Source organism: Nannobrachium achirus (assembly GCF_963921795.1).
Source record: "Nannobrachium achirus genome assembly, chromosome: 14".
Classification (NCBI taxonomy): domain Eukaryota; kingdom Metazoa; phylum Chordata; class Actinopteri; order Myctophiformes; family Myctophidae; genus Nannobrachium; species Nannobrachium achirus.
The window spans coordinates 15,489,437-15,561,525 of NC_137821.1; the positions used below are offsets into that span (position 1 = coordinate 15,489,437).

The 72,089-nt window shown below is 41.1% G+C and overlaps 4 protein-coding genes across 5 annotated transcripts; 2 read left to right on the forward strand and 2 right to left on the reverse strand.

Moving 5' to 3' along the window:
* Positions 1-19,842: 19,842 nt before the first annotated feature.
* LOC308298528 (RNA-binding protein 4.1-like) lies at positions 19,843-26,843 on the forward strand. Of its 2 annotated transcripts, XR_013962725.1 has the most exons (6): positions 19,843-19,896; positions 21,553-21,983; positions 22,259-22,923; positions 24,417-24,522; positions 24,654-24,778; positions 25,993-26,843. XR_013962725.1 is itself a non-coding variant. In XM_080742152.1 (4 exons), exons 2-3 carry the CDS (start codon positions 21,575-21,577, stop codon positions 22,903-22,905), a joined length of 1,056 nt encoding a protein of 351 aa, XP_080598278.1. In that variant the 5' UTR covers positions 19,843-19,896; positions 21,553-21,574; the 3' UTR covers positions 22,906-22,923; positions 23,286-24,015. The 2 variants fall into 2 exon arrangements, 1 of the variants encoding a protein (XP_080598278.1); XM_080742152.1 differs by lacking the exons at positions 24,417-24,522; positions 24,654-24,778; positions 25,993-26,843 and adding an exon at positions 23,286-24,015.
* A 1,303-nt stretch (positions 26,844-28,146) lies between these two features.
* Positions 28,147-28,755, reverse strand: LOC308298595 (TRAF-interacting protein with FHA domain-containing protein A-like; the record flags this gene model as incomplete). Its single annotated transcript, XM_080742239.1, has 1 exon — positions 28,147-28,755. One exon carries the CDS (start codon positions 28,753-28,755, stop codon positions 28,147-28,149), a length of 609 nt encoding a protein of 202 aa, XP_080598365.1.
* A 2,311-nt stretch (positions 28,756-31,066) lies between these two features.
* On the reverse strand, positions 31,067-31,693 carry LOC308298596 (TRAF-interacting protein with FHA domain-containing protein A-like; the record flags this gene model as incomplete). Its single annotated transcript, XM_080742240.1, has 1 exon — positions 31,067-31,693. The coding sequence occupies one exon, from the start codon at positions 31,691-31,693 to the stop codon at positions 31,067-31,069; it is 627 nt and encodes a 208-aa protein (XP_080598366.1).
* Positions 31,694-36,065: 4,372 nt separating this feature from the next.
* Positions 36,066-39,614, forward strand: LOC308298529 (RNA-binding protein 4.1-like). Its single transcript, XM_080742153.1, has 4 exons — positions 36,066-36,125; positions 37,095-37,514; positions 37,628-38,261; positions 38,830-39,614. The coding sequence occupies exons 2-3, from the start codon at positions 37,106-37,108 to the stop codon at positions 38,233-38,235; spliced, it is 1,017 nt and encodes a 338-aa protein (XP_080598279.1). The 5' UTR covers positions 36,066-36,125; positions 37,095-37,105; the 3' UTR covers positions 38,236-38,261; positions 38,830-39,614.
* Positions 39,615-72,089: the final 32,475 nt, after the last annotated feature.

Genomic DNA, 72,089 nt, shown 5'->3' on the forward strand with positions numbered 1-72,089 from the left:
ACCAATATAATAGGAGTCAGGAGAAATCAAATGGCGAAAGTAGGCACGTTCTGAGACATGTCGACCCGTTGATTGTTGTTAATATTTGGGGTTTTTGATGTTGGAAATTACATAAATGCCTCACTGGTATGTTTTTTGTGTATTCCACTATTCCTCATCCTACCCCTGCTCTCCATTGCAGAAAGCAACATAAGGATTGAAGCTTGCACGTTAGAGTAGCGTCCCTCCGTCAACACAATGTTACATGCGTAGGCTATTTAGTTACACCATAGCATTTGCACGTTCGCGAATGTGTCACTGTGTGCGTTCGGCGTGCGTGCTCTATTAATGCATTATTATGATACACGATCCAGTGGTTATGAAGTGAGGCAATGTTTTTTGTGAACATGGATCGGAGAGACAGAGAAACAGACAGGTTTTCACTGCAGCGCACGCACGCACACACACACACACACACACACACACACACACACACACACACACACACACAGGACGGAGGACGGTGTATCTTTCTCTGTCTGTATCCGATCCGAGGCATTTTAACGGTCCGGTCGCGCCCCCCGCCGCCGCCGAAAACCGAAAGAGAAAAAGTGTTTCTAAAAGCTGTATGTGTTTGCAGCGTGTGTGCAGCTTTTGCATTAACAATACTATCCGTGTCCGTGTTGTGTCCAAAAATGCCATACGATTGTCTGCCTGCTGCTGCTGCTGCTACTGTGTGAGATATGGGACGTTCGCGAACGAATCAAGTCTTGTGAACGGCTCTTTGAAATGAACGATGGGATCCGGTTCGTAGTAGGGAGCCGTTCCTTTTGTAAATGAAGAGTGGTGGGAAAAGTACTCAAATTCTTTACTTAAGTCAAAAAAATATCAATACTGCAATCCATGTGGAAATACTCTGCCACAAGTGGAAACCTGGAATGTTAAGTAAAAGTACAAAAGTATTGGTATCAAAATGTACTGTAAGAATGTCCTGTTTCACAGGTTTTACAATGAATAAAAGGTAAAAAAAGAAAATAAAAAAAAAAAAAATTTGTGAGCTTGTAGATGGGCTATTTTCAAATAGCAGGTATGTAGGCTACATATGTATGTCAGAAATACATTTATATAGGGTTGAAGTTATTTGTAATCATAATCAAAATCTACATAGTAACTCAAATGAGTCAGTCTTTTGAACGGCTCTTTGAAAGGAACGGATCCCAGAGATCCGGCTCACTTCAGAGAGCCATAAATCCCATCTCTACTTGTGTGCACTGCAGTCGCACATGCGCAGTAGGGTGGGAGGGGGGTCCTAGCGAGAGGTGGCTAAAATATATGCCTGTATAAAAAATAACGTTTTATATTAATTGTTTGACATTTAAGTACAATCATGGCGGCAAACATAGCTTAGGCCCTTTCCAGAGTATTGAGCAGTGTACATGCCGAGCGGGGAACCGTGACGTTCACTGGTTTGCTGGGAATAGGCCTTCATGGCGTACATGACCTAGCTCTCCAATTATAATATTAAGATTCTGAATATTTAAAACGGTTTCAATGCTAATTCATCGCAATGTTGATACCGGTTAAGCATTCTCATTTGACTTATTCCTACTTTGTGGAAAATTAAAGAACTTGCATTTTTTTTCCCTGTAGAATTATACCACCCTGTAGAAATGGACCTCATTGCCTTCAGAAAACTTTGAGACACAGGCAGCTGCAACTGCTCCATGACTGCTGCCTAACATGTTCTACGTTACTATATATTTACAGGCTAAAAGAGTGACCTGAGAGCTGTTTCACCGTACAATGACCAATTTCTAATCAATGGAGCAACTTTTTTATTTCTCACCCACCTTTGTAGAGTTACAACATGGCAAGGTAACTACACAACCCAATTCTCTACCAGTGCCCTTTAAGTAAAATATCTGGTGTTCAAATGTACTGTGTACAAAAAATGTACGTACATTTAAAAAAAAATACATTTGTACATAGTACAAAAGTTATTTTGCACTATGTACAAAAAAATCACACCTGTGTGAACTGAGCGGTGGTTTACCCACCAACCCCCCCCCCCCCCCCTTCCCCCCTGTGTGTGTGTGTGTGTGTGTGTGTGTGTGTGTGTGTGTGCGCGTGTGTGTGTGTGTGTGTGTGTGTGTGTGCCTGGTCTGGCCTGGCCTGAAAACAGCACCCCTCCCTTAACATGTGTGGTCAGAAAAGGTACTACACCACAGGCTTGAGGCTACATACGGACGCACCCACCCACATACACACATACGGACGCACCCACCCACATACACACCCACTCTACACACACGGCCACGTATAGGAGCGGCGTGACCACCGCTCAAAATACAAGAATCTAAAGTACAAGTACCAAGCTTTTCATAGTACAAAGAAACAAGACAGCCAGCAATGTTTTGTTTCGCTTTATTCGATTTCTCTACTTTCAGAATAGTTTTCAAGTAGATTTTTTTCATCATGTAGCTGGGTAGCTTGACACAAGCTACATCAACATAAAAGTACAACATTAGTTTTGAGTGTGGTTTGTCTATCACATACCATCTCCCTCTATTTATTACCCTATTATTACCCTTTGACACAGTTGTGTGTTTCATCAAATCAACTCAATCTAGCATCCTGGGCTGAATGGCATGATGCTCTCTAACTCTCTACGAATGGTTCATGAAACACATCATTAAAGCTTGCGCTCTTATGAAGCAAGTAGACGAATTATGTCATCTTATAATGAGCTTTAAGCCTTTAGGGAGGAGTGGGAGGACCAAGTATATCGCATCGAAAATCTGTGTAGTGGGCCTTTAGCATTCCATCTCCATCAATTTGTTCTGACTTTAACAGATTGCTAATTAAATACATCATTAGTGTCCGCGCCCTTATCAGCCAGGTACTCAAATAAACAAAACAAAACAAAACAAAACGCACACACACGCACGCACGCACACAGTCTCACAGTTAGTAGGAGTGATGCAGTGTGTTGTGGGTCCTCCCCTTCCATCCATCCACAGGTTATCGGTGGTAGAGAAGTTAGAATCACACACCTGTTATGAACCATACAGTACCAGTGTTTATACTCACTGTGTTCGTGTCAATCTGATTTGCTGCTGACCTTCACGTCTTTACTCTAAGCAAATAGGAAAAAAAGGAAGAAAAATAAAGCCAATTACAGCAAACAGGTATGTCACTGACACATTTCCTCAGGCCTACAGTATGCTGCTCAATTGTTAGTTAACATGTGATTTATGTTTATAAATGTCTTTCTGTTTAAAAGCAAATTAACTAGTAAAACATTGTGTTGTGTTGAGTTCTATATTTCTGCTACCATTTATGTTCTGTAGCCTGTTGTCATAAGTTGGAGCCAGCATTGTGAAAATGCTAACTGATTTAAATGTAAAGATTCATACTGGATTCAAGTCCTATAGATGGACTATGTTGAATTAGCAATGTGACCGTGAAACAACTTTTACATCTTTTCAAGGCTGGTTACAATCTACTCGGCTCCATATTTAGCTAGAAAAGTCCTCCCAGGAGGAACTACATGGCCTCACAAACTATCTATTGCCCAGCTAATAACAAACGGAACTTTAACATTAGTGTGCATTGCAAATAACATATTAAATGAAAATGTGAACAATTTCTTTCCCATTTTGGGAGGTGTTTTCCTCATCTCCCATGGGCCTAATCTTTTACGCTGATAATGTGCCTGCTAGACTGAGGCTGTGATCAGCCATTTGATGCCCAGCAACCTTTCATTGTGTGAGAAATTTCATATATTGACTTGTTGTTGTTCCTGGAAACCGAGAGATCTCAAATATCTTATCTTGTTATTAATGATATGTGTAATTTGTATGTAAGATATTTGCCTGGTTGCATAACCTTTCTGTTTGCTGCCCAGTATGAGTAATGTTACATCCGTGACTGACTCACTCTTATCAGTAATTCTCCTTAATGCACAACACAATTCACTTCTGGATCAGTCAATCAATCACATATCAAAGTAATAAGAGTCAGTAAACACACTTCTTTAAAATACACCCAAACTGTAAATGACTATAAAAAGAGTAAATAAAAAACGAAATCATACAAAGGTATATAGCCTAAGAAGTTTGATTGATTGATTGATTGAATGAATACTTAACAGTTTGCAAATAGTACAGTGATACGATAATGCAAAATGGATAACACAAAATGCACTAAGGGCTTGTTTCCATTGTGGTCCTGTGTATTCAATTAATCGAGAAAGTGAAAACCAATATCGCTAAGAGAATGCTTTAATAAAAAGGAAAGTTTTCAGTCCTTTTTTAAAAGCATCCACTGAAGGAAAGCTTGTTGTGGTTCTCGAGGAGATGGACGTCATGGACAAGTATTTTAGTTGTTCCTGAAGTGGTAGAAAGAGTTCTTGCACAGATGTGGGGTCCATTCATACATACAGGTGGGTGACTACTCCCGTTTCAGATGTATCAGCCCATTAAATGGCCATTATCAACCTCTTATCAGGCCCATGCAATGGACATTTTCTATGGTACATAGCCTACTCACACGGCAGCCATTATGGTGTGAGTATGTAGAAAATGTCCAGCCTGATAAGGGTTGATAACGGCCATTTAATGAGCGGCTGCTGGTGACTGATGATGAGAGGGGAAAGTCCTGGGCAGAAAAGTTGATGCTAGTTATGGCGATGATTGGACCTGGTGTGGGGTGGCAACTAGTCTCGCGATGATGTATCCAGATGATAGATAATCCATCCGATGTCAGAACTTTCTTCCTATGATTCACCCAAAAGAAGTTTGGTCGGTTGATGGGAGCATGTCCCTCCTGTGTTTTCCGGTCAAGAGAGGTAGCATTGAAGTATAGGGCAGAGGCAGAGAGCCTGATAGTGGAGTGGAGATGGTTGAGGTCATGATGGACTGCAAATACTGCAGTCAGATCAAGGAGGATGAGAAGAGAAAGGGAGACGCCATGAGCCATCATCAATGGGTCATTTGTGAGCCTAACCTGAGCTGCTTCTCTTGTCTCTATCCCTCTCTGTCTGTCTCTCTCTCTCTGTCTCTCTCTCTCTCTCTCTCTCTCTCTCTCTCTCGGTCTCTCCATAGACATGACATCCTCTGCAGTAACAATTCAGCCAGGCGTGTATCGGCCCCCTGCCGGCTTAAAGAACCAGGTTTGGAGTACCAGTGTCTTTGGCTGCTTTGAGGACATGCGCATCTGTGAGTGTTCTGGCATGAAAAGGAAGAGCAACGTAGAGCATTTCTGTGTGCATCAAGAAGTTCCAGATTCGATTAAGTAAAAGTAGCAATAACAAAATATAAAAATACTCTGTTACAAGTAAACGGCCTGTTTAATATGTGACTTGAATAAAGGTAGAAATATTGGCATCAAAACATACTTGCAGTAAACCTTTTTTGAGCGGTGCAAACCGCTCCTATATTTCACTTTCGGTTTATCTAGTTAAAACATATTAGCACAGGACGATTCTTTCATTCTTCATCGATTGGCTAGTTGAGTAACTAAACATTAGAATCGACCAATCAGAAACCGTTCTACTCATGACGACATGTGTTAGCCAAACAGAACAGACCAATCAAATGCTGTGTTGTTCATGTTAATTTAGATCTGTCTTGGCCATTACACTTGCACTTGAGACCGGTTTAAAGTTCATGAAAGGTCCAGGCGTAATGGCCAGGTTGTTTCATATCCTGGACCTCTCCTAAACCTTAAACTAACAGATTGAACACCACACAGGATTCAAAACAGCAACCACGCTACATTACCCTTGCAGGCTATGATTACTGTTTTGAATTCTGTGTGTTGTTCAATCTGCCAGTTTAAAGTTTAGGAAAGATTTGTGGCAGGTTCAAGTTCAGGAAAGGTCCTTCCATCTTTCTGTCTGTCTGATCCCCTCTCCATTCTGCCCTCTGTCTGTTTTGTTTGAGCTTCTGGTCTGGGCAACCCAGCACTTCTTGGCGTTGGCCGTCAGTCAAAGTTAGAGGGAAAAAGTCTGACCAACCGCATATCCTGGAACTTTCTGGCGCAAATCTACCCCCACCCAGGATTCAAGACAGCGACCACGCTACATTAAACCCTGTAGTCTATGGTTGCTGTTTCGAATCCTGGTTGGTGTTCGTTTTGAGCTGGTGTAAAGGTCAGGACACACGAAAACCTTGTCTGAGCAGACCTCCAGACTGACATCATACACAACACAAAGAATATTGCCATGCATGCCTATCAACACTGATTCGCGCAGGTGCCCTTGCAGGAATTAGTTTGCACCGCTCACTTCGCACGGGTGCGATTTTTTTAATAGCAGATCGTGCATGCTTGTGCGGGCGTGTGAGATTATGTGGGTGATAATCATGTTGCTTTAGTGCCCACATGTATGATATTTCCACTGTGTCTCTCTGCCAGGCTGCCTTGGTTACTGGTGTACTTGCTGCTTGGCTTGTAAGACTACCTCAGATTTCGGGGAGTGTCTGTGCATGCCTCTGCTGGACTTCCTTACGGGTGGGGCGATACCTGCTGCTTCTATGACAATGAGGAGTACTTTGAGAGAGAGGTACCACATACAGGTAAATATCACACAGTTAAAGGTCATAGCAGGGCTCCTCAGCCTGTGGGGCAATACACAATGTTACTACACAATATTGTAATGATAATATAACATTCTTTACAAAAAAACATACTCTGAAAATAAAATGCCCAACCATCTGACCACTCAACACGGCAGCCGATGTTAGTTGGCCCGTGTTCAGGGTAGGGAAGCGGGGCGGGGACTCAGGGAGGGTGATATTTGTCACAGCACAAACTCCTACGGGCTGCGGAGGCAACTGTGAGCAGAGAGTGTTGGGGCGGCAGGAATAGTATGGAGGTGCTACTTCCTTACTGGCAGGTGAGTGAGTCAGTATATAGGGTTGAACAGAAGAACTGTGACAAAACACAGTTGTGTGTGGGGAGGAATTCACCCTTTGTTAGCCTTCTGGTTTTTCCCTGACTGACCAACCAGCAGGCTCTATCTGCCTTGTCCCGCCCTGGTTCTGCCTTTTTTATGTTGAATTTGCTAAAACATAATTTTTGGAGAAATAACAACATTTAAAAACTTGCTGAGTCACTATACTGCCACTGAGCAGGTCCATTTTACTGAAACCAAGTTTGAAATGAGAATTGAATTCACAGACTAACAATACGAAGCAACTGAATTACAATGGTAGTGTCCCACCGAGTGTCCCACCAAGACACAACAATCAATGGGTGTGAAGAGGGGTGGGACAACTGGCGGGACTTGACAAAGGGTGAATTAATTTGCATAATGATGACTCCATTGAGGAGAAAAGGGGGATAAAAAATAATGATCTCCTCGAAATAAAAAGAATCACACCTAGTGTGAAGTGAGTGCTAGTGTTATTTATGAGAGTATAATTTCATTAAGCGCCATGCAAAGTTTGGCCAACATGACCCTTGGCGTACAACAAACTTTGAGCGCTTTGTGCCAAGATGTAGGCCAGATGTAGGCCACGCTTCAGAGCCCGGAAATGTTTTGGGGCCTGGACAAAGCCAGATGTCGGAGCTTGGCTCCCAACCAGTGAGAGTGAGCAGTGCAATAGGCTGCTGTTGAGGCCGTACTCATACAGACAGACATATGGACAGACACACATACACACAAATGTTGGAGCGGTAGGCAAACAAACGAAGAACGAAATAACTATTGTTGCACACACAACATCTCATGGCAATGTGAAAATCAAAATACTAAATGTTTTTTTTTGTTCTGTGGCTCTCCTCCCCTCTGTCTCCTCAGGGTGATATGTGTGAAGACTGCCTTATTGTCACTTGCTGCTACGCTTGTGCCTGGTGCCAGATGGCCCGTGAACTGAAGTTCCGCAAACAGCTCCAGACAAACGTGACCACGTGGAGAACGGTTCAGCCAAGGATAATGTAGTGCCTCTCTCTCTGGACTTCACTGTCTGGAGACGTTACCTGTATCTGATTTTTATACCTGTAAAATCTATACATGAAAAATTAACACAAACCTTCAGATTTTAGCACTTAACGCTAGTTGTTGCATTCTGTTGCATGCATAGCTAAAGGTATAACTCGACTCAATCTTATCTTATGTTTGAACACACCCAAAATCAAGGACTTTCACTGATAAGCCTTTAGAGGTTTATTGATCATGTGGCACATGCTCTATTCAATGTAATCCTGTCTCTGTCAATGTGTGTAATGGCTTTGTCCATTTTGCCTATTTGGTGATCTCTGGAAATATACAGGGTCAGTAACCCTCCACAACAGATGCCCTAAATGAGTATTATTTTCAGTTAAACTGCTTCATCATGTGAATGCAATGCAACTAAGTAGGTTAAGCCCATGTTAATAACTTGTGTTCACAGTATATTTGCCATACTGTAGTTACAAAGTAATTTAGCCTATCCCTTATCTCAACTACTGTATATGTATCATAGCGGGTCTGGAATCCCCAACCCCATCTAGTACAAAGATCTAACAATGCATGATTCACGTTTAGAACTATTAGCATTTACATAACTATTAGTATATATATACACAAGTAGACCATGTATGGGTGCCAGCAGAGCGCGCCATGATGTGCACTCACCACTGGCGATGCCAGTGACATCACCAGGAATGCTGGTCCCTCGTTGCCTGTTAGTGATGACGTTGCCAGAGATGTTGGTCCCTGATTGGGCTACGGGCTTAAACAAAGAAGGACACCAGAAGGACACCGACATACATACCCAGCCGACGCAGAACTTGCGCACTCTGCTGGCTCAAGTCATACCAAATATATAATATTAATACTAATAGTCCACAACATTGCAACAGTGCAAGTAGGCCTACTGATATTCAATTAGTCTTATCTAATTCACTTGGAATGTAATCCATTGCCAGACCCAATATTTTTTTTCCTTTCACTTAGGGCCTAGTAGGCATACATGTCTTTTTCTGGGGTGCAATAAGATAGGAGTTCTGCCCCCCATTTTTTAGTTGGGGGAGGGGTTTTAGATTTCCAATGACAAAGTATACACTTTTTTATTGGCAGATATTGCTAATAGAAAACTATTTTTGTCCCCAAAGGCATCAAAATGACTTAGCATTGTGTGACATCACCTAAGGCAGCTACTGTATACGCGGGCATCAGGAATCAAGTATTTTTCACGAATTTTGGATAATTGGTCAAATATAAATTTCCAATAGTCACTTATTTTAGCAATTCCAAACCCTGTGTATTAGGTCTCCCTTTCCATTCTGGCAAAGACCTTTGGGTGATGTCTCAACTCTCAAGGCTAAATTGATATGCTATTCTCATTCTGTCTGTCTGTGTCTCCCCCTGCTGGGTATTTACTGTTATGACTATCACCCAACTAGAAACACAGAACCAGGCCTGGAATTTCGTCATTTTAGGGGCAAGGCCACTTGGCCTTTGGTGTTTTTTTTAGGGCACAAAGTAGTCGGGGGCGTTAGGGAGATGACATGGTAATTTCGTGCTAATTAGTCTAAAAGCGCCAAATTTTGCACAGATGTAGCTCAGGGCATGCTCTAATGATTTAGCTAGGGTGCCCAAGTCTGCGACATTCAGGGTCACCACAGCGGCCAAATCAAGTTGGGCTCCCATCGACTTTCAATACAGGAGGAAAATACCCAGAAAAACACTTTTTTCTGGGTATTTAAGTAGGATGTGAGGGGTCTAACTAGGGGTTTGTCATGATGCTGAATCCATTGCAAGCATTTGTTTTGCACAAAAAACATTCCTTGGGCTATAAATGGCCCCCGAAAACGATGGTTTAGTGATGAAAAGTGATGAGTCATCACTTTTCAGAGTTTTGTGGGTCTTTTCTGGAGCTGTGGAGAGTTTTGTGGGTCTTTTCTGGAGCTGTGGCGACCCCGAAGGTCGCCGACTCGGGCGCCCTAGCTAAATCATTAGAGCATGCCCTGGGCTACATCTGTGCAAAATGTTGCGCTTTTAGACTGATTAGCACGAGAAAAAAAACCCTAAGGCCTCCGACTAACATGAATGCTCACCCATACATGCATCGTTTTCTGAGGCCATTTATAGCCCAAGGAATGTTTTTTGTGCAAAACAAATGCTTGCAATGGATTCAGCATCATGACAAACCCCTAGTTGACCCCTCAGATCCTACTTAAATACCCAGAAAAAAAAAGTTTTTCTGGGTATTTTCCTCCTGTATAGAAAGACAATGGGAGCCCAACTTGATATGGCCGCTGTGGCGACACCGAAGGTCGCTGACTCGGGCGCCCTAGCTAAATCATTAGAGCATGCCCTGAGCTACATCTGTGCAAAATTTGGCACTTTTTGACTGATTAGTGCCAAATAACCCTAATGCCCCCGACTAAAGGCCAAATGCCAGGTCAGGAAGGCCATCAAATAAAACACGATTTTAGTCCATTGAAAGAATTTGTTGAATTTAAGGGTTAAGGATGATAACCTAAATTGCAGTGAAATAGATTAAATGATGGTATTTACAATCGGATCCATGCTCAGCCCTGCACCAATCAAAGACACTGGAATGGTTTAAAGATGGGGACTCTGGAGTTAAGATTTCAGAATCTCAACAAAAAACACTGGTGTCTACAGTACATGACAAGAAAGAGATACCAGTGTCTACTGTCTACATATTGACAAGAAAGAGAGGAAAAAGTGGTACAGTCAGCTGGGGCATCATGCCATTGGTTTGAGGGGCACAAGGCCAAACTGAGGGGCAACGGAGGCCATGGCCTTCATGGCCTCCATGAAATTCCTGCTGCACAGAACATATTATTTAGTGACACTGAAGGGAGGAGTTCATACATTGAAGCCATAACAATGGTTGACATCTGAGTTTTTGATCTGCTTGTCCACTCGCATCACTTGGGAATAAACTGTGCATGTGTTTGTGTCATCACAAGAATTAACAACAGTACAAAGAGTACAAATGTCTCCTTTATTCTTTTTCATTGCTTGCTTTCCTCTCCTGACCTGAAAATATAACTGCCCTATCGTTTTACATGCACCAAGTCCAAGATCTTTTGTGCAACTAAATTCCCAAAAGTCGCACGTGATACAGTTGGGTGCTCCAGAAACAAACACACACACACACACACACACACACACACACACACGCACACGCACACGCACACGCACACACACACGCACACACACACAGGACCACATGCAACAGTACACCATGGACAGTGTCGGACAGTAACTAAGTACATTCACTCAAATACTGTACTTAAGTACATTTTTCTGAAGTTCTTTTACTTTTAGTATTTCCAATTTTCAATAGTTTTTACTTCTACTCTACACTACATGTCACAGGCAAAAGTACTTTTTCTCCACTATAATTATTTCACAGCTTTAGTCACTAGTTAATTTGCAGCTTTAAATTATTATGACAAAACTTGAACTGTAACACTGTGTTATATTTCAGCTACTGTAGGTATGCGAAAATAGCCAGTCTGCAATTTTCAAAACATTTACTACAAGTAAGTATGGTTGGTGCCAATACTTTTTGTATTTTTACTTAAAGGAGTAGTTCACCACTTTTCAACCTGTCTTCATATAATAGGTCCTCACTAATGTTCGTGATAAAATATCACAATTTGTTTTCTACTCAGTCCAAGTCTCCTAGGAGACTTCAGAATCTCGTCTTGTGACATCATCATTTTCCCAAAAAAAATATTTAATCAATATTTTTGAAAAAAATATTTAGATTTTTATTATCGTGAGAACAATGGCTTCCACTTTAAAATTGCAACTTTTCAGGAATATAAAGCCTGCAGTTTCTATAAACTGGATTGGCAATCGATGATGTCACAAGATGGTGGGTTTCTGACCTGCCCACAGCCCTCCTCTGAGAAAAAAATAAAAATAAGAAAGCTATTTTTGAGTGAGGACCAATTATATGAACATAGGTTGAAAAGTGGTGGAGTGCCCCTTTAAGTTACATATTTAACAGGTATTTTGATATTGTGTTATTGCTACTTCGAATCTGGCACTGTGTGTGCGTGCGTGCGTGCGTGCGTGTGTGCGTGCGTGCATGTGTGTTATGAGTTACTAAGTGCAGTCTCACAGTTAAGTAGGAGTGATGCAGTGTGTTGTACTGTAGGTCCTCCCCTTCCATCCATCCACAGGTTACTCTCCAGCTGATCTGTGGTAGAAGTTAGATTCACGCCTGTTATGAACCATACAGTACCACTGTTTATACTCGCTGTGTTCATTCATGCCAGTCTGACTTGCTGCTGAACTTCTCAAACAACACAGGTATGTAATTGACACATTGTCTGTCTCATTTTGGCAGGCTTAAGCTATAGTCAACTTTTTCTTGAAAAAAGGATGCTAAAATAAAAATAATGTTTTGAAAATATTTTACCAAAAAATAAGCTTCATACATGTGTTTCTATTCAAACATGACCACAAAAAGCATAAAATAATGATAAAATAATCATATTGGCCATTGTCAGACACTTTGTTTACATTCTAGTCTATTCTTTGTTAGTGTTAGACTAGGATGTAAACAAAGTGTCGGCCCGACAATGGCCAAAATTATTATTTTATCATTATTTTACACTTTTTGTGGTTATTTTTTAATTGAAAACATATATGAAGCTTATTTTTTATAAAATATTTTCGAAACATTTTTATTTTAGCATCTGTTTTTCAAGAAAAAGTTGACTATAGCTCCTTTAACGTTGAAAAATTGTTAATTGCTTAACATGTGATTCATGTATAGTTGTCACTCTGGTTAACAAAGCATTTATTTTCACAGTAGTTTTGTGATTTGTTTCTACATTTCTGGCAACATTTGATGTTCTCTAGTTGTAATAAGTTGGAGCCAGCATTATCAACATGCCAACAGACACAAATGTCTTAGAATAGCCAGATATTTGTCTGTTTTGGTGGTGTTATGTTATTGGTATCATGTTATACATGAGAGTGTGTTGGTTATACACCATACTGTCTGTCTTGACACAAAATATAAGAAAAATAAAAAAGAATAGCCTGATTTAATATCATTTTAAACTATCCTGATTTAGTAATGTGACTTTTCTTTTCATTGATTGAATACCTTATTAACGAATTGCAAACGAATAGCCCTGTATCAAATTGCGCAAGCAAAGGATAACACAGCCCTGAGGGCTGTTTCCATTGTGGTCCTCTGTATTCTTTATACTTGAATAGATAACAGTGTAACAACTTGTATCCGTTATAGACAGATTACAATACACAGATCCATATTCTGAGAAAAAACACAAAATATACAAAAAGGTCATTAAATAACAGCACACTGTCAATAATATTGTTCATTAGACCAACTGAAAGCATCGTTCACAGGCTCAGCTTTCAGCCTACTGGGAGCTAATCCCTTTTTGAAGTGGGAGTGTTTTCCTTGAACACTGCTTGCCCATGGGCCTGATTGTTTACGCCTGACAACGGTAGACTGCTAGACTTTCTATGTGATCTGCCATTTGATGCGTGGCAACCTTTCCTTGTACTGTATATCTGAGAAATTATATATCACGTCCTGTCCCACTTCAGACATTTCTGGAACAAGATACGGTTGGAGATCTCAAATATCTTAAGATGTTACACTGGCCTAGTTCTGCATAACGTTTCTACTGTTGAGTAATGTTACATCCAGCCAAATAATTCTTATATCATTTCTGTTGAATGCTTAAAACTAAACACATGCTGTTTCAAGTCATTTATCAAGTCATGATGGATGTAATTTATGTAGTCATGTATCCTCTGTTTTTTGTTACCTGTTTTGTTTTATGTTGGGGACTACGGATGATAATTTGCATCTCTTGCTAAATGCTGTGTATTGTTAATAAATACATATAATACAAAAAATCCAATAAATGAAATTATTATTGTTCTTATGGTTTCTCGTTGTCTCATTCTCTCTCTGTCCATAGACATGGCAGTCCATCCCATGACAGGCCCAGTAGTTACAGTTCAGCCAGGCATGTATCAATCCCCTGTGGGCTTAAAGACCCAGACATGGAGCAGTAGCCTCTTCAGCTGCTGTGAGGACCTGAATATCTGTAAGTGTCTTGACCTGAAAACAAGCATCTGCACGTGCAAAACTCTATGTGTGTGCGTCACCTGTGTGTGCGTGCGTGCATTTGTGGGTGTGTGGTTGTGTTTGTGTGAGAGACAGATTGTGTGGGTGATAATCTCTTTATGCAGCCTTGCCCACGTGTATCACATTTCCATTGTCTGCATCCCTGACAGGCTGCCTCGGTTTCTGGGCCCCATGCTGTTTGGCTTGTCAGATTAGCTCAGATTTTGGAGAATGTCTGTGCATGCCTTTGGTGGACTTACTAACGGGATGCACTGTCCCTGCTGCTACTCTGGCCCTGAGGAGTGCTATAAGAGAGAGGTACCACATACAGGTAGATACCATCACACAGTGAAGAGTTAAGACACTTTAGAGACCTGCTATGTCCAGAGGAACTTGGACAACCAGTCCAAAAAGCATGAGCCTCTAGATCGGCTATTTGAACTATTTTCACTTTCAGAGTTGGCAAAGAAATATTCTGTCATCCAACTAGTATAACATAGGGCTTACTGTAAGTGGTTAAGAATAATAAGTTTTCTTTTAGGATTTAACTTGACTAGGGCTTCATGTGTTCATCAACATAAAATGGATTGAAGGAGAAAGGTTTAACTTCAGTATCCCATTTTGGTCCATATCACAAATTGTTCACCAAAGGATGAGCAAAGGACCACAGGGCAAAACATTTAAATAATTGACTGCATCAGTGGTCTCAAACATGTCAAATTATATACTGTTACAGTCCTGTAAAGGATCCATTTGGTTCCTTATCAATTTTCCCAAGGACCCCCTTGAACCCCCCTCTAGGACCCTCGCTTTTCAGAAATTCCTAGTTTTGTAATTTAAAGATACAAAGAAATATAATACTCACATTTTGACATTTGTATTTGCAATTTGCAGCAATTCTGGCTAAGACAGTTGACAATAGAGTCACTCTGCCTCAGAACTCTGCCTAGCCTTTGCCCAGGTCTTATTCTGTGGTGTGACAAACTGAGAATACATGTCAGTACTGCATTGCAGGGTGTTTAACTCTAGACCACTGGTTCCCAAACAGTGGGTCGGGACCCATTTGTGGGTCACGGACACATTTATATGGGTCACGATCCATCTTCTTTTCCTACAAAAAATTAAATATATATATATATAAAAAAAAGGAAAATCTTTTGAATGTTTTGAATAGATTTCCTTTGAATAAATGTTCAAACAAACACACATATCTAATACATTCCATAAATACAATATCTATACTATAATTTTGCGAATGTCTGTCTGTCTGTCTGTCTGTCTGTCTGTCTGTCTGTCTGTCTGAAACAGCGTTTCTCCTCAGTGGCTGGAGCAATTGATCTGAAATTGCATCACAATTAGCATATGAACACACCTAACATAACTGTGAAGCCCGTTTGTCACTTTCACAAATCGTATGCTGAATATTAGCATTTTTATGGTGTATCTACTATCTATTCTGCATCTAGCTTGAGGCTCATCTATTCTGCATCTAGCATAGCCATTAAACGAAACGGGTATTTCTTACATTGATGCTCCTACATATTATCATGCAAGCACCAGTTAAAGTTACTTTCCATCCCTCATATACTGTATGCACAGTGCACATCCCACAACCCACACACTGCACATCATTTTGGAGCTCATATCTTTGAACGGGTAAGGGCTAGTTATAATAATTAAGAAGTGGTGGAAATAGCTGGCTTGAAGCGACATTTTGTGAGCTTGTAGGCCTATATAGTCTATTTTCACTATAGGGTGAATGTCTAATTTCTCTTTTGGGTCACAGGCTAAAAAGTTTGGGAACCACTGCTCTATACTGCATGTCTATAATTTCCATAAAACAAGTATCGTATATGAGGGTGAGATAAGACAGTTGGGTTCATTCAACTTCTGTATACTTCAGAGTCCAAGACAGATAAAAAGAGAACTTCAGTGGGCCGACAGACTCACACAGTTCACAATCCAGTCAGTGCATAATCTCTGAAGACTTTGTTTTACCGAATGGGTTCCAAGATTGTCCAGTTTATGGAAAATGTGCAAATATCAAACCAGCTGTGAGGAGCAGGGTGAGAAATGGTGTGCATTAACCCATGTAGTAGTACCTGCAGATAGTGATGAGCTAGTTAGTGCACAGTATCTAGTGTTAAGAAGAATCGTACCCTTGACTTAAAGATCCAATTTTACAGTTTCAGAGTTACATTTAAACTCCAGACACACACTCACAACTTACACAAATCCCATGATAAAGTGAAACGATTGAATGATGTTTTCTCTGTGACTCTCCCTCTCTGTTCTCTGCTCAGGGTACCATGTGTGACGACTGCTGTGTTGTCACTTGCTGCACACCTTGCGCCTGGTGCCAGATGGCCCGTGAATTGAAGCAGCGCAAACGGCTCCTCGGCTCCTGCACTCACACGACCACCTTGGAGGTCCACATGAACCCGCCACCACACGCCCCTGGCTACGCGGCCTGTGGACAACCTCAGCCCATGCCCACCACGCTCTACCCGTCTATTCACTGACATTAAGAGTCGTTGGTGTAGTACCGAGATCTAGGACAACCACTTAAGTGGGCTGTTGGCTGTGATATACATGTAGCCAATGTAGCCATTGATAGCAGGTTGTCTAGTGGAGAGAGAGACCAAGTTGAACTCGAGTCAAGTGTATTTCTATAGCTCTGACTTAAATCCTATTGTTAACTGGAGTCCCCCATGGGCTCTATACAAGGGCCCCTCCCTTTTGCCCTTTACACCAAATCTGTTCACAGACAATAGCTGATCTACAAGCTCGTAAAGTAGCACACGATTCACACCACAATGCGCTGTGAGCTTGTAGATCTGCTATTTTGTGTGAACTTTCGCCATAGGATAGTGGTGCAAGGGTTCGAGTATCACTCAAGGGACTTTACTGGAGAGGCCCACATTTAACAAAGCTACCAAAACAACAGCGGTTGTCGGTCGAGTAAAAGAAAACTCCCAAGAAAAAACTTTGACAGGAAAAACAATTGAAGAAACCTTGAGAAGAGGGGCATTCTTTGTATTGAACCACGAAGGAAACTCGATCAAACTTGATAAATAGGACCACAAAGTGGAGTCATTAAAGTCCAAACAATAAGAATTCAGTTGAACAGTTTAACTGAAGTCCTTAAGGCATTTTAGAGAACAAAGAGAAGAGAGAGAGAAAAGTAGAAAGGTAGAGAGAAAGATAAAAAGCATGTGAAGCATATAAAGGAATATAAATGCATATAGTTCATATGCATTGCATGTGAATTTGTATTGAATGTTTATAAATGCATATGGTTCATATGCATTTACGTGTGTATTTGGATTGAATGTTTATAAATGCATATGGTTCATATGCATTTGCAAGTGTATTTGCCCAGTGGTGTAGTGGGATGAAGAAGAGGCTACACAAATGTCAAGGTCAAGTAAAGGAGCAGAGCTAAAATAAACACAATTCTCAGACTCTGAATGCTGACAAAAACGTTTTCTTCCTGGTTGTCTCTGACACTGGCAGGCCAACTTGATAGCTTACTCAAAAATAAAGAATCATCAACTAGTTTCTTAAAAGTAATGTGTGGACCAGTGGTTTTTGCAGAGTCACTTTACTGCTGTTAATGTTTTCCACCCTTCTGCTTCCTCTTTTTAACTGAAAGTATGGATCGTTCTGAAGGATCAACCAAGCAGAGAGCGTTCAACCACTGTTCACAAATTTTGAATTATTCATTTATTGGCTGTTTTCAATGGGATATTTGCTTGCACACAGTTCACATGCTCTGCCTTTTGTAATGCACACACAAAGAAACTAAACAAAAACAATATAAAACAAAGTTCATTATCTTTGTTTTTTTTCATTACCTTTTAAATTTGTATAAATGCAATACTAGAGAAACACTTAAGTGGGTATGGTGTGTACATACCACTGTATATGTGTGCAATCCCTGCTGAAACTCTTTAAGCAATAGGTGGTTAATTTGTAAACAAATTCCACGTCATAACATGGACCTATCAGAACATTCACACTCAGCTCTTTTTTCTTTAGCTTTTTTTAATCAAAGGAATTTGCAGAACTTCCCATTAATGATGAATCTGGACCATCAGTGAGGCCGTGGCATAATGACTAATCCCATTTAAGTTTAGGCTTGGTAACTAACTACAGTACATGTGTTGACGATAAGGTCATGGAAATGCCCATCTCCTCCCAGGCTCCAGGGGAAACACGTGACATTGCCTTTGCTATTATGAGTGTCCCAAATGCTTTGCAGCGCTCCTTCCTTGACACCATGTCTCATGCCAACACATGTCCTCTGTATACATTATGCACTGTTCAATACCTGATACAGTTTTTAGTCAATCTACTTTCAATTAATTAAATCTGGAAGTCTTTATTTTTGCTACATGTCCAAAAATAATGGTCCAGCACAGGCACACATGCAGGCATACACACAGTGCATATACCTCTCCTACCAGTGGTAGCCTACTCAAAAATGTTCACGTCAGGGACCACCAAATGTATGTAATTGGACCCCCATCTGAAAACATTTCTAATCTTTGTTTAAAAAAAAATCAAAATCATTCAACATTTTCTGAAAATAGCAGATCAGCTATATTCGAATAGCGCATGAATAACACATTTTAGGACCCCCTTGGAACCCTGTCAAGGACCCCTGGGGTCCCCAGACCCCATATATATAAATATATATATATATATATATAGGTCTATATAGAGACCTATATTAAACTTGAATAGACCTATTGCAGCCTAAATATTGAAGTGAACTTATCTACTTGACTGGGACATATTTGAATCTCAACACAATTAGTTTGATTAAACTAATTGTAAATTAATTACATCAATGCACTTTAATGCAATTGTTCATACTTTTGAGTACTAAACAAAGGGACCCCAATTAATTTAAACAAGCCATTGAGCTTTCTTGTGATCTTTAAATCCTTTTAGTAGACCTTCAGTGAACTAATAGCTGTGCCCTAATAGAGTATTCGATCAAGAACTGGTGTACCACATTATCTGAATTACAGATAGCCTACTGTACAAAAATAATGTAAAAACAAATAATGCAAAACCCAATCTAAACGAAGTATGCCGGTACTTCATATTATCTTCCACATTCTTATGTAGTAGAATTTTGTTCAGTCAACTCTAGCGCCATCTGCGGGCTATTTCAATACACCACAACATTAATGAGACTACTTCGTCGTACGACCGAGTCGGACTCGGGGGGCGAAAATAGCCGATCTACAAGCTCTCTACGCGTCAAATCGCTACGCGCTGTGAGCTTGTAGATCGTCTATTTTAATAAACGTATGCAATGTACAATTACATTATTTTAATTCAAAAGTATTGGTATCAAAATATAGTAAAAGTACAAAAGTAAAAGGAGGCTACTCATATGCAGAATGTTTTCAAAAGTATACAATTTATTTAAAAAAATAAATACAAATATTGTACTTTTTTGTAGCGGAGTAAAAGTACAATATTTGCCTCTGAGATGTTGTGGAGTTAGAAGTGAAAGTACTCAAAAATTAAGTATTAAGCACCTCAAAATTGTACTAAAACGTGTAGTACACACAGTACTTGAGTAAATGTACTCATTACTTTACAGGAGCGGTTATTTGTGGGCGTCAGAAAAGTATGGGTGGAGACCGCGGATTGGCCAGAACATTTGACAGACAGCTCTACTGACCAATAACACGCCTTTGAGGGTTACACAGTGAGCTTCCGTTCCGTCTCATAAGTTCCCCTGTGACCGTCCGCTTGTTCGTTCGTTCGTCGTCTCTGTGGTGTCGCGCGGGCCTTTAGTTAGTTGGTAAGTAACACACTTTTATCACTTTCTTTTACACTTATTTCTTTACATATATTTACGGTCTTCGGTAAGGCGTGCGTTGTCACGACACAGTGCTGATTTTTGTTGCCGTTGCCTTAAAAACCCGCACGATGTTAGCATTATGCTAACTATGCTAATTATTCCACCGGTGCTAGCAGCTTGTCTTTACGGCGATAAGGAAGTGCAACACGTACGACGCGATCCTGGAGTTAAAGGATTTGTCTTTTTTTTGTATACACATATATTTGTATAGCGCATTGCATTTCAGCTAGGTTGATCATTAATTGCAACGACAGATTATATGGTCGACCTGGCTTTTTTGGGTTGGGCTCGATTCAAAATAGTTTTACTTTCTGTTTCGCAGTTGTGGAAAAGCTACATACAGTATCTAATGCTGCCATGTAGAAATACTCTGTTACAAGTAAAAGACTGAAATTCAAAATGTACTTGAGTAAAAGTACAAAGCTACTGTCATTCAATGTAAGTACCACAAGTACAAAATGTTTGAAAATAGCAGATCTACAAGCTCACAATGCATTTCAAATAGCCTAGGTATAGACTACATTCTATAAAATGGGGCTACACTTAAGTGGTTTATGTATGTTTTATAATATAATCCTATAATCATTTATATCTGCAAAGTAACAAACCTTTCAAATAATTGTAGTGTAGTAAAAGTACAATAGGCCTATTTGAATCTGAGCTGTTGTGGAGTAGTAGTAAAAGTCCTGAAAACTGGGTGGTGCCTGGTGGTCAAGGCGCAAACCACATACTAGGCTATGATGCCTTTTGGCGTCGCCGGTTTGATTCCCGATCCGGACGACCTTTGCCTCATGTCATTCCCCATCTCTCTCCCCATTTCCTGTCAGTCTACTATCCTATCGAATAAAGGCATAAAAAGCCCAAAAACAAATCTTCAAATCAAAGTCCTGAAAACTGGAAATAGTATGGTATGGTATGGTATGTGTTTATTGCTTAGTCCCCAAAGGGAAACACGTTTTGCCACCAGAGCGAATACAAATACACAAAATCAAAGACAACATATAACAAACATACAAATACACAACAAACACGTACAGACTTTACAAATTACATGACACCCTCCCAAAACCAACCTAGCAATATGTTAACGTTAAGGAATCTAACAGCAGCAGGAACAAAGGATTTCTTCATTCGCTCAGTAGATATTGTAGGCATCAAAAACCTGTTGCTAAACTTGCTACGCAGGTCATTAAATACCTTATAGAGAGGATGGCCTTCGAAGGAAAGAATAGTGTTCAATTTGGTCCTCATTCGCTTGGCTATTAGTGATATCCAAAGTATCCTGAGGGAGGCCAATCACTGAGCCAGCCTTTTTAATCAATTTATTGATTCGGTTTTTATCATCTCATACTCAATGAAAGTACAAATACCTTAATTTTACTTAAGTACAATACTTAAATAAATCTACTTAGTTACTTAACACCACTGCGTGATCATGATGCTGTAGCAAATGCCATCATTTGCTGTCTTCTGGTTCACACTTTTTTTTTCTCTTTTTTTATTTTTATTTTTTTACTTTTGCTTTGCGTGTGCATTCTTTGAATTACATTCATGTAGCCTATCTATATTGATCTGTTTTCTCTTTACCTTCCCTAGGGGAGTTTACACTGGAGTGACAATGGTGAAGATTTTCATCGGTAACCTCTCTCAGGAGACTGAGAAGGACGAAGTCGAGTCTCTTTTTGTACAGTACGGCACAGTAACTGAATGTGCCAAGTATAAGAACTATGCCTTTGTCCACATGGAAGACCGCAAGTCAGCCACCAAAGCCATCCGGGAGCTTCACCTGTATCAACTGAATGGCAGGCCCATCAATGTGGAGCCGAGCAGGGCGACGAACCAGGGCCCGGCCAAGCTCCACATAGCCAATGTGGAGAAGGGCTATGATGATGAGCTCCGTGATTTGTTTGAAGAGTATGGCACGGTCACAGAGTGTGCCATCGTCAAGAACTTTGCCTTCATACACATGTCCAACTCGGATGAGGCCATGGATGCGATAAAGGGCTTGGATAACTCAGAGTTCCATGGTAAGTGAAAACAAAGTATTGGACTATGTACGGATAATTACAATTTAGAATTACAATTTAGGCATTTAGCAGATGCTTTTAATTCAAAGCGACCTAGAATAAGCAGGTAACACATCAATATAATAAGCAAGATAATATTAGATAGTCATTACATCAACTGCAATACAACAAATTCATAGGAATAGCGATCTAGAAAAACGATAAGATATGTAGACTGCGAGACTAATTTTTCTGCCTCTTGGCCTGTTTGTCATTCCCGTTTTGTACGCTTTCAGGTAAACGCATTCACGTTCAGCTATCCAAGAGCCGACCCAAATGGGGACCACCAGACGACATGGAGGATTATGGACCTCCTCCGCCAAGGGGAGGAGGTTATTATCCTCCTCGTTACCCTTCAGATAGGCCAGAACCCCCTTACAGAGGCCGCATGCAGACCTACCCACCTCCACCACCTCCCCAGAGACGACCCGGTTACCCCCCAGAGCGCCCCTCTCCCTATGGCGAGCGCCCCTCTCCCTACGGCGAGAGGGACGGCTACGGTGCACCGATGGTTGATTACTATGAGAAGTACAGGGCTCGTCCCTACAGTGCACCTGGCGCCTATGACCGCCCCGGCTCCATCCCGCCCCCTCCTCCACCCTCGGCCGCGGTAAGAGATCACCTCTCTGCCCCGCCCCATGACCCGTATGAACGTCGCCCACTGCCCCCACCTCCGTCTTACTACGGCCGCGACAGAAGCCCCCTCAGACGTCCCCCTCCTCCTCCTGCCCCTGCAGCCGGTAACGGCAGCGGTAATGGCTACTCCTACGAGCGTGCCCGGCTGTCTCCGGTGCCCAGGCCTCCGATGTATGGAGCGCCCCATCCCAGGGATCCCTTTGCAGAAAGGGTCCCGCCACCACCGCCCCGATATGCCAGCTACTAGGAACACCGGAAATACAAGGTGAGATGCAGTACCAGCAATGGTGGTTTGTGGCCTTGTGTCATTTACATTGATTTTACATTCTGATTTCTGATGGGACACGTTTGACAATAATTTAAAAAAGAAAACACTGACATTTATTTGAAGTCATAAATTGAGGCATAATCTCTCTTTAAACTATCGCCACAAGATCAGAGGTTTAATTTTCGCACATGCTCAAACTAAGAAATCAGTTTAAAAAATATATATATATAATCAGACACTGCTGTGCTGAATCGTAAATATTGCTGCCTTAATTTTAATAGATTAGACTTGCGCGAATCTTAATTTTTTATTATGGTTAAAACGCGCTCCTTGACATGTGTGGTTTGCTCTCTTTCCAGGTTTAGAATATGACAAGATCGTCGTCGTCTGCTGATGCACGTGGCGCTATACCCCCCCTAGTCTACGGCGGATTGCGTTGCGTTCGCCTGAGACTAACTGGAAGATACTGTATTGCGGACAGCCCCGTACTTAAAAACAAAATTCCATGTCTTCGATATACGTCTTCTTTTTGCCTATCTGTCCTTCTGCTTGTTTGACTGTTCAAATCCTTAAACTGTGTGTGCAGTGTAGGCTGCTGGTATAGGTGATAAGTCCATATCAGTTTGACACAATACTGTTAATGGCCAAAAATGTATTTTCTTAATCTTGCGCTAAATGGGATAACATCTGAAAACTAAACGCATTTTGTGGCATACTCTCATATAACAAGGGAATAGTTAATTTAGTATCCATTTGTAACTTTTGTATAAAAAAGAGAAAAATCAGATGTTGGGGTTGTGGATCTGCTCATGAGACGTTCTATATAAAAGGACTTGCTAATTTCCAGTTTAGTACGTAATTTAATTTCATATCCTTTGTGTGACAGGTGGTAAAATAACCAATCGTTAAGATTTGCGGCGCATGTTGGCATGACAAATCAAGTTTCCAGTGTGTTTTATTATTTTTTTAGAGTTTGTGTTAATTTTTCTTGCGACTATAGAAACCCTATAGCATCGTTTATGTATGATTTTATTTTCTTTACAGATTGCTTTTGATTTCAAAGCTTTTTAATAAACAAATATAACCAAAGACGACGCTCAAACTCTCAAATCATTCCTCGTTGGGTAGACTTTTCTGTAAAATATATATATATATTTGAGAGAGGCAAAGGAGTACCATCCAGAAGATGCATTGATGTACAGGCGTTTCAAACTAATACGCTATTTATTTGAAGTTATCCTATTCATCCTTGTAAATTGATCCTGTTGCTGCTTTAAGCTTTGCGAAGGCCCATGACTTCTTAGCCTGGTTCCATTGACTTCTTGCGACACCTGATCTAAAATATGCATTCTCCATCTCTCTGCACTTCACACCAGATACAAGTCCCACTTTGCTCTTTTTTTTGTTGTCTTAAATTCTGATGTATATTATTTTCTTATACCCCAACTTGAATTTAGTATTGGTGTTCTTAGTATTTGTGCTTTTTGTAGGTTGTTAGAACCATGATCTCTGCATAATGTGTTGTGGACACTATGCAGGAGACGGCCACATCATGGTAAGTGGCCGCCAGGTGACGTGCAGCTCCCTGTTAATCTTGTAAGTACTATCTAAGTGTATTTGGGCACTAAAGCATACCAATTTGTGCTATGAGCTTTTCCACTTGATAATTATAATTGTCTTCCCCCTGTGTATTCGTTACTCTCGGTACAACCTTACTTTCTCCACAGGCCTGAGCTCGAGCAGCTAGAAGGGGAGAAGACTATCATGGACCATGTTTGAAAGCGGTTCATAATGTGCTTCGTCACAGGCTAATGCGATGAAACCCCGGGACTGCGGTCTTTGTGTTTGAAAGGTAATGTGTGCATATCTAGTTCCACATTTACAAATGTTGGCTTATTATGACATGTCCAACAGGGATGCTAGAATACATGGGAACCATACTCGGGTCAAAGTACATATTCGTTTTGTTACCCTGTACTTTATAGTACATGTACGTTTTGTTCTGTACATTACTAAACTAATGGAACACGCAAGAGGAGACCGCCTATAGACATTTAAGCAAAAGGAACTGTTTCTTTTTATGGGAACTGACTTTGGTTTTTGAAAAGGGAATTTATTTGTTTTCATTACAAAGGTGGTTTTGAATTAGTAACCTATTGATAACCCCAGTTCTTTGTTAATTTAATGTATGTGATTATTGCAACCCACCCTGGTTTTTGAATTCCATACAGAGCCATTCCATCAATTTAAAGGGTTCTTATTTTGATTATTTGAGTCCTTTGTAACCTTTTCCCATCAACATCTGGCTACACAAAAAGGAGAAGACTGAGTCCTCTCTGGCACCCCTATACACAGCTTAAAGGGGAAACCGTTACAACGTACATTTTGAAAACCAACATGCAGAGGACTGAAGAGGTCAGATGTCAGGCTGAGTGACTGGGTGTAATTTATTGTCTCTTACTATCCCAGGAGAAGTGTTGAGGAAGCCACACTCACAGGCATGTTTTGCTTATCTAGCATCCTATTCTGGCCATGTCATAATAGGTGAACATTTGCCAGAAATGGCCCATCTACAAGCTAGACAGGTTGTGAGATTGTAAATCGGCTAGATTTGGTCTGGGGGCTGGGGACGCACACTAATTATAGACCCGGCTCAACGAAGTATAAAATGGTTTGAGTTGAGGTTTTTGGGGACTGTAAAAATGTCTCACAATCTTGAAATTGCAGTTGAAGAATGTGGTGCTGGGCTGCATCTATCAGTCTTAATTGGCAATTATTCTATCAATTATGTTGCATGCATATGTCAACAAATTGATAACATTGTATACTTCATCACACAACGGTGTTGTGTAAAAGATAAATGCGTTGTGAGCTTGATTGGCTAGCTTCACTGTTTTTGTTTCCTTTTTCTTTTTTCACCAATTTTTCACCCAAAATAGGGATCTATTTTATTAAATTATCACTTTTTCTTTTTTTTTATATGTAATTGATTGGTTTGGTTAACTGTAGCATGCCTATTAATATCCCTGTGTTCTCCTATTACTCTGCCTTGTGTTCTTTCTGTAGATAATAGAAGTGGTCTTTCCAGTCATGGGACCCATTGGACGATATCCAAAGATGATCTGGTCCTTGGGAATTCCCACTTGGCTATATCCGTGTGGTAATGAAACTTGCAACACCAAAAATAAAAGGCTTAGGTTGCAGTGAAAGTACCTCAAGTTCATTATCTTTAGCCAAATAACTAACATTGTTTAAAAGAAATGTCCAGAAAGTGTAAACTCTTTCATATTATGATTCTTCATTTACATAATATCTATTAAATATTGTGTATGAATGAACGTTTGTACAATACCACAAGTCCTACACAAAGACATTGTAGCTACTTGTTCAACTCAGCTGATGCAATGCATACAAGCATATTTATACTTTATAAATAAATACTTGAATGTTACCCTGAACACAATCAACAAATGATGAGATTGTATTTTTTGTTGAGGCATAACTTGACTATATGAAATCTAATGTAATGTTCACGTAGTGAAATAAATTAGTTGATATCACTGTCCAGTAAAATGCTGAAATAAAACAATTACAAGTTAACAGAAAACTATATAGGATTACTTTTGCACTGTCAATAGCACAGTTGTTTTGTCATATTTCCAATTCAGATGTAGGTAGCCAGCATGTTGTTGACCCTTGCTGAACGGATAACAAGGTATTCATGACATCTTAAAATGCACATTTCTTTTACAGGAGGATCTTAATGTTTGTTCTACTGGGTTTGGCATTTAATTCATATTTTATAGTCCTACATACTCCATATGATGCTGGTGTGTGTTACTGATTAGACCCACTGTGGCATACACTCGTATATGCTTCTACATGGCATGCTATTGACTACATTGTTGATTTGACTCTGTATGTTCAATGTTTGATGACCGTGTAGCCTACATGGTGATGGAGAACGTATACATACTGTAGGGCCTGTTCCATCCTTCAAGACTGCATTTTGATGTACTTTTGTATTCTCTTCACTACTTGTAATTGGTGAATTCCCCCCTGGGATCAATAAAGGGAATCTCAAATCTCCCGCTGATTTTAAGAAGTTGTGTACTGTCACTACAGTGTTGTGGCGCAAACTGGCAAGAATACCCTAGATTCTAGTGGGTGCAAGCCCCCCTTGAAGAGGAACTGTCTAAAGTACATTTTGGTCCTGTGTTTGCTGCAACTAGAAGTTGCTTTTGAAACTTGTTGGCTGCACTGCACTAATTCAGACCTCTTGCTGCACCCGTCTCTCCTGAAAAACTGGCTTCAGGAGAGACTGGTACACGATCCTTGTGTATTATGTCTAGTCTAGAACATTCATGGTAGTGTTACTGAATAATGTTCTGCTTCTTGGTGTGCAAAAATACACAAGGACAAATGAATAATGGCACATGTTCATTTATTAAACGACTACTTGAAATAGAAGTGTGAGCAACGTGACCAGGAACGACATACTACTGCACAATTACACCCATATATCCTGTTTCACCATGAATGAAATGAATGCCTGATAACTCGTTGGACACTGTAATCCGAGTGTCATAAGGAAGTAGCCTACGGGCTGCATAACTTGAATTCCGGAAAAAAAGATAAGCCGCTCCAACCTCTTCAGGGAACATCATGTACACTGAGACTGAAATGAAGCTCTTAAAAAGCGGGTGTAAACAAAAGTACAAAAAAACACTTGTGCTTTTACTGCAAAGAATTGTCATACTAAGATAACAGATGTATATCTTATATGCTATTGTAATCCTTGTATATATCATAGCAATCATGTATCACAAATTAGAAGAGCCCATGCAAGTATTGAAGCTTAAATAATTAGGTCAACATTTTTAGATATAATAAGCTATATCTATATAGTATTTAACCGTGTAGCATACATACGGTATACACATCTTGTATTAAACTAACTACATTCCTGTGCATTTTGCAAAACTGCTAATGTATTAAATCAATAAGGCACATGACAGTCAGGATTAAACATTAACTAGACATAGACAACTTGAATGTCCTCCGAAAAGAACTTTGTGGTAGGCTACAGCACAATATAATAGAAACATTAAAATCACAACAATTGTAACAACGCTTAACACTGTATCTAGACCTATTATGATCAAATGCCAAGTTGATAGTTAAAAAAGGCTCAGATTGTCCCAACATAGAATATGAAGGTCATGTTGATTGGTATATTAAGGTCTCATCTGCCTCCTGTGGTCCTTGACCGCTGCTGAGTTCTGAAGAGAAGCCGTTGGTGTTCAGACAGTGATGGTATGATGAACCTGTGTCCATAACGGGGGGCATACTGGGCACCTCTGTGCCCATTTCCCTGGACGGCGGCGTCATCAGCACTTCAAACTCCACTTCAAAGCTCGCAGTGGCCTCGCCCGACACACGGACGATCAGCACCTCATAGTCCAAGAACCTGATCAAGGCTTTGTCCGGGAGATCCTTCCTCTCCAGGTAGCCCAACACTGACCCGTCGACGTACACCCGTCCCTTCTGGCTCAGGTTCTGGAGGGAGAAGCGCATCTCGGCGTCGTCGTTCGGTCTGCGGTAAGCCAGGAAGGCCAGCTGTTTTCTGGACACCCGGTTGTCGTCCAGGGCGAAGGTGCACGCCTGCCCGTCGCGCCCGATCCTCAGGGGTTCTTCAGCCGGGTGCTTCTGTCTGCTGCCCACCGGGAGGAGGCGGTACAGTCCTCTGGAGCTCTGCTGAGGGTGGTACAGTTTGATCTGCAGGCAAGTAGGGAGGAATTCTTCGGTGTCCATTGTCTGAGATGCCATCCTTCGTGTGACAGATTAAAATAGGAAGGGGTGACAAATGAAAATCTAGGCATATATGCTACACTTGTGACACTGTCGGGAATAAGTAACAAATGCATATTAACAAAAAACTGGTAAAAAAAAAAAAAAGACAAAGCCTATCCTTTCCTCCCCCTGACATTTTTAATGTAAATACAAGGTATGTTTTATTCTGTTTTCCGATTGTTTGCATATAGTAGCTACGGTGTTTTATTTCTGTAATTTAATCATGTATGAATTGAGTTCAAAGGGACCCCAATGGAAACACGCCTAAAATAATTCTTGTGGTCTTTATCCTTTTTGTTGATCAGTGAACATAGCCTACTGTACTGTACCTTTTCCTCTATGCAAACTTCTAAGTCTTAAATCAATCAAACATCTTTTACAAAATAAGTTGTTAGGCGTTATATGCCCGTTTGAAAATAAATTACCTTATAAAGTTGCTCAGATGAGATGACGCTGCTGATGTTTAATCCACCAGCCACCGGCGCAAAATACACAACCACGGATCAAAGCAAAGCCATATGTGAAAGTAACGGCGTGGACTGCTATGAACCGTCGCGTCACTGTTTAAAAAGGAAACTACGCTCTTTCGTAATCAGAACTCACAAGACAGGAGAGAGTTGGGGAGGGGTATCTGAGAAGTTCATTTTTTTCCGCCACTGGGGGGAGGGACAGTGATGGGGAAAAGTATCAATGCTGCAATGTAGAACTCGTAGGTAAAGTAGGCCTACTCATGCTAGGGTGACCATATTTTCAGATAACAGATTTATAGTTTATATGCTATTGTAATTTATATAATCATAGCAATCATGTATCACAAATTAGAGACCATGCCATTATTAAAAATTATACAATTAGGTCAACGTTTTATTTAAATATAGGCCTATATGCTATAGCCAATCTATATAGTAGGCCTATTTATGTATACAAACAGTATACACAGACCTTGTATTAAACTGTACATTCCTGTGCCTTTTGCAAACTGCTAATAAAGTATTCAATCATGATAGTTTACAGTCAGGATTAACTGAGTTACTAGGGCCCAAAGTGGAGGGGCCTTAATTATTTTATACTTTAGCTATTGAAAATGCAGATATACAAGCTCGTGAAAATGTGTGCAAATCTTTGAATATACTGTATATGTATTTCTTAAGCGAACATTTGTAACTCAAATTTTGCTTCTGGGGGGTCCCTGGAACTAAATATTTTGAGATGGGGGTCTGTGGCCAAATTCATATCATTTTGTGGGTCCTTCACATGAAAAGGTTTGAGCACCACTGACATATAAATATTTACTGAATTTCCCCCCTGGGATAATAAAGGTATCTATCTATAAATGTAGGTTTTTCAAAAAACCTTGCACAAATGTTCACGATTTTTCAAAAATAGCAGATCTACTCTGTGGCGCGCTGTGAGCTTGTATATCTGCTATTTTTCAATAGTTAAAGCACAAAATAATGCGTAATGATGCGTTCCCAGTCTAATGGCCCTTAGAATGAATCCTTGTACCCAGGGCCCAGAATCTGTTGCGACACCCCTGATTACAAGGTCATGTTCATTGGTATAAGGTCTCATCTGCCTCCACTGGTCCTTGACACTGACAGCTGAATTCTGAAGAGAAGCTGTTGGTCAGACAGTGGCATGATGAAGCTGTGTGCCTGTGTCCATAACGGGGGTCATACGTGTGCCCAGCACTGCCCATCTCCCTGGACGGCGGCGTCATCAGCACTTCAAACTCCACTTCAAACTCCACTTCAGGCATAGTTTTACTGAGGTTTGGGTTTGTGTTAGGTTTAGGCATAGTGGTTAACATTCACCAGGTTAGCATTCACCAGCGTCGGCAGGTTAGCATTTCACGAGGTTAACATTCACCCGCGTCTAAACGAGTTACAACATTTGTAACTCAAATTTTGCTTCTGGGGGGTCCCTGGAACTAAATATTTTGAGATGGGGGTCTGTGGCCAAATTCATATCATTTTGTGGGTCCTTCACATGAAAAGGTTTGAGCACCACTGACATATAAATATTTACTGAATTTCCCCCCTGGGATAATAAAGGTATCTATCTATAAATGTAGGTTTTTCAAAAAACCTTGCACAAATGTTCACGATTTTTCAAAAATAGCAGATCTACTCTGTGGCGCGCTGTGAGCTTGTATATCTGCTATTTTTCAATAGTTAAAGCACAAAATAATGCGTAATGATGCGTTCCCAGTCTAATGGCCCTTAGAATGAATCCTTGTACCCAGGGCCCAGAATCTGTTGCGACACCCCTGATTACAAGGTCATGTTCATTGGTATAAGGTCTCATCTGCCTCCACTGGTCCTTGACACTGACAGCTGAATTCTGAAGAGAAGCTGTTGGTCAGACAGTGGCATGATGAAGCTGTGTGCCTGTGTCCATAACGGGGGTCATACGTGTGCCCAGCACTGCCCATCTCCCTGGACGGCGGCGTCATCAGCACTTCAAACTCCACTTCAAAGCTCGCAGTGGCCTCGCCCGACACACGGATGATCAGCACCTCGTAGTCCAAGAACCGGACCAGGGCTTTGTCCGGGAGATCCTTCCTCTCCAGGTAGCCCAACACTGACCCGTCGACGTACACCCGTCCCTTCTGGCTCAGGTTCTGGAGGGAGAAGCGCATCTCGGCGTCGTCGTTCGGTCTGCGGTAAGCCTGGAAGGCCAGCTGTTTTCTGGACACCCGGTTGTCGTCCAGGGCGAAGGTGCACGCCTGCCCGTCGCGCCCGATCCTCAGGGGTTCTTCAGCCGGGTGCTTCTGTCTGCTGCCCACCGGGAGGAGGCGGTACAGTCCTCTGGAGCTCTGCTGAGGGTGGTGCAGTTTGATCTGCAGGCAAGTAGGGAGGAATTCTTCTGTGTCAGGGAGATATTCTTGGGTGTCCATTGTCTGAGATGCCATCCTTCATGTGACAATGAGCAAAAAAGGAAGCGGGAAAAATGAAAATCTAGGCCTATATGCTATTGATTGAAGACTTTGTTAGAAGTTTGCATAGGAAAAGGTACAGTTTCATGACAGTACAGTTCACTGGTACAAGGTCAACTAAAAGGAGATCCTAGTAAGCTTTTCTGCTTATGGGGAAATGGGGAAAATCTCTGTTTTTCGACGGCCCATCATTTCGACTTAGGGTTAGGTTTAGGCATAGTTTTACTGAGGTTTGGGTTTGTGTTAGGTTTAGGCATAGTGGTTAACATTCACCAGGTTAGCATTCACCAGCGTCGGCAGGTTAGCATTTCACGAGGTTAACATTCACCCGCGTCTAAACGTTCCACATTTTGGTGGTATAGCAGGAGAACAAGTTTGACCCTTTGTTTGAGTTGACTCTGGGTTGAAAGTGATCTGTGGCGCTGCCTCTGGTGTTGTAATTGTGGACATCCTTAACGTTTTTAGTATTTTGTCAGGTACATGGGCATTTTAGTGGTGTAGTGTATCTTATTAGTGTACATCAGGCCCATGGCACGATGCTGTACTCTGTGATCTACTCTGAGCCACCCCACGCTTGCCTGATGAGTAGTGCTGAGGTGAGCCTGAGAAGGAAACACCCCGCTACACCCGGCTACACCTTAGTCATGTTTAAAAAAAAAAAAAAAAAAGACAAAGCCAATCCTTACCTCCCCCTGACCTTTTTACTGTAAATACAATTTATTTCTGAGCGGTGCTAACCGCTCCTATAGACCGCTTTTTTACCAAAACTATGATGTCACAAATGATGATGACATGAGTTCGCTACACCAATGAAACACTTCGATTCTGTTGATCTGTCCATGATGTCATAGTCACAGAGGCACCCGATTGGTTAACCCTGATTTAGAACGCGTTTAGGCCGCGTAAAATACATCATAACGCGTTTAGGCTGCGCAAAATACGTCATAACGCGTTTAGGCCGCGTAAAATACGTCATAAAAAATTATTGAGCGGTGCTAACCTTGAATTTCAAAATTGTATTAGATGAATATCACTTATAAGCGATAAAATAACCACACTTTTAGACAGACTTTGGAAAATCTTACAGGTTATAAATGATAGGCAGCTAATACAAGTTTAAAATACAAATGAACAGACTTTGAAAAACTAAAATATTCATCTTCTGGCCTCTTCTCGCCTCTCTGGAGGCCTCTCTGGAGGTAAATAAGGTCACTTATCATTACACTACGACACTCTTACAAGTTACAATCCGTAGCTTGGTCAACTAACTGATGAGAAATGACGATAAAGTCTGAGCAGACCTCTAGACTGACATCATACACAACAAAAACAATATTGCCATGCATGCCTATCAACACTGATTTGCGCAGGAATTAGTTTGCACCGCTCACTTCGCATGGGTGCGATTTTTTATTCTGTTTTCCACCTGTCTTATGATATTTTTGTTAGGCCTACTGTGTTTTATTTCTGTAGTTTAATCTTTAATGTATGAATTGAGTTCAAAGGGACCCCAATGCAAACAAGCCTAAAAGATGTATTGTGGTCTTATCCTATAGTTGACCTTTACAGTGAACGTAGGCCTACTGTCCAGTAGGCCTACATTTTCCTAGCCTATGGAAACTTCTAATAAAGTCTTCAATCGATCAAACAAGTATTTTACAAAATAAGTTATTAGGCATTAAAACATAAATTACCTAGTTGCTCGTTGATGCTGCCGATGCTTAATCCACCAGCCAAACGGGGCCAAAATTCACAATAACCACGGATCAAAGCAAAGTAGCCTGTGAAATAGGGTGACCAGACGTCCCGTTTTACCCGGGACAGTCCCGTTTTCAAGCTACGTGTCCCGGTGTCCCGACAAATATCTCTAAAACACTAATATGTCCCGGTTTTCAACATTCACTACAAAATTGTCCCGGTTTTCGCCAGAATTAAAATAATAGTAGCTGTTCTGGTATTCGTTTTCAGTGGTTGCATAGACATTTATCATGTTATTTTCATGAAAACATGCTCACCTAACCAATCAGAAAAAAGGAACAAATTCATTGCGTGTCTGAATTCAACACTGAGCCTGTTTGTCAATCACTCACTGCCTGTTTGCAACCCTGCGGTGCATGTGTGCGCGTGCACGAACGTTAGAGAATGGGCACGCGCGTGCGCGGTAACGTGCGCATGGCTTTTAGGGTCCCAGTTTTAGGCAACGTGTTTTGCGTCCCGGTTTGAGTGGCTGAAAATATGGTCACCCTACTGTGAAAGTAAAGTTGTCAAGTTTCATCACTGTTTAAAAAGGAAACTCCGCTATTTCATAATCAGTCAGAGATCACATCATCACAAGTCAGGAGAGAGTTAAGGGGGGGGGGGGGGGGGAGTAGGCTAATCACATTTTTTAGTAGCTTATCAATAATGGTATTAATGCTATCACTACCGCAACGAACTACACAACTAAAAGTAGGCCCAGGCCTACTCATTATGCAGAATGTCCCATTTTACATGTTTTCACGTAGACTATAAAAATATTTAGCAGATCTCGCTTGTCCGGCTATTTTCAAATGGCTGTGGTCAAATATGTTTTGTGACAATAATACAAATCTGAGTTGTCAAATAGGCCTAATTGTAGTGGAGTAAAACTAAAAGTGAAATTGGAAATACTCGTCTACTAGTGAAGTCTAAAACAACAACATTATGCCTACCCTCCCCCACTGGTCAGTGGAGGGGTGGGTTAGCCGAATACATGATATTCAGGTATTCATGTATTCAGGGCTAAGGGGTGGTGGGTATACTTTTGGGGACTTTCCCAGATCTCCAAAGTAAATAATAGCCTATTAAACAACCCTTGAGAGTTATCAAGGCTATTTACCTTGACTCAAAAATAGCCTTATAACGACTATATGGCACAAAATCGTCCTTATTTTGGAAAACGGCCGACCGAAAGATTTGCTTTTATTTATTATCATGTCTAGGGTGACCAGACGTCCCAGTTTACCCGGGACAGTCCCGTTTTCAAGCTGCGTGTCCCAGTGTCCCGACAAATATCTCTAAAACACTAATATGTCCCGGTTTTCAACATTCACTGCAAAATTGTCCCGGTTTTCGGCAGAATTTAAATAATAGTAGCCGTTTTCAGTGGTTGCATAGACATTTATCATGTTCTTTTCATGAAAACATGCTCACTTAACCAATCAGAAAAAATGAACACATTCATTTGTGTGTCTGAATTCAACGCTGAGGCTGTTTGTCAATCACTCACTGCCTGTTTGCAACCCTGCGGTGCATGTGTGCGCGTGCACGAACGTTAGAGAATGGGCACACGCGTGCGCGTTAACGTGCAAATTGCTTTTAGGGTCCCGGTTTTAGGCAACAGTGTTTCGCGTCCCGGTTTGAGTGGCTGAAAATATGGTCACCCTAATCATGTCGCAACATTTGACCCTGTCCGACGTCATAATGAGTGTCATTGTCGGTAAGACATAAAATGATTAACTTATAGCCTAGTTTATTCATTAGTCGGGTGTGACTTGAGGATCACTATTGAGATGATGGTTAAAACAATTAAAACTATCAAACTGAAGCAAGGTTTGATTCAGGGTTGAATAGGCTACTAGGCCTACTAACTGTAAAGAGTGGGTCAAATTATTTGTATCCCGGCCAGTCGTATCTGTGATCGTATCACGACACACGATGACGTCACATAAAGAACAGATAGCCTACCTTTATTATCCCAAGGGGGGAATTCAGTTAACAGTGGTGGAAAAAGTGAGGAGGCCCTGGGCGCAGACCTATGGGCTCGGAAAAAGTAGGCCTACTCAAATGTGTTTATTAAAAGTAAAATAGCCTACTCTGTTCCGGACTGAGTACATGTACAAAAGTATTCGTATATTAAAATGTAATTAAAGTAGGCCTACCTAAAGTGAAAGTATTCTGCATGTCCCATAAATCTTTTGAAAATGGCAGATAGGCGTCGCATTGTAGATCGTTATTTTTCAAATGGCCTAAATGGGTGGAAGTAGTTAATGTATGTTTTGTAGGCTAATAATAGACCTAATCAAAATCTACAAAGTAGCCTACAGGTAACTAGTGACTAAAGTTCTCAAATACACAATAGGGATTTTTTTAATTTACCTCTGAGATGTAGCCTAGTGGACTTTAAGTAAAAGTACTGAAAATTGGAAATACTCAAGCAAAGTACAAATAGTAGGCCTACATAAAAATGTAAGTAGCCTACCGTATTAAAGTAAATGTACTTAGTTACTTTACCCCACACTGTGGGGCGGACCCCTCCCCCCTCCCCTCCCCCACAGTATCATAGAAACCAAGGAGGAACTGAAGAGGATAAGAAGAGGAAGAAACCGGTTGAAGTGCAAGCACCAAACGCCATTTTCACAGAGAGGACGAACGCAGCGGACGCACAAAGGTACGTGGAGGTTTAAAATGTTACCGAACGCCGTTTCGTATCAATTCCACAACAGTTCGCGGCTATCGTAGAGGTAGATTATCAATGCATCGTCGACGGAATGTTTATATTTTATGTTTAAAAACGTGCAGAAGCGATGTTTTAACCGGCCGGAAGGCAGCGTGGTGCTGCTCTGATTAGCTTAGCTTGCCTAAACCGGCGAACTAAAATGAACTCTGAGCTATTATGGCTTTATTTCCTGCTGATTTCTAAATGTCCATTTAGTCGTATGCAAGTAACACACCAGAGCGTGGATTGAGCAAGATGTTGATATACGTGCTTATGCCGATGTTTTATTTTATTAATTCTCTTCGACTTAGATGCCGGTCATGTAGCTAGCTAGTTAGCCATTTCCTAGAGGGACAAAGGCCTGCTAGGCCTCTGTTTGCAGTTCACTGTGGCTGACCCATCTCCACGACATTGAATCCATGACTCATTGAATCTGTAGTGGATGGAAATAAGTCGCATTTTTGTTTATACAATACGTAATGATGGCTGATAATATTTACATTTCATAGAATTAGAATCTGTTTTGATCCGCATCAGTTTTACAGTTGTAAAACATTTGCTTCGATCGATTTGAATATTAGCAGTTCAATACAAGGTCTGCTAAGAGGATTTTAAACCAGGCTTGTTTCCATTGGGGTCCTTTGTTCATTCATCGAAATGAATGTTTTTTGTAGGGGCCTGCCTATGTCTTACATCTCTTTAGTCCTACTTTGGTTAGGGTTGGGTTTTAGGGGTAGATTTAGGCATCTTTTTACTGAGTTTAGGTTTAGGCATAGTATTATTATTTTTTTACCAGGTTAACATTCACCAGATTCGGACTAATGGGATGTAGGGACAATGAGATGAAGGACCAATGCCATGGCACCGTTTTTGTACACCATTTTGCGTTTGATATTTAACCTCAATGCTCCTTTTTAACAGATCCAATCACAATGGTCAAGATATTCGTTGGCAATCTTCCCCGGGAGGCGGACCAGGAAGAGATTCAGGGACTGTTCACCCAGTATGGCACGGTCACGGAATGTGCCATCATCAAGAACTTTGCCTTTGTCCACATGGAGGATCGCAAGGATGCCACAAAGGCCATCAAAAACCTGCACCTCTACAGGCTGCACGGGACCCCCATCAACGTGGAGGCGAGCCACGGGAAGAACTCGGGGGCGGTCAAACTGCACGTGGCGAACGTAGAGAAGGGCGCTGACGACGAGCTCCGCGCTATGTTCGAAGAGTACGGCACTGTCACAGAGTGTGCCGTAGTCAAGAACTTCGCCTTCGTACACATGGCCAACTCTGACGAGGCCATGGATGCGATAAAGGGGCTGGACAACACAGAGTTTCAAGGTAACAGGGGTGGGGGTCCATATCACATGGTTAACTGGTTCTTTGTGTGGTATACGATTTAGCAGATGCACGTTATCATGACTAACTTCTGTTTCTTTTTTGTCCTTTCTTAGAAAAACGTATCCATGTCCAGATATCAAAGAGCCGACCCAGACACGACGAGAGGGACGACTATCCCCCTCCCCCGGACGCTGGATACTGGCCACCACGTTACCCAGGGGAGAGGCATGAGCCCCCTGGCTACATGAGGGGTCGCCACCTCCCCCCGGGTTACCCTGCACCTCCCCCGCCACCCCCTCCCCCTAGACGGGCCGTATACCCAGAGCGTCCTTACGAGCGCGAGAGGGAAGGCTATGGCATGGTAGATTACTATGAGAAATACAGGGCCCATCCTTACAGCATCCCCTCCTATGACGACAGGCGTGCCGGCGCCATCCCGCCCCCTCCCCCACCCACAGGCCGTATAATGACCGCTCCCCATGACCCTTACGACCGTCGTCCCCTCCCTCCGCCCCCGGCCTCACCGTACTACGCCCGAGAACGTAGCCCGCTCAGGAGGGCTCCGCCGCCACCAATGGCCCCGCCAAACGGTAACGGCTATTCCTACGAGCGCTCTCGTCTCTCCCCCGTCTCCAGGGTCCCGGCGTATGGAGTACCCCGTCCCAGGGATCCCTATGCAGAGCGGTTACCCCCACCGCCACCTGCCCGCTATGCTTATTAAGCGAGCTCCTGGCGTGCGAAATCAAGGTGAGAATAGGTTCGCTCAATGTTGAGTGTCTATCTTAAAACAAGTGCCCCTGCGCTGCTGTGCTACAGTAGAAAAAGCGTGCACCTTATCCAGTCTGATAGGAAAAGCTAGATATGATAAGCAATTGACCCTAGGGGTCAATGTGACAGATCCGCTCGTTGCTGGGCCTTTGCTTGGGTTGGCGTGGATCGCATCGAAAAGCTGTCAGTCTTACCTGGGTTCACAGTAGATGCAGAGGCAAAACAAGACCAGACAGCGACACAATCGCTGAATACTGGAGTCTGGACCAATGCAATCAGTTAACATGGGTGCCAAAGAAACTTACTGGTGCAAGCTGTATGTAGTCCATGAAGCTTCCACGTCGAATGTGAACCCAGCGTTGAGGTCGGATGGGGACATTTTAAAGTTAACTGGCCACTCGTTATCGTCATCTCTCTCTGTATTGGCCCAAAAGGCAAAATGCACGCTGCAGAGAAATTTTTAATTCTAGCTGGTGAAGATGGAACAACGTGCCTTTGGTCTACCTCGCTGCAGACGCTTGACTTGTGTGATTTCCTCTTTTTTCAGGTTTTAACTATCTGACCGGATCGTCGTTCGACTGCGTCGCCGCACGCCGTCTCCTGATGCACGTGACTCTATGACCTCCCCTCGTCTGTGGCTGAGCGCGTTTTGTTCCCCTGCCACGCTCACAGGAGGAACTGTTATTGTCGACGTCTTTATTTTATTTTTGTAAATTACGTTTTGGGACACTTGTTTTTACACTCGTTTTTTTTACCCCCATGTTATACTTTGTCTTTGTGCTGTAGATATCCTCTTTACTCCAAAATCGTTTGAGCGAGGCGTTTCTTTTTTTTCCTAATATTTAGTGTTCTGATCATGTGTGTGACAGGAACTTGAGTCCTCAGCAACAGTTTTAAGCGATAATGTGAAGAACAGACTTGCGTCATTTTTATGACTGCAGTTTAAATTGATCTTGTCAAATCATTTCATGTTTGTTACAAAATCTAATTTGCACGTTGCTTCCATCATCTTAACCTCGTTGATTATTGCTACATAAACCTGCTTTGGTAGCATTGTAAAAAAATCAAACCTCGGTTCGAAGTGGAGCGGTGAATTTGAGCAGCTGTACCCTATGTGAGTGAGTGAGTGAGTGTAAACTGTGCCTGTGAGTGAGTGGTGAGTGTGCCTGGCCTGCACAAAACAGCGCCCCTCCTTTAACTAGTGTGTTGTGTGTGGCCACTCAAGGTATTGCCCAGGCTACGGACAGGGCCAGCCAGCCAGCCAGCCACATACCCACGGATATACCTGTTCATTGGGAGCGCTTTCACCGCTCCAAAAACGTACTAGATGAACTCGATCATGTAGGAAAATGTTTAGTTACAAGGCGTTTCAATTGTACCTTGTCAGACCCATGTTTTTAAATAAAGACCTGAGCTGTGCAGTGATGTTAATGTTGCTGATGTGCTCATCGATGACCGTAAAACGTTGTGAATTCCTCCAGTCGTATACTCAATCGAGTCTCGTCTCTACCGTAAATGACCCCTTGTAACTTTGTTCGACTTCAGTAAAGAAAAATTGACTTGCCATAAACGCTGCGTCGATTCCTTAAGTATCTCTCTCCTGACCTATCTCAAACACCCCACGTTGTCACTTATCTACCTCCATTTGTAACATGTCCCTTTCTCCACCATTTTAAATATTGCACTGGGTTATAAAAGGGAGGAAGGGGCTTTAGTATTTACCACCCCCCTTTCTTATTCTGACCAGCCTATACTAGTTTCTGGCAAGGCCTACGGGCCTTCTCAAAACACAGGTAAGTAAGGTACTGATTTGACAGATGGTTATGGATGTATTTATGTATTTGTCAAGAATTAAGGTCCATTGACACCAATCACTTAACCATTGTCTTTGTTATACTTGTGTGGACGCTGCTATCAACTTGGATTACAGCAATTTTGTTAAAGTGCCGCTTGGTGTGAATGGCCCTTTACACTTGTTGAATTAGAAGCTCGTGGGTTGAACTGTAGCCTGGGAAACTACCTGGGTTGCAGAATAAACATTTTATTTTTCATTCAGCTGAGAATTAAATGTTTATTCTGCGACTGGGGTGGAGCCTGGGCAGGCATTAAGAAGGAGATTAGATCGCATTGTCTTGGGGCTGATGTGTATGCAAGTCATGTATGTTATAGTAAATCTCAGGGTGTAATGCAGATCTAGGTTGATATTGATAAAGTATTAACAAATTGTTTTTTTATCATGACAGAAGGTTGAGTTACATAAATCTACAGAAACAATTGTTTCTGTAGGCCACAATTATACATCTTTCAAGAATAAAATATTTTAAATTGATATGGCTTCTTACTTGACTGTGTATGGGGCCCTAAAATGTGGCTTGTGCCACATTGGTATACCAGTGTATTTAGAAATTTTCAATATCCACAGATACTGAGGGGGAGAATGCATTACAAAAGATTCCGAGGTAGAACATTGACTGTTCTAGGCTATATCAATATCCTCATACTCATTATGTTGAGGTTATGTAATGAACAAATTTCCAATGACCAGTAGTTTATTGCCCGCCCACTGCTAGTCTGAAGGCTGTTTAGACCACTGGCTACTGATGTGCATCCTATCACTGGCAACAAGTGCCATAGGCTAGATAATGACTTGTATCACCAACAGCTAAGCTTTAATTACTTTGTCTATTTTTACCCTATGTGCTTCATTGATTGAAAAGCTATTTATATATAAAATGGCTATTTAATCATTTTATGAAATGTGATCCCTGTAGTTGCACATAATGTCCAACAGGGGGAACATGTGCACTGTTCTTTGGCCAATGGTCTCAACATCCCAACATGCTGTTGAATAATTTCACCATTCTAAAGTAGTATAATGTTGAAGTGCAACTATATTGTGGTACTTTTGGTATATATCTGTGGAGCTTAGTATTTGGTACAATATAACGGTGAAGAAGACATCTTCTGATCTGGCAGTCCTACTTGGTGTTCAGGAAATGATGCTGTTGTATTTTACATGGAGAAACTTCATTGCTCACCTGATATAAAAGCAAGTAAATGTTTTGGTCAGGTGCATGGCAGATGGCAAGAACAAGAAATATGTGTAGTACAATGTAGCCTAAAGCCAAATGTATTATCTGTGAGTCATTGCTCCAATAGTATCCAGTACATGGCCATGGATTTGCACACACTATATCACACAGCCTCTCTGGTCTTCTAGGGCAGTGACAATTTTAGGACTTTTAAGACTTTTTTTTGTATCTGGTTAAACAATGGCCAAATTGTCAAATATTAGAGGCAGAAATTGTGAAAATGGATCTAGATGCTCACAACAGTTAAGCATATAGATCTGCTATTTTCACAATGGAACAGATAGAGTCAAACTAAATGTAGCTAATGCCAACTCCTACAATTCCAAGTGCTTATCAGGGTGTGCTTCCCCAGTTGAATATTAATATTTTGGGGGTCGTGACCTGAAAAGGATAAGAACCACTGTTCTAGGGAGTCAAAATTGAAAGTCACAATTACAATTTAGAAATGTAGCAGATACTCCTTTTCCTGCACAGGAAGTGTGACGCGTGTATCAAAACAGCACCCCGGTATCGCCAGTGGAAGCTTGTGATTGGCTGAACCGGAGGTAGGGAGCGTTGCGTTGTGTTCCCCTGCTCAAACAGGGTACATAGTCACACATGTAGAGTGTTAGGATACCAGGTCAATGTCAAACCTAGCATAAAGAGTGGTATCTAAATTACAGTCTTAACATTTGTGGTCAAGAAAAAATGTTGAACTAATGACCAACATAGCTTATATCTGCAATTAAATACTGCACTGTTTGTTAGCACTCTCAACCCAGAATATGTAGCCTATATTTTTTTAAATTGAATCTAACTTGCATTGGACCTTTTTAAGTGACATTCAGCTGCATTCCCATTTAAGTTTAAGGAACTTTGTGTGTTGACATCTTCAGAATAAACCGGAGTGAACTGGGGCTGACAGACCAGGTCAGTAACAAGAATTAATCACTGTTCTGCATCCTGAACAGGAATATGTTTGGTTTATAGTTATTGTAAAAACTAAGACATTAAGTATGGGAATCCATGGGCCAGAACAGAATTTGGTATCCCGAGAGGCCCATTCTAAGGTGAGAACAGTTCATAATTCAGTTGATTCTACACATGACTGAATATTCAATTTCTGACATTCTGTCTGCCAATAGAACTGCCTATACCTCACACATTGGTCTTGAAATCTCAAGAGACCCATGGCCTATCATTACTCGATTTCAGAGAATCTGACGGGCTCATAAAAAGACAGTATCATAAGTTCTGTATATATGAAACTAAACAACTTAAGTCATCTGTGTCCACATCATGCTAGCTTGTCAGGAAGAGAGCTAAATAATGCCCCAAAATTAGGGAAATCTTTGGTGAGGGAAAAACTACAGTTTCATGAACATTTTCAAGTTGCACCGCACCTCAAAAATTATCCCTCCCTCCCACTTTTAACAACATTCACATGCTTACCATACTTTCTCCCCCCCAAGACAACTAACTGGCCGTGTCACAGCACTATAATAATGACATTCCCTTAATAGGGACACCAGGTTGAAAGTGGTTGAACTGGCACAATAATCTTGAACTTGAATTGAAATTAAAATATATTTTGTATTCTTTATTTTCCCCCCTATGCTTTCCAATTGTCCCTGTATGTACGAATGGCCCTTATATAATAATGATGCATTTTATTTATAACGCACTTTACATTCTGCAAATCCTACAGGGTTTAAAAGCATGGCATAAAAACAGCATAGGCAACCAGACAGTTAGGCCTACATCATGGGACCCAACTATAGGCTAGATTAAGGGTCAAATTAAAACTAGGAAAGACAATACAACAAGGCCCAGGAATAATTAAGAAAATGCTTTGTTAAAAAGGTAAGCTTAGTTTTTCTTTTTTTTTTTTTACATCGGTGGACTGTTGTGCTCTTAGTGTTCAGGGAAGGCATTCCACAGGGAAGGCATTCCACAGACAGTTTTAACTCAAATTGTTGTTGTAAGGAAAGGCTTAACACACACAAAGCAAAAGCAGACATTCCAGAGCTGTGTACACTGGTCTATTTCTTCCACACTATCTGGTAGCTGCATAAACAACATTGTGTTCCAGCTCTGTCTCTCCTCTCCTCTCCCTCCTGCACCTCTTCTTCCTTGGATGGAAACTCACTGCAGCATAAGTCACATCTGATTTGTCCAGGTTCTGTAGAAAAGAGTATTTGAGCACAATCACACATTTCACATTCATTCTGTATATGGTGCGATTTTTACCATCTTTAGTCTACCTTTAGTTTTATTGTTGCCTTTTGAAAGGATTTCAGATGTATTTTCATTTGATTAAGCGATAATATTAAAATTAGGGCTGGGACTTTAACTGATTAATTGTGATTAATTAATTACAGAAAATTAACGCGATTAAAAAAATTAACGCATTTTAATCGCACTTAGTTTTTGCACCACAGAACCTTCAGTTTCGGGAATACCGATCATAGCGATGCACCAACCAAGAAGAGACAGCAAACGCAAAAGGAGAAGTAGCCGATCAGAGCGCTTTGCTTGGCCCAGTGGATGCGAAATTTAGATTAAAAAAACTCACTTGTTGATTCCCTTGTACAACAAAATGTGTTTTACTTGAAAAAAAATGCTTCTCAGGTCAAATATCGATGTGCGATTAAAATGCGATTAATTGCGATTAATTAATCACAGAGCCTGTAATTAATTAGATTAAAAATTTTAATCGCATCCCAGCCCTAATTAAAATGTCACTCACCTCGTTGCTTTGTGGGTGCAGTTGATCATTAATGGCTAGAGAGATGAGAGATTAAAAAAATACAATATCTACAGTAAATCAAATAACTTTTTCTCTGAAATATGGTGGCATAACATGTCCAAAACGGTTACTCTTCAGGAATCATTCATTATCGGTCATAATTGAATCTACCCCCAAAAATTGTTTCACATTTTCTAACTAAAATAACAAATCTACAAGATCACAACACTTCACATTGCAAAATAATGTATTTTGAGCTTGTAGTGTTTATTTTTGGTACTTATGTGTGAAAGTAAGTATAAAATAGGGAATTCATTCATGAAAAAAAAATAAGTTGAAGTATGGAGATACAAGCTTTTGGCCCGGACTGGCGATCCACAGCATAATAATAACATAATATAATATGAATGATCTATTCATATGAGAGAAGATACAGTAAGTACCTGAAAGACGTCTGATTTTGACAGCCAGGCCTACGATGACCACCATAAGGATCACATTTACAGTACCCAAGATCACGCTGGAGATTCCAAAAGGTTCTGCTAGGAGAAGGATCCATAAATTAGACACAATAGCCTACTCTCAAGCTGTAGATAAATGTTAAGATCACAGACCGTAAATCCCAGAGTAGTAGTGGTGTTCACTCATAGGTCAGCAAAAGAACTAAGACTTTTATGAGAGGAAGGAGATTTGAAAAGGCTCTGAGAATAATTCTTAACTTTGGCACACATTCAAGTTCATTCTTATTCAGTATAAGCCGAGCAAGAAGGGCGTCTGTCCCCTTTACAAGGCCAGGAGAAAAAAAATCGAAATCATTTTGACACCAGGTTGAAATTGGTTAAAATAAAACATATTTTAGGATATATAATTTGCCTCTGGGGAAATGACAGCACAAAGTACTGATCTAGAAAATAATATTACTAATAATATTTCTATCTTTAGTTGTTTATTATTCAATAATGTTGATACAAAATCACCTGGACTCTCATGGCACACCAGTGTGCCTCAGCATACCATTAGAAGATGTATCATTATTCACTTATCTGACCTAAATAACTCATTCTCATTCAGCAGTCTGTCATATACTTAAAACCTTAAGAATTACACATTTACATTAGAAAAAGAGGACAGGCTTACCCTGATACTTGTCATCGTCAACTTCATTGGCAGCTTTGTCTTTACCTTAACAATAATAAATGAGAAATTACAACTTTATATGAAGCAAGAATCACATGAAAACATTATCCAAATGTAAGTTACTTTTTGCAATGTTTTGAATTTTCTTCATAGGACTAAATAAACAAAATATATTAAACGCCATAAAAAGGGAAATGACCGTACAAAGTTTTGTTAATGTTCATAAATCAGTAGCCTAATTGTTCTCATGGAAGCAGAAGACGGCCCAGACTTAAGACTTGCTCTTACATACCTTGAACCTTTAAAAGCGTCACATTCACAATCTTTGTATGAGGACTGATGTACATCCCGCAAATATACAGTCCAGAGTCAGAGAATGTCACGTTATTCATTTTCAGAATGACAAAGGAGAGATTGGAACTTGTTTCAAATTGGCCATTTGTTGAATTGCAACTCGTGGAGGCAAAATTGGTAACAGATCCATAAATGTCAGAGATGCATCTGGGCTCAGAGTAGTTGACCAATTTGAACCAGAAAGCGGTAGTGTGCTGCCTGGAGATGTTGGAGCAGAGCAGGGTGACATCTTCACCTGGCTGAACCTCTATAGTCTCAGCCTCAGCGGCTGAAACAAGGATCCCACCTAAAACACAGCATGGACAACACCTGAGTATATGCATTCGGGGTGCAACAGTTAATCAAACAAACTGATCTAATTAATTATATATAGAATTTTGTTAAATGATATATAGTTGCAAAAAACACAGAGAATCTACAAGCTCATAAAGCTTGCATCTATGTTTTGAAAATAAAGTTTACTTGTAGATCGTCTATTTTTGCTATTATTGTATGACACTGTTGTATGACAAAGTTTAAATAGGCCTACTTTGTTTTACTCTGTATTTACCTGCTTACGCTCTGTATTAAGAGCGTCTGCTAAATGCCTAAATTGTAAAGAAACTAATCTATTAAATCGATTATAATAAAGAAATCAACATTTTACTCATTGATTCATTGATGTATACAAAATAAAAACAGTTCGGAAAAGTAATCTACAGAATAATTGCTTACACTAATCAATACTTGCAGTCTTAATAATAAGCATCACTGCAAAAGGAAAATCCAACATAATATTGTCCAAAAATGTAAAGTATCAATTTGCTTGCAGTGTTACTGCAAAAACATTATTGATACAGTTAGAAGCAGTACAAAGATGATCTACTTACTCAAGATACAGAGAAGTAGAGCTGGCATGAAGGTGCAGCTCATCATTGTGTGTGAGTATGAATCGCTTTAGATGAAGCTTAATAATATGCAGATCAAAAGCAGGGGCTACACTGGAAAGAGGCGGGCTGTTGGTTATCAATGACCACATACAGGAACTGCCTGGAAAACCTATATACTGCAGGTGAAATGAAATACTGTACATAAAAACTATATTAAAATCATTGCCTTAAAAACCCAACTCAAATCCAATCCTTTTTGAGAAGGAACTCTTTTTTTCCAACCTCCGTATTACAAAATGACCTCTATGGCCTCACTGGATAGTTCACTCAGCATGAATCTATTCACCAGTTCACGGGCCAGAAACGCTCATTTGTTAACCTTTGATTCAAGCAGCGTCATGGCACACAGCATTTTAATTCACATGAGTCCACTTTGTAGATTGGCTATTTTATAGAATGTTTGCCTATTATGACATGCCCAAAATCAGGATACTATGGTTCATGTAGGATTTGGAACATGCCATGTGTGGTTACTGATCTTTACAGCATCAAATGTGAATGTGAAAACTCTTTCTGTGCTTCTGTTTCTCTTACAGAAGAAGGGTCGGCGTGATGCATGAACAACACTTGTAACCAGTGTCCTTTGAAATGGGTTTCACTATGACTGGAAAGATGCCATCATGAAGACATGTCATTCTCAGCAGAATTGTCACCAACACTTGTACTGATCAGTGAGTTTTATTCGATTTAATTCTATTTTTGTTGAGTTTGAGTTTTCAGGATGACTACTGTACAATACAGATACCTCCGGATGTTGCAGAGTGCAGATACGTATGGTTGAAGGTAATGAGAATTGCCATGTTGTTTGTGCTTGTTTGTCGTGTCCATTGGTAGTTAATTGACAATGTGACTATAGATTTATTTGACTATTGTTCCAGGACTTTGACATAATACCACCCATCCTATTTGTTTTAAAGATGAGGTGTTGAAAAGTAATTACTTTACGTTTGTTCAGCTCTTTAAACAGAAAATACATGTTCAGATCAGGATACCAATGTTATCCAACCAGGAGAGAGGACACCACAAAGATAATTTATTAGCTTACATTTATAATGTTCCAGTTCCAATTTTGTCTGGTCATTTATTTTTTGTTTCATCACTTCCTATTGAAGTGACATTAGAATAGTTTTCTCTCTCATGATAAAATTGGTATGTTTACCTGAAAATATATTGTCTGTGACTCTGCAGTAAAGAGCTGGAGGCATGGAGAGACCCCTGTTACAGAACAAACACTCCAGACCAGCAGTGATTGCTATGGGAATGTATAGTAGAGATATTTAACACTTATTTTAACTAATAATAATAATAATAACTACCCATTTAAGACAGACAGTATCTCTCACAGAGTCAGTTTAATCTTTAGAAAAGGTAATTGTACTCTAAAAATACAAAATACACACTCTAATGGCTTTTTGTGAAATCAAGGTGACCTCCTCTAACCATATGAACCCTAGCGGCCCTATTCTGTGAGAACCTTTGACTAAAATTGTTAATCTACTGTCTTATTGGCTATTTTCTGCAAAGAGATTTGGTGTAAAGGGGATCCTGGTCAACAAAGAATATAGGGTTTAAGTGGATAAGAACCTGAGCTCTATCTGTGTATTGTGTGTGATACTTTCAGAGATTTTCATACCAGCATCGTTATTTGGTTGCATTTGTTTCACTCTGCCTGAAGTATAGCTCTGTCAGTCCTATATATTACATTTAAGAGTGACAGATCGGTAAAGGCACTTGAAAGTCCAATTATGTATTTACATAGTGGAGAGAAGAGATGCAAAACTCATGTGTCTGTCTGGGACTCTGGAGTAATACATGCACGTCACTGCCAGAGGGTGCCAACAACCTCCAGACAAACTTGGTCTGAAAATATTACCTTTATTACATGAAACACCAGACTGGCACCACATGAAAGGATGAGCCCAGTAGCTCAACAATGAACTAGCTCCTCTAAGTTGTCTTTTAGCATTAAAGGGGAGACCTATGTTGATTCTGTGGGGGCTCAGGCAAGGCCTTTGAGCAAGTTGCGAGGTGAACCGGCGGTAACCTTCTGATTCCATTCTGATGGCCTCTCTACCCTCTGTTTAAGATGAATCAGTCTTCCTGTTTTTCAAGTGTAGTGAAGGAAGGGGTAGGGCTGTCACGATTATGACATTTTACATGACGATTCATTGTTACTCAAATAATTGTACATTTCTGTTTGGCTTGTAGGCTTTTAAGTTGCACATGGCAGCTCTGACACATAACCTAAATATACAAAGAAATTAAAGACATTTGACAACTTTACACTTTAAAAAGAACATTGATTGATTATCTCAAAATAATTGCAATTAGACGATTTTATGTAATAATTGTGACAGCCCTAGGAAGGTGGTATATCTACAAACTCACTATCCCTCAACCTCACCTAACACAGATATGCTACTGTAGTTCTGTACTGGCTTTCGGTTCTAGTCTACTTTAGTGCTAGTGTTAAGGCTCAAGCTGTCTTATATCCCCAGGTTATTTCTTCCAGATCATCTTCGACAGGCTGCAGGTTTCAGCTGGTGTGGTGGTGATAGCTGAGTTAAGCATGCAGCCACACTCAGCCTGAATCTAAACTAATTAGAGCTGGTTGCTTCACACCTGCACCTCTTGTGCAATCGATGAACACAGGATGAATCGTCCATCCCCACACATACTCAGGAGAGAGCCTCTGCCATGTCAGGAGGATGTCTTTCCCAGCTAGGTGTTGTGCCCAGGCGGCCAGAGTTTTGAGGTTAGGTTTACTTTAGGCATTATTTCTGTGTGGTTAGAGTTAGGGCTAAGGTTAGGGCATGTTCCCAAGTGCTTGTCAGGGTGGGGGGGTCGCAGCCTTTAAAGTTTGAGAACCCATGTGCTACCTGTACCACTTTGTGACTCTTTGAAATACATTTGTTTGAACCATCTACAGTACTGTACCTGTGTCCCTGAGAGTGTTGGAGAAACGCACGCCACAGAGGTGGCTGGTGGCAACAACTTGCAACATCCAGCTTCTCTGTCTCTGGACTGACATGTCCCTTTACTGGAGGCCACGCCATCAAGTATGTGCCTTGACATGAGTGCTTCAATGCTTCCCAACATCAACATGCAAGCAATTAGGTCCGCAAAGCTGGTTTACAACTGTAAGTATAGATCATCTCCTCTCAACCTTATTTTTATTCAGTGGACTTTCATATCATTGATTGATTGCATTTATTTGTACACATATCTGAAAATGAATAAAAATGTGTGTGTACACAAATATCGGTTGCACAGAATAGATTTTAAGGGGGATTTCCAGCTCACACTGAACTGCTTCCTACAGGAAGTGCTATGTTAACTTTTGTTTCCTTATAAGGGGGTCTATGGGTCTGTGTCAAAGTCGCCACAAAACATGTCACCACCAGGAGAACGATTTGTCTCAGCAGTGTACTAAGAGCTGCCCAAAGAACGTCATGAGTCAACAAACACCCACACCACCAGGGGCAGATTTGGGGGGTTTTAGAGCGGTCTCAAACTGTCCCTGTGAGGCTCCTTTCACACGCACTCCACAAAACCTTCACTGTGTGTGTGTGTGTGTATGTATGTGTGTGTGTGTGTGTGTGTATGTATGTGTGTGTCCGTGCATGTCTAAGTGCGTGTGCACATGCATGTACTGTAGTTGATGGAAAGATTATTATATTCCATATGAATAGACAGTTTCAGTTTTCCCCAAAATATTGAAGTACTCGCACACAAGAAATGAGTCCACAACAGTGTAAGTCCGTTTTCTGTTAGTTGTAATGAAAGAATAGTTCAGAGTTCAAATTGTTCAGTACAGCAAGTACAGTAGAGCAAAATCACCCATCGTAGCTTCTCTGCCTATACAAAACATAACTTCACCGATATATGGAGTTACATAATACATTAGTCACATTCTGATTGGACAATTAAACATACACACACAATGGATATCAGATGTTTTTGTGTTGTTGGGCCCAGTAGCCAGTCCAGATATCATGGCTTGGTAATATCATTTTGTTATCCTGTGTCCTGGGCAGTCTGACATTTATTGAGATATCATTTCCCTGGTCAACATCTTTGTACAGACCTGGAGTGGAGACATCTCGTCACGTGCATTAGTTATCAGATCAAAACAAAATAACCTTGACACTTTTAAAACTGAAAGTGTTGTCTAACACTTAAATGTAATTTTATATTGATATCAATCAATCCTTATCCAACAGTAGTTACTGTCACAAACCACAGGACTGATGAGCACTATGTTGCTTGACCACGCAGACAGTAGACCATCTTAGTATTTATATATATTATTTCCCCTCATACAGTATGTTTTATATTTTTGTCACAAAACGCACGTCCAGCCATGAAAGCCTGAAGTGCCACGTCAAATAAAAGAGAAAGTTAGATGAGTGTGAATGTTGGGTCATGTCTAACTCTAGTTTAATTGCACAATGCTGAATTACTTGACTGGAGTGGACATACGTATTATGTTATTTTGTACATTCTCATTTACATCTATTATACTTTGTTTGCTGTCCCCCAGGGACTATGTTACCCCCCCCTAATGTTTTCCCTCTACACCAGATCTCTCCACAGAAAATAGCCCATCTGCACAAGCTCACAATGCAGTGTTGCGATGCATTGTGATCTGCTGGGGTTACGTATTTGTGTCAAACACTTCACCATCGCAGCCAATCACATGAAACCACATTCTGAGGTGCTTTTTGCAATTGTAAGCACTTTCCACTCAAGACTATGAATTACAAAAACATTATAGGTAGGTCATTGTGGCTCATTGTTATAGGCCAAGCAACAAGGTGTCTACCCCTTTACAATGCACTAGACCTCTGGCAAGATACTGTAGGTTGCTTAGGTGTGTGCAAGATCTGCCATCCGCTCCCAGTTCTTACTGTGGCGTCTGTTAAGCTACTCATATGCTGAGTTGGAGGTGCCCGGGATCAAACCCAGAACGTGATTCAAAGATGAGTGTTCTACTGACTGAGCGATCCGGACTGATGATGAAGCTGTTGTATATAATGGTTGTTCTCTGTGGATTAATATGTAAGTGACATTTTTATGTTAACAGTGATTTGCCGGTCAGTCGTGCTTTGACTTCAATGGTATATTAAATGGTGGCGTCTCTTTTATTCAGCTCATGTTTCAGGCTTGAACCAGTCTTCAACAGTGAAACAGGACAGCGGTGTGATGAGCGCAGGCGTCGGGGAAAATGTCACGTTACATTGCTTCTATAACAGTAACGTGGCGATGCATTTCTCCTGGTACCAACAGACACTGGGAGGTAAACCCCATCTCCTCTCAACCATCTACAAGTACGATGCAGAAGCAAGGACCACACCGTACCTCCAGGTGAAGAAGAACCCCCGCTTCTCGGTGCAGTACGAAACGGGCATCAATCATCTACACATCACTGACATTGAGCCCTCGGACTCGGCTACCTATTACTGTGGCAGCGCCCACTCCAATGTAGTGGAGTTTGGAGAGGGAGTCTTTGTCAGTGTCAAAGGTAATGTGTTCTTATTTGCGCAAGGCTCTTGAAGTAATATAAAGCAGTGGTTCTCAAACTTTCAAATCTCCCCTCAACTCTCCCCTCAACTCAAATGGGACCAAATGAACCCGAACGGGTTCATTTGGTCCCATTTGTACACTGTCAGAGTTACAGACTTGTAAGGGTCAATTTAGACCCCCTAAAGGAACCTACAGAGTCTCTGGAATTCACATTGAGAACCACTGATATAAAGTAAAGGGCTGCAACTATTTTCTATGATTATTTTCTCAGCAATTATCATAATATAACAATGACTTTTCTTCATGGACTAAATTGATTAGTTTGATTAACCACTTTTTGTGCTTCTAGATCAATTTTTTTTTAAAGTCTGTGAATTCTCTCTGATCAATTAATTTTATGTGCTTCAGAGTCCAGCCCCGGCCCCAGTAAAATAGTCCAGCTGCCATTAGAGGAATTGGTCCAGCCAGGAGAATCAGTGACTCTGAACTGTACGGTATTCAATCAGACCTGTGATGGAGGACATGAAGGTGTCTATTGGTTGAGGCACGGTCGTCACCCTGTCATCATCCACGCAGATAATAAGAATCAGTCCAATACAAGCTGCATCTACCATCTACAGAGGAAGGTGCTGAACTGGACTGACACCGGGATGTACTACTGCGCTGTGGCCTCCTGTGGCCAGATACTGTTTGGCAATGGAAGCAAAGTGGACATTATTGTCACCACGTTACCACAGATACGCACCTTCGTCATCCTGTCCATTAGTAGATGTGGAATTCTGTTGTTGTTCATAGCTATTTACACCTTTGTTTACTTTGTGAAGGTGCGGTCCGTGAAGGGATGAGGAGTCTAATTATATCACAATAAAAAAGTTACGAAACATAGTTGTTGCCTCACTGCATTCATAAATATAGTTAAATTCTAGAGTCTTATTTGACCAAGAGAGATCTGGTGTTCAGTGTCCTGAAAGCAAAATAAAATTGGTTTGGTTAAAAAATTATATTGCACTTCAGATGTCTTTAATTTATAAAAATGTCTTTGTTGCTGAAAGATTTCAATGTCTATGTTAATATACATCATGTACTATTATCCCCAGTGCCTTTATTCAATAAATAAAGCATAGCGTATTGGTTAAAAAGCGGCTTGAGATCAGCATGTGTATTCCATAAAGCTGCCTCAATCTTTAGATTTGACAATACAAACAGATCCTGATTGGATATTTTAGGCAGCCCCGAGTATCTTTGTTTTCAAACAACAATCTATTATCAATCATTAACCTTCCAATGTCACTCATCATGGTTTTTCCTCACACCAGCATGCTCTTTCATAACACACATGGCTGCAGGAAGACACTTAAAGGGATATTTCACTTTCAAAAATACTTTTGGTAATTTTATCGTCTAATCAGGCTTTTATGAACACCCTGAACAGTTTTTAATTTGCTTGATTGAATATTTAGATATTTGATGTAAATGTTACCAGGCCCGGGGCCTCTCCCCACACACACCCATTGTAACTTCAAACTTCATGTTAACCATGATAGATTCATTAAAAACACCCATTATTTTTTCTGGTGACTCATAATACCCTCCTAATATGTGAGCATGCCGTGTTTTTTTCGATAACTTTTTTCTTTTATTTTTAATACATTTTTTTTTGTATTTCATTTTTTCCATTTTCCCAAATAATTATTAAAAATAAAAGAAGAAAGTTATCGAAAAAACACGGCCTGCTCACGTATTAGGAAGGTAAAATGAGTCACCAGAAAAAAATAATGGGTGTTTTTAATGAATCTATCATGGTTAACATGCTGTTTGAAGTTACAATGGGTTTGTATGTGGAGAGAGGCCCTACCACTGCTCCCTGTTGAAAGTGGAATATCCCTTTAACAGTTTCAACCCCTGGTTACTAACCGCTCCTACAACAAAATCAGTAGAGGTCATCCTCTGGGCAAGGTTCAGCTTGTTTGAACCTTAATGACTTTTGGAAAACCACTGACTGCGAGTTTGACCTTTCAAGGGTGCTCGAGTTCAAGGGCACATTTCTAAATGACGGACTATAAATGTTTTAATATGTGTTGTCCCCACGTCTAACCAGTTTTGAGAAACTGGTTCGAGAAAAATATGTAATTTTGACTGATGACCTCGACCCCAATATTCTGAATCCTCCTGGTCTTCAGTAGATAGGATTATATCTCAAGTGAGAGACTTTGAGATAACGTGTGTAAGATAAAAGTTTGGCCTAAGGGTGGCACTAGAGAAAAATATGTAGGGTTCAGCCTTGCCGACTGCATTGCGTTTCTATTCTGCCCATTAGATGTAGCTAAAAATCCATTTTGTGTCCCCTCAAATGATATTGTAGCATCAAAAGAGCATCCCTTTCCCCTGGAAAGTCTTGTACCCTACAGTACCTGTCACTGGCAGGCAGGTTTCTGATATACTTCACATGGAATGAGTCCAAACTGCCATAATGCTGGGTAAGAGACTGTTTGACGGTGGAAGTCAGCTTATGCACCATCAATCACAGACTGGCATACTCTACATATTAGGGCATAGGAACATAGGAACATTGGCCTTGCTCCCTTTCATGTACTGTACTGTATATACACAGCACTGGAGCATATTTGTCCTTACTTTGTTCTATTTATGACATAGCCTCTCTCTTTGTTGTTAATTTCTTATTTATTTTATTGTAGTTTTGTATTGTGTATATATACTGTTATGTCAGGTTTGGTTTGTTTCTGGTCGTGATTGTTATGTAATTTATATTACTGTATGTCTGATGCATTTTTTTGGAGAATTGGATTATCAAAAAAGTGTAAAATGTTATTATAAAATCACAAAAACTAAAGAAGGGAGAGGTGCTCCTTTAAGGGTAGACACTCATGTTTAAGAGGCATTATGTGGGCATTTCTATCTAGGCAGGTAACTGTTTTGTTTTCTGTTTTGTTTTTGTACACCACAGCAGCACCACAACTGCACGCAGCTCACTGTGTGGGTGTTGGACTGTGACTGTGAAAAAAGAAACAAGACAGTCGCTCAGTAGTGTTCAATGGACAGCATTTTCTTATTTTTTAGGGTCAATATCAATGCCTTTTTGCCTGGTTGGATATTCAGTGTGACATAATATTTAGTAGGCCTACTGAACAAGTTACTGCCTTGGTCAGTGACTTGTTGAATGGATGTTTCAGTGTGCCACAATAACCATATCATATCAACCTCACAAATTTCATCTTAGGAACATCTATTCTATTGTCTCTACTGCGCTGTAAGATGCTGTGTGTCTTTTGAGGCTGCAAACCAGTCTTCCTGTCCTCGCTTTGCCAGTTTCCAGCAATGGAAACTAAACAACTGTGACCACACAGAGGTGAGAACAGAAACCTTCGTCTGGGAGCTTGAAAGATGTAAGTTGCAACAACATTTACGGTCAAAAGCTGAGGGGCGGGTACATTCACTACCCAGGCCCTGCCTGCACCATAATAATACCAGATATGGGTCGGCAGTCTCCTCCGGCACATGGGTGCGTGCACATGGGTGCGTGGGTGGCTGTGGACGCTGCTCCATGTTCACACAGCGCTGCTTGGTGGCGTGCTGCAGGTTTTCATAGTAAATTTTCCAAATATGAAGATGACTGACGTTAGACACCATAGATGTCTGATGTCACCAGTAAGACTCCCTAATCGGGAGATAAGCGACCGTCAGGTCGCAGCGTGATTTTAGGACAAAATGTGTAGGAGCAGTGTCCAAAAATGTGTTTGAAAAAATCTGCCTGACGGTGGCGCTACATGGGACAGATCCATGTTGATGAGATGAGTGTAGACATACTGTGTACCGATTTGCATGATTTTAGGGCAAAATCTGTAGGAGCAGTGTCCAAAAATGTGTTTGAAACGTGTGACAGACAGACAGCCAGCCGGTGGAGGTTTTGATAGTAAGTGACCTGACGGTCGCAATAAACCACATGAGACTGACAATATCTGAAAGAGTCACCTTCTGCCTCCCTCTCTCTGCCTGCCTGTCTCTTTGTGGCTACTATTGCCTCTTTAAGCCTGTATTCATTTAAGATTAATAATACACCTACAGTCGATACTAACATGGCACTGTTTTGACTCTGAACAAGAAGGTACATAACAGACCCTGGTTCAGTAACGCTTATAGCTTTTTGCCAGGTTGGATATTCAGTGTGACATAATATTTAGTAGGCCTGCCTACTGAACAAGCTACTGGCATGGTCAATAACTTGTTCATTGTGCCAAATTCAGCATGATATATCAACCTTACTAATGTGAGTGCCACATTTCATCTTAGGAACATCTGTCTCTACTACGCTGTAAGATGCTCTGTGTCTTTGAGGCTGCAAACCAGTCTTCCTGTCCTCGCTTCGCCAGTTTCCAGCAAAGGAAACTAAACTAAACAACTGTGACCACACACACAGAGGTGACAACAGAAACCTTCGGCTGGGCTTGAAAGATGTAAACGGTAAACATTTACGATCAAAAGGCGGGGTCGGGTGGGGTGGTACATTTACTACCCAGGCACTTGCCTGCTCCATACTAGTACTAGATGTTCAAAGCACCTGAAAGTCACCTTCTGCCTCTCTTTATGTGACAATACTTTTTGACTTGGAGTGAAACAATTTTTTGAGGTTCTTTGTGTCTTTGGGTTCACTCTATTTCCAAGGTAGAGATTAAATCCAACACACCTTCTGCCTCTCTCTCTCTCTCTCTCTCTCTCTCTCTCTCTCTCTCTCTCTCTCTCTCTGCCTCTCTCTGCCTGCCTGTCTCTTTGCATTCTTTTTAGCCATCGTCACGAAAAGGGACCGCCCACTTGTCCCTTTTCTAGCGACTCTAAGGCTGTCTTCGAGAGATTAGTCTCTTTGTGACTGTCATGACCCCATTAAGCCTGCATTAAATTAATTAACAATAGACCTAGATGTTAACATGGCACAATGATTGTCTCTGAACAAGAAGGTCCTGGGTTCCAGCATGACTGCAGCTTTGGGATTGGGGTTTGCATGTCTTCCCTGTGCTCATGTGAGTGATCCAGCTGTAGTGGCCTTACAGCTTGAATAAAGTAGAACTAACTGAAAGGATTCAACTCCAAAAACTGTGCTTGTACTGTTGCTGTCAAATAGCAGTAGAGTCTTTCTCTGATCTCCTCTGACGAAGGTCACTCTGAATAAAAGATTAGAGATCATTCATATTATTGTACTAACTATAAAAACCTCTGAACCATTAAAGTAAGTGTGTTTCTTGAATTATTATAATAAAATAATCAGATCTCAAAACAGAGTACTCCGTGAAGTAAAACTGAGGACCCCCGTTCAAGCGTAGTCGTTTTTTTTTTTTTTTTTATAGACTAGAAACAGGAAACTGAGGTCAGAGATATAGGAGACATGCAAGAAATTAGAATTTGAATGCATGTCGTTAGTGCACTAACTGAAAGCTCCACAACGCACCCATTTAAATTTGATGTGGTGAATGTGGGTTCTTTCTGCCTTTTGAGCAGTTATGAGACAAAGGTATAGTTTTTTTTAAACGTCACTGGTTGTGTGTTACGGAACTCTTGATTCTGATAGCCGGCTTCCTGCTAAAAACCACAAAGTATATTGCAGATAACAATCATAGTAAAGATGGGGCGACGCGATAACTGAATGGTTGTAGGGTGTATTCCACATTGGATTATTTGCTGTGTCATTCACCTACTCTATGTCTGCCTTTCTGTCTGTGCCAAAATACATAATTATCGATTGATCGAAGAATTTATTTGTTTGCAAAAGGAAAAAGGACAGTTTCATGACAGCACAAATCACTGGTGCAAGGTCAACTAAATATATAAATATAAAAAAAAGAAATCACTGTAAAACACTAAGAAGAAAACATCCTGGGGAGGGGGAGAGAGAGAGAGAGAGAGAGAGAGAGAGAGAGAGAGAGAGAGAGAGAGAGAGAGAGAGAGAGAGAGAGAGAGATCTTCGGAGGAAATGTTTTGTTTATTTTTTGTTTGTTACCACATCAGTACCTGGGGGAACACTCCTGGACTCCCCTGAAGGGTCTCCACCAAGAAAATGTTGAACATAGTAGCTGTAATTTCCTGTTTTCTGGTGAATTTTGGGAGTTTGATACCAAATCCAGGAGAAATTCTGGAGAAATAACAATTCAGGAGCACTGCAGGAGATGGGGTAAAAATGCAGGAGAGTCCTGCCTGATTCAGGAGGGTTAGGAAGGAACCCTGTGTGTGAGATGGTGTAGTGGTAAAAAGATCAGACTCCCAGTGCAAAAGATTGCTGTAAAACTTTGAAAAGAACTACTCAAAAGCACCAGAAAATATCTGTAGTGGCATATGGTTTAGCGGCCTGGTCATTGGACTCTCAGTTCAGAGGTTCCATGTTCTATTTTGAGCCCTACTAGGAACAAATACATTAATATTTGGCAAATGCAGCAGATCTACAAGCTCAAAATGTGTTGATTCGCACCACATTTAAAGCTTCTGTATCTGCTACTTTCGATGCTTTTGTGTGACACTGTTGTATGATAAAGTAGGACATTCATTTATAAAAGATATATAGTGAAATTGGAGAAGAAATGTCTGCCTACATGTGAACATTTTAATAGTATTTTTATGTCAGCATTTTGTGATCTGTGTGTGGTATGTTCCAAACTGATCAGGGTAGTACCCTGGCCCAAACTGAGACTTGAACTTGAAACCATTTGCTCAGTTGGCTTTCATTCTAGACACTGAGCTATGACTGTCCCTCTGTGTAACACAGTGATTCTCACACATGTTCATGACAAAGACCCGTTAATTGATGCCAATTTGGTTGCAAACCTCTATCTGACAAGATGTAAAGTAGTGCCGTTTGGTCTCACAAGAAAGATTTGAATTTAAAAGAAAAAAGAAAGTGTTCCACATTTGTCAAGACATTGGTGACAAGTTGAAAACTAAGACAGGATTTGAACCTGTGATCATTCACCTATCTCTGCCTCCAAAACTAAGTGTTCTGAAACGCTTTCATTTCAAGGGCCCACAATTTGTATTGTATAAGCTTCTGTCTTTCAGGAAGATTTTTAGACCAGTGAGTCACTGAGGTTTTCAATATTTTAACTGGATAATAAGACAAAAGGTAGAGTCTTGTTTCTATTGCGATTCCAAAACATTCGAACACCTAGACAAGCAACAAAAAACAAGAACAAATATGCTATTAAAGATCTTCTCTTCTTTTTTCTTTTGTAACGTTGTCTAATAATACAAAGTACTATTTTGTTTCAAGTAACAAGTAGCTTAATGAGTTAGGATACTGAGCTCTGATACAGAGGCTGTGGGATCAAGCCCCATTGAAGATCTTACTTTAAAGACTGATGGCGTGTGGGCAATGCATGCAAGATCAAACAGATATTCACTTAGACTTAAAGATGAGAAGTCATTTATAAAGATCTCTTCCTTTGCTTCAGTCATCAAATCTGTACATCATTTGGCATTTTAAGACTTAAATTGTACCCACGCTAGTAAAGCAAGCCTGATAAAAGTATCAAACATGTATCAAACAAAAAATGTAACAGAACACAGGGAAATATATTTCTGTTAAGAAGTTTTGGGGGGAACCCCATCAGACCCCTTTTGTGGAGTTCCGTGCACCCCCACGACCCAAAAAAGTGAGTCCCAAAATCAAGGCGAAAAACCTGGAAAAAGGTGAGTCCCATCAAGACTAAACACCCAGAGAAAAGTGAGTCTCATTAAGGCGAAACACCCAGAGAAAAGAGAGTCCCATCAAGGCGAAACACCCGGAGAAAAGAGAGTCCCATCAAGGCGAAACACCCGGAGAAAAGAGAGTCCCATCAAGGCGAAACACCCGGAGAAAAGAGAGTCCCATCAAGGCGAAACACCCGGAGAAAAGAGAGTCCCATCAAGGCGAAACACCCGGAGAAAAGAGAGTCCCATCAAGGCGAAACACCCGGAGAAAAGAGAGTCCCATCAAGGCGAAACACCCGGAGAAAAGTGAGTCCCAAAAAAAGTCCCCAAATCCCCAAAAAATCTCAGTCCTCCCACATTGTTGTAATACATTTTCAACATTAAAATACAAAAGAACTTCTCAAAATATCTATTGGCATATGGTTTAGCTGACTGGTGATTGGACTCTCAGTACAGAGGATCCATGTTCTAATCTGAGTCCTACTAGGAATAAAGTTAATGCCTCTGATGAGAGATGGTCTACTCTAGTGGTCTAAAGATCAGCCTCTCAGTGCTGAGGTTCCAGGTTCAAATCTCAGTCCTCCTACATTGCTTTATTACTTGGACCTTTTTCAAGGCTAAAATACAAAAGAATTACTCAAAAGCACCAGCAGCTATCTATGTTGAGAGATGGTGTAGTGGTCTAAAGATTAGACTCTCAGTATAGAGTTTCCGTGTTCAAATCTCTATCCTCCTATATTGCTGTTTTACTAACTTACATTTCTTTCAAGGTTAAAATATAAAAGAGTTAGTCAAAAGCACTGGAAAATGCATCTAGTGGTCTAAAGATCAGACCCTCAGTTCAGAGGTCTCATTTTCAAATCCGAGTTCTCGTACAGATCCTTGAGGTCTCATTTTCAAATCCGAGTTCTCGTACAGATCCTTGTTGATAATTTTCAAGGTTAAAATACAAAAGAAGTATTCAAAAGCACCTGATAAAGTCTGCTGTGGGAGATGGTGTAGTGGTTTAAACATCAGCCTCTGAATCTAGAGGTTGCATGTTCAAATCCATTCCTGTAGTGCTTTGACCTTTTCAAGGCTAAAATAGAAGAGAACAACTCAAAAGCACCAGGAGATACCTGTTGAGGGCCCAAAGGTGCCTTGGCTCAATGGTATGGTCGCTTGATCGGTTGTCCCTGTTTCAGGCGGGTTTCAGACAGGTTCAAGTCCCATGCCCAAGGTACACGGAGGACCATCGTGGAGGGGTGTCCCTCCCCCTGTTTCCTGAGAGCTAAAGGTGGGGGGTTATATCTGAAAGAACTCTGTCCAACAAAACTTTTACTGAATAAATTCTTACCTACATTCCTTGAGGCCACTGGAAGAAATTGAGAAAATTGACAATTTTAGCCTTAAAAAGTACAATGTACACCAGAGACAGACTGTAGGTCGAGTGGGAGTTGAACACGGAACCTCTTAACTGAGAGTCTGAGCATTAGACCATTAGGCCATCTCTCACTGCAAATGGTTTGTGGTGCTTTTGAGTACTTATGTTGTATTTTAACCTTGAAAAGATCCAAGTAATAGAGCAGCAATTAGTAGGGTGACTGGGTTTTGAACAGAGAACCTCTGCACCTGAAGTCTGATCTTTAGACCACTACACCATCTCCAATCTAAACACAGGTGCTTTTGAGTAATTATTTTGTACTTTACCCATGAAAATGTCAAAGTAAAACAGCAATGTAGGAGGGCTGAGATTTGTACATGGAACATCAGCAACGAGAGTCTGATCTTCAGACCACTACTCCATCTCTCACTAACCTTTGAGTGGTCTTGAGTAATTCTTTTGTATTTGAACCTTGAAAAGGTCCAAGTAAAAGAACAGTGATATATGGGAGAACTGGGATTTGAACATGGCTGCTCTGGACTGAGAGACCAATCATCAGTCCACTAGACCATATGTAGGGTTGGCAACATTGGAATGTCAGAACCAATAAGATTTCTATTTCTATTTTTTTAAGGGGGTAGGGGGGAGATTCCCCAAATGGGGTCTGAGGGTCCTCCCCCAAGAACTTAATCTTAACATATATATATTTTCCTGTGTTTTATTGAATTTTACACTAATGATTCGCCATGCAACTCCTTGCAACAACACTGTTCTAAGGTCAACCGCACCAAAGCAACTCTTTGCAACTGCCATAATGGTTGCATGATGATGTTGCAAATCATTGGTGTCAGGGCATAACAGTAGGAGTTAGCCTGTTGTCCGGGACAACTAATACATATTTAAACGTAGCCTACTGGCTTGTGGTTTCATCTCTAAGGGGGTCTTTATACCAGGACGATTGGAAACGCTGCCTGTCTCGTTTTGGATTTATTACCCAAAAAACGTCGCGTTTACACCTTGTTGTTGGTTCGTTTTTCTGTGTTTATACTACAAGTTGACAACGCATGAATTCAAGCAAAATGTGTCATGTTCCCAGCCTACATAGGCCTATACTGTGTATTTACCCTTCAACTATAAAATATAGGCCTATATTGTTTTTAATGAGACATGCTTTGTAATTAGGCTATGCTCCCAAATCCATATTATTATCATCTGTTCGCATATTCAATGAGTCCCGCAAAAGGAGGTTTTTAGCGAGGTGAAGTGAAACACCAACAAAAGTCACCTGGAAGATGAAGGTCGGAACATTTATAGCCTATGGAGCATATTTCTGGACATTATCTACGGGGATGGGCTATATTAAGTGAGTTCTGTCTTCTAGCTGCAACACAGAAGTATAACGCACCATGCGAGGCAACTAACGGAGTAGGCTAGCCTACAGAGGCACATATGGGTATGGTAGTCTACCATACCTTGATTACAAGGGAAAATAATAAAATGTACTTCTTAAAATAAATTCATCATGCCTGTTGCTAAGTATTGGCAACATGACTGTCTTGCATGCGTGCCTTGCACGTGCAAGACCAGACAACAGTCATGTTGCCATACCTTAGCTCTTACTGAACTGACGCACTGCACTGGGATGCGGCGCAATGGAGGATGATGTGCCGTCGCCGTTGCAAAATAAACTAACGGAATAAATTAATGAACTGACGCCATACGCCACTGGCAGTCTGTTATTTCACTGGAAGTCACAATCATAGCCTTCCGTTATGGCTTTAAGTAAATTGCCTAGTTTGGAAGCAACATGCGTGCCTTAAGAGGAGGCTAGACGCACTGGAGAGAAAAAGCGACATGATTTCTTTGACTGGAGGAGAGGGAGCGAGGATATGGAGGAAGTTTTTGTGATGGTCTCTGACTGACTGGACAGTTATGTTTATTCTGTCTGTCTGTCTGTCTGTCTGTCTGTCTGTCTGTCTGTGTCTGTCTGTCTGTCTGTCTGTCTGTCTGTCTGTCTGTCAGCAAGACTCAGCATATTACAATAACTCACTCATTACCTGAAGTCCGCTGCGTCTGTGATGTGGCGCGGTGCATGAAGAATTAATCCAGTATTTTTTGGTGAGAAGTTGAAAAAGGGGGACGCAAAATAGTAATTAATCATAGCTTTGCTTAGAATGGAATACCATAGCCTAATGGTTTAATTTAACTTTGCGGAGAGGAGAGCTGTTGCAACTCCGACAGGCCAGCTAGGGTACCAGCCCAGGTGCGACGACTTGTGCGTAATTAGACATTTTTAAAAGGCTTTCATATAGACTACTCCTGACATTTTTCAAATGAGGTTTGTGCTAATAGATCACTGGGCTATTTTCTGGGTTTTAATTAGGCCTACAACAACACAAATAATAATAATACATTTTCGGTTAGTCTGACAGACTGACACTTATATGCAGCAGGGGAAGGGGAGCAGAGGAGGGGGTGCTATGACATCATCGCACTCTCCCTCACGGCCGAATTCCGATATTACACCGTTGCGAAACTGATGCGAAACCGCAGAAATGCACTTTCAGAGCCGAATTCGGAAAAGTATCGGTTAGGGTCATGAAACCGCGTCTCCGTGTGTCAAAATGGCCGAATCAATAAAAATCGACCTCATGTAATGACCCCCTAAAGTGAGTCCCAACAAGGCGAAACACCTGGAGAAAAGTGAGTCCCATCAAGTTATATAAGAATAATAGGTCGTTAGCCTTATTTAACCACAGCAGAGAACAGGAGGTGAGAATGTCCTGCTGTGAGGACGTACAGTAGGCCTACAGTAGGCTATAGGTGTACAGTAGGCCTATTAATGTCCTGCTGTGAGGACGTACAGTAGGCCTACAGTAGGCTATATAGGTGTCAGGTGAGGCAAGCCTGAGTATTGTTTAATAGGGGATTGAAGAAGTGTTATTGATCGCTGTTAGCTTTTTTTGGGAGTGTTTAATAATAATAATAATAATAATAACCATTAAAAACAAATTGTAGGAAACATAACATTAAGAGACCCATAATGTGACTGTGTGACCGACCCTCAAAAGGGTCGCGCCAAACGGAGCCAACTATTGGGATACAGTTTGGTCTAAATCTGTAATTAAAGCAACAAAGTAAATTTATTTGAGGTAATTGTACTCTAAGTAAGTGTGTTAACATATTCTAGGAGGAGTTGACCCTCAAACCCCCGTTGGGGGGTCGTAAACCCGATGTTTATAAATAAAGTAAAGTGCAAAAAATGAAGAAAATGAATGCAGCTGCCGCCCCGAGCGGCGCCGCGGCGGCGGCGATGATTGCCGATGAATGCCGAACAGGGCGGAGCCAAGAACAGCGGCTGCGTTGCAACCTGCAGAACCGGGATGTTGTTTCGACGTCTCCGATGCGTCCGAGTTCCGATATCTCCAAACACCAACCCTCTTCAGTCACAAAATACAGCGCGCGCGCGCGCACGCACGCACGCACGCACGCACGCACGCACACACACACACACACACACACACACACACACAGTTGTCATGATTTGACACTCCAATACAATTGAATTAAATTGAATTGTAGTATTAGGATGGCGAAACCTGGCAAAACACCCGGAGGAAGAAAAAAAAACTCATGCTAAAGAAAAAGAAAAAACTACTAAGGCTAATAACCTGAAAAAAGTGAAAATCTCCTGTTTTGGGGTACATTCTGGAACAGGAGACATGGTCAAATAACAGGAGACTTCTTCCTAAAACAGGAGGGTTGGCAGGTATGCCCCGATCCCGGTTGGGGAGTCGTAAACCCGATGTTTAAAAAGTTGGAAACTGGGTCAGGTCTGACTTTGAATTTGAACGCAGCTGTAGGCCTACGTTGTTCTCGACCGTTGGCGTCGCCCTGTTCGTAATTTGCGCCGCCACAGCACAGAATACTTTTTCCAAAATGGAACTGCAGCTATCGAACCCTAATTCGTCAGGTTTGATCAAATTCAAAGTCAGACCTGGCCCAGTTTCCAACTTTTGTACTTATTGATTGAATCATTTATTTGAAGTCTGCAATAGCAAGTAGGACTACAGTTAGGCCTATATGACAGCACACATCACTGCTACAATGTCAACTAAAAGGAGATCCTAGTAAGCTTTACTACAGGAACCACTTTATGTAGGCAGGCTATATATATTGAAGTTTAGAACATTTTTTCCCCTTTTTTTGTGGTTTGCTTCTCTTTTGTAGTTTTTTTTTTTTTTTTTTTTTATCATGTATACAATCTCTTTGCACTGTAGGCTAAAGCACTTTGAGCTGCATTCCTAACTGTCCCTTTCCTGTCTGTACGTCCTCACAACGACATCCCGTTTCCTGTCAGCCTACTGTGCACCTATCAATAAAGGCAGAAAAAGCCCCAAACAATATCTTTAAAAAATTGTTAGTATTGTGATGTCAGTCAAATCTATACACAGGCCGTTAGTGTAGCGGGTTGCTCGGCTTGTCTGCTGAGTGGAGGCTGGGGTTCGACACTCACACAGTCCACTGAGTTTTACAGTAGCCTATTAGATATTAATATTAATTTCATCAACCCCCTGGTGATTCCTGACGCCATCCTAATAATACAATTCAATTTAATTCAATTTTATTAGAGTGTCAAATCATAACTCTGTGTGTGTGTGTGTGTGTGTGTGTGTGTGTGTGTGTGTGTGTGTGTGTGTGTGTGTGTGTGTGTGTGTGTGTGTGTGCGTGCGTGCGTGTGTGTGTGTGTGTGTGCACGCTGTATTTTGTGACTGAAGATGGTTGGTGTTTGGAGATCTCAGAACTCGGACGGTGATTCGCCGTTTATGCGGTGCAAGAAGACGAAACAACATCCCGGTTCCTGACGCATCGGAGACGTCGAAACAACATCCCGGTTCTACAGGTTGCAACCCTGCAACGCAGCCGCTGTTCTTGGCTTCGCCCTGTTCGGCATTCATCGGCAATCATCGCCGCCGCCGCTGCGCCGCTCGGGGCGGCAGCTGCGTTCATTTTCTTCATTTTTTGCACTTTACTTTATTTATAAACATCGGGTTTACGACCCCCCAACGGGGGTTTGAGGGTCAACACCTCCTAGAACATGTTAACACACTTACTTAGAGTACAATTACCTCAAATAAATTTACTTTGTTGCTTTAATTACAGATTTAGACCAAACTGTATCCCAATAGTGGGCTCCGTTTGGCGCGACCCTTTTGAGGGTCGGTCACACAGTCACATTATGGGTCTCTTAATGTTATGTTTCCTACAATTTGTTTTTAATGATTATTATTATTATTATTATTATTAAACGCTCCCAAAAAAAGCTAACAGCGATCAATAACACTTCTTCAATCCCCTATTAAACAATACTCAGGCTTGCCTCACCTGACACCTATAGCCTACTGTAGGCCTACTGTACGTCCTCACAGCAGGACATTAATAGGCCTACTGTACACCTATAGCCTACTGTAGGTCTACTGTACACCTATAGCCTACTGTAGGCCTGTACGTCCTATAGGCCTACTGTACGTCCTCACAGCAGGACATTCTCACCTGCTGTTCTCTGCTGTGGTTAAAATAAGGCTAACAACGTGCTTTTAGCTGTGCTAAAAGAGCCGGCGGCCGGACCGTCCAAGCTGAAAAAATGACACCCTTGCCACGGTTGCCACCTCCGACTCCGAGTAATTTAGGGCCTACAGACTACAGCTATAGGGCAGCTTATGTGATAGTCAGAGAGGGCCACTATATTTCCACATTCAATCCAGTGGGGCCATCTTTTGCTACTTTGGAATTGGAATCCTGAATTATTTTCTTTTGTTATTAAAAAAAAATCCTTAAATGTAACATTTTGATTTGATTTAATCCCAGCCATTCCACATTGCTTTCAGTGTTGTATTTGAAGTTGTTACCCTGGAAATCAAAGTTCAAAGTTAAGAACAGAGTGAGGTTTGAACCCATAACCTCCAGATTACAGAGCCAATGACCTGCTCAGGAGCTACTTGGTCCCTGTCTCAATTCATCCTTCCATCTGATTACATAAACAACCAATAACGATCCGAAAGAAGAAAAGAACAGTGGCTCAAGTGTTAGAGAGCATACCTAGGAGCAGGAGGTCACAGGTTAGATTCCCCAGCTTGACTATTTGTCTCCAAACATCTTACATTTTGTATATTTTAATTAATACAAACCTTTCTTATACAGTAGGAGCTCCTGGCACTCTGTTTTCATGCGGCCAAATTTGTATTGATTAGCTTTTCCTTGAGAAAAGCTTGAGAACTGTTGAGTGGAGCAGGATCATCACAGCTCAATGGATAGAGGAACTGCCATGACACCATGAGGTTGGAGGTTCAAATCCCTGCCCTGAGTACAACCTTCTAATACATTCTCCAATCAATCTCTCTCGTCCAAGTTCTCTCTCTCAAGATTTCAGCTGGTCATGGATTTCTTTTTCATAAACACTGTATTGTCCAGAAACAACACAAGTGAGGTAGTATGTGACTTGAACCTGCGGCCTGCACACAGCCAGCACCAAGGTAACACCGCTCCACCACTATAGACATCTCATCTTTAAGTAATTACTTAAGTGAATATCTGTATGATCTTGCCCCCATCCCTAAAGCTGTGTTCTAATGAATTTTGGTATGACATTTTGGTTTGATACGAACTCCAGGAGAAATGCCAATCCAGGAGCATGGCAGGAGATGGTGTCAAAAATCCAGGAGACTCCTGCCAAATCCAGGAGTGTTGGCAAGCCTGCTTATGTCTGAAAGAACTCTGCACAGCTGAAAATGTACATGTAGAAATTCAGAAGGATCACATTCAGAGATGAAGAAAACGTTGCAAGTGTTCAATGATGGCATGTACTTCCGAGCTGAAAATGTACAGCTAGAGGTACTCAAAAGCGCTATGATTGAGATTTAAATCTCTGTAGGAGAGGGAAAAGGAAAGGAGAGAGGAGAAAGAAGAGGGAAAGCCAGTGAGTTCAAATCTGGGCTGGGACAGATTGACCAAAATGGTTTCAGGTTGTGTTTGGGTTGAAATAACAGTTATAATCAGGAAGGACGACTATTTCCCCACTTCAATAAATTACTGATCAGACAAACAAGGTCACTCTTGCCAGGACTTGCACCTGGATCTTCCACCCAAAGGATGGCTGTGTTACTTTCCACCACAAGAGTTATGTTTTGTTGTCTTTTTTTCACAGCCACAAGCAATGTGAAACAATGCAAACACCACAATAAAACAATATCACCCATAGGATGACTCTTCTGTCTTTTAAACAAACCCTAACATATATATAAAAAAAAAACATGCAACAAGAATATTTAAAACAAACACTTCTAAAAGAATATTTAAAACAAACACTTATAAAATAACACAACACATAAAATGAGAATAGCAAACTATGCGTTTGTGCTCTTCCACTCAGCAATGCTAAGCCCAGATGCTGCAGTACCATTTGCCTTTCACCCGAGTATGGCCAGTTATGTTATTCTTTGGCTGACCACATGCTTTACAGTTATATTGGTAAGGCTCTTTGGTGAGTCGCTTCTTTGGAGGCACTCCGAGTCCGCTCTTCATTCGCTCCTGATCCTCTAGAGCAGTGTTTCTCAATCTTTTTTTCTGCATGGGCACACTTTTCACTTCAAACCTCACCAAACTGCGGCATGTAAGGCATGTAAGGCTGGAGGCGTCACTATACACCTGTTGGCTGGCTGCACTGGCCGACCGCTGGCTGGACGCACTGGGCACCGGGCGACTGCTGGCTGCTAAAGCAGATTGAAGTGGAAAGAATCAGTCTAAAAATGTTTGCACAGATGTAGCCCAGAGCTTGCTCTAATGATTTAGCTAGACCCCACAAAACGATGGTTTAGTGATGAGTCATCACTTTTCAGTTGTTTTTTTTTGGGTGTTTTTTGGGGGGCATTTCTAGCCCAAGGAAAGTTTTTTTGTGCAAAAACAAATGCTTGTGTGACAGGGCGATATAATTAAACCATAGCCAGACAACGGGGAATTTCACCCCAGGAAATACTTATATAAAGACCGAATTTAACTATAAACCCTTGTACAATGATTACTCCACACCCAGGTTTGTTTCACAATATAAAGTTTAGGCAGAAACGTAGTTAACAAAGTACAAAAATGTTTATTTAATTAATATCATTAGATCATCATCGTCATCATATACATAACCATAGCAACAATAAGGAGGAACGCATTCACTGAATTAAAAGTCAATCACCACATTGAGCACCAATACCCATACACTATAGTAGCCGCAAATTGCAACACTAGATTTTTTTTTTATAATCGGATGAATCTAGGGTTGCAATACCTCCCATAGGCAGCCAATGCATCAAAACAGTTTTTTGCTTTCTGATTGTATTAAACGATGTCAAACTCACCGATATTGCGGCTCTATGGAAAGCTTGGAATTTACTCTTTCTATCTGCAAAGTGTTTGTTTCTGAAAAATCCACCGTATAATTGTTATGATTTATTTTCTGTCAAGAAATCCGAGCAGACATGGTTTATTTTCTAAGTGTTGAACTTCGGAAGCGCTTGTCTTCTATAACGCAACGTCCCGCTGCCTCCTGCATAATGTGACATTTAGAACCAGGTGGTCACAGGACCGTTGAGGGATTTTCCACGAGCGCTTCCAAACTCCAGGACTTAGAAAAAATTATCACCTGAACCAAATTTCTTGGATAGAAAGTAACTCATAACATGTCTACTGTGGATTTTTCTGAAACAAACACTTTGCAGATAGAAAGAGTAAATTCCAAGCTTTCTATAGAGCCACAATATTGGTGAGTTTGAAGTCGTTTAATACAATCAAATAGCAAAATAACGTTTTGATGCATTGGCTGCCTATGGGAGGTATTGCAACCCTAGATTCTTCCGATTATAAAAAATCTAGTGTTGCAATTTGCGGGCCTACAGGCCGGTATTAGTGGGAAGGGGAGGGCTAGGTTGGCCGACCGACCCAGGGCAATGGCAACCCCAATCACAGCAAATCAAAATAAGCAAACTCAAAACAAACCAATGAATAAACAAATAAACACAACGGAAAAGGGGTTACCATTACCACTGGGCGGTCGTCACTAGAGCCCAGCGTTACTCCTCCACTGAGTAGTCTACCTGTATTGTAATTAGAGGAGGTAAAGTAGGCTACTTCAGTGAGATGTCATAAGCTCATAACAGTGTCAAGTAGCCTACAGTATTTTATGTTCCACTCCAATAGGAGGTGTCAGACGGTAGGCATACAATACCTTAAGTTGTAAATAACAAATTAAATAATAACTAAATACAAATAAACGAATGAAAAGAAACTAAATAAACGGTTTATTTAGTTTCTTTTCATTCGTTTATTTGTATTTAGTTATTATTTAATTTGTTATTTTTGGCATTGCATTGTCCGTCAGCTCCGGTGAGCGAGTATCGACAACGACCAGTTGCCGTGCATTTAACCACTTTCCACAGCAGCAGTGGTTGAAAAGGGAGGATGAGGAGTGTAGGAGGAGGAGTGCGGGTGTGCGTTCAGGTCTGGACTCTGGAGTATAAACCCCGCAAGCAGCAGTAATGTGTCGCTGGCCCTGGAGGGACAAGCGGCTGTGTTTATTTATAATTACTATGAACATTGAGACAAGAGCAGAGAGAGGACATTGAATAAACCTACCACGTTGTTGAGCGCCGAGCGCACCGCGCCGGTTACAGTGCTCACCGCGGCGGAGACCAGGAGGAAAGTAGGCCTACTGAAATTATACAAATTAAGCCCACGTTTATACTCTGGTCAAGACACCGGAATAAACAATGCTGCGGAGAGGGAGCATCACCAACTTACCTAGTGTGCGTGGTGAATTGTCCTCGCACACCAGTGCAGGAGCTCAACAAGAGCGTTTGAAGCCGTAGCTAGAAGTGAAAACAATGTAGGTCAAGTTCACGTTCAAGTCCAAAACATAGCAGTGCAGGAGATCTCTTAAACAAGAAGACGGAGAGAGACATACCTGCGCTGAAGCGTATTAAACATGGGCTCTGTAGCCCGACGGGCCAGCCCTGTTCAGAAAGCAAACTTTTAAACAAACACCGAGGCCAGCGTGGCGTGGCACCCGCAGCAGAAGGGGAGACAGACAGCTAATGCGGGCCGGAAATGCACCCCTTTAATACTGATACCGATTAGTTCACTGAGAGGTGGAGGAGGGGCCGTGGGAACTCACACCCGTCCTGCTCTTGCAATGGATTCAGAGACCGACTTTCTTTTTCAAAACATTCTTTTATATTACTCCTTCAGATTTGATCAAAAATCATGCAAATCGGTAGTAGTCCGAGTTCTCGTACATCATTGTTGTTACTTTTCAAGGTTAAAATACAAAAGAAGTATTCAAAAGCACCTGAAAAAGTCTGCTGTGGGAGATGGTGCAGTGGTTTAAACATCAGACTCTGAATCTAGAGGCCACATATTCAAATCCATTCCTGTAGTGCTTTGAACTTTTCAAGGCTAAAATAGAAGAGAACAACTCAAAAGCACCAGGAGATACGAGGGCCAAAAGGTGCCTTGGCTCAATGGTGTGGTGCGCTTGATCAGTTGTCCCTGCTACAGACAGGTTTCAGACAGGTTCAAGTCCCATGCCCAAGCTACGCGGAGGACCATCGGGAGGGGTGTCCCTCCCCCTGTTTCCTGAGAAGTGAAGTTGTAGGGTTATGTCTGAAAGAACTCTGTCCAGCCATACTTTTACAGGATGAACTACTAAATGGTGAAATTCAGTAAAAAAGACTCCAGCAATGAACCTTAGGAAAACTAGGATTTGAACAACCTCTGAACTGAGAGTCTGATAATTGGACCACTACTCCATCTCCCACTGGATATCATATTTGGTGCTTTTGACTCATTCATTTGAATTCTAATCTTGAAAAGGTCCAAGTAATATAGCAATGCTCTGTAAGAGAGGACTGGGATTTGAACATGGCATCTCTGAACTGAGAGACCAATCAT

What these genes read in the sequence shown, in the direction of transcription:
- LOC308298528 (XM_080742152.1), top strand. Translation starts at nt 21,575, where the DNA reads ATGGTGAAGATTTTCATCGGTAACCTCTCTCAGGAGACTGAGAAGGAC. An exon ending in GGATAACTCAGAGTTCCATG is followed by an intron (nt 21,984 to 22,258) that starts GTAAGTGAAAAC and finishes GTACGCTTTCAG; the next exon opens with GTAAACGCATTCACGTTCAG.
- LOC308298529 (XM_080742153.1), top strand. Translation starts at nt 37,106, where the DNA reads ATGGTCAAGATATTCGTTGGCAATCTTCCCCGGGAGGCGGACCAGGAA. An exon ending in GGACAACACAGAGTTTCAAG is followed by an intron (nt 37,515 to 37,627) that starts GTAACAGGGGTG and finishes GTCCTTTCTTAG; the next exon opens with AAAAACGTATCCATGTCCAG.